Consider the following 72089-nt stretch of genomic DNA (forward strand, 5'->3'; position numbering starts at 1 on the left):
TCTCTTTTCTCAATAACACAGCCTAAAAACAGAGTGTCTTGGCTTGATGCAGGGAAATAAATGTCTTTCATAAATGCTGTCAAAAGTGAGAGTAATTTGACAGTGATTCACTCATGTATGCTATTGATTGCTAAATCAGACAGGAGAGCACATTTTGGTATTTCATGTAGGCACATGTTTCATTCATGCACAAACAGTTTGGGCTGCAGATTTCAGCTGCGTGGTTTTACAAAGCTCCAACACAGCAAGGCAAGAGATTTCAGTAACCTGCTGATCAGTAGCCAGAGGCTTTTATACTGAGGAAGCAGAGATGGGAGAGTTTTTACCTTAGGGTTTGACTTACCTGCTCCAACAAGACTTTTAATTGGCTGAAATATCTACGCTTCCAAAGCCCCACAGCCTCCACCTGCCAGAACATAGCCTTAACCTCACTTAGCATAGTTTAAAGGTGGACTTATAAGACTTATACAACTAACTTTCTGTCATATTTGCTGAAACTGACCCTATGTTCCAGTAGAACTACATAAAGCAGAAAAATAATCTGGCTCCTCTGGCTCCACCTCCAGCCTGTAGTGCGATTTGCAAAAATCCACCGCTCCCTGTTCAGATGCACCAATTAGGGCCAGGGAGGGGTGTTTAACTGTGTGTCAATCACTGCTCATGCACACACATTCATTCTCCCTTGTGGGGGGAGGGGCTTAGGAGCCGTTTTGGGCTTTAGCGGAAAGAGGGGAGGGACTGAGAAGTTGTCGATGTTCAAATTTTTTGGCTAAGTCCTGGATCTTCGCAATCATACCTATGGCACCTTTAACTTAACTTAATGTAGCTTAACTTCACTCAAAGGGGACATTCATCCAAACTTACCCTTTAAAACAAAGAAGTCACACTATAACACAAACTAACTAACCTATCGGTGGTCCAGCAACTCCTGTGTTCTGCCATGTAAAATTATTGTTTTTTTCAAAGGAGTCTGGTTGCTTTGAAGAGAGCATAGATGGATATCAGCTTCAGTTCCTCATCGGAAAGGGCTGTCTTACAGCAAGGTAAAGTGGTGAGTATATATTCTAAATATAGCGTACACTTAAACTGATATTGATCTTTTTTCAGTGGGGCTTTTTTTTTATTAGGTGTCTAAATTATATTTAGCTGCTGCCTCCATTCACAGCAGTGCATCGCTTAGCCTCTGTACTGGTAGTCTACTCCTGCCTGCTTCTCCAAACTGGGGCCATGCCGACTATCCCTTTAACGTAACTGTCTGCACTAATCAACAACACTTAAACTAACAATGGATCAAATCATCAAATGTGTTGCGACAAAATCTTCATTCACAAAGTGACAAACCTTCAGAAAATCAACATCAACTCTGGAGTTTCACTGTCCACTGTCGACGCTATCACATCCTTTTTTTCAGCAGCAGCACACAGCTGGTTTTGGCAAAAAAAGCTTTGATAAACAAACTGTTTGTTACCTATCCAGCACCAAACAACAGACAGACGCAGTTTGCTACTAAATGGTGAACATGGTGGAGCATTTGAAGAGCCAGATATTTTCCTCAGAAGCTGGTGGAGACCATAACAGAGCTAAAAGTTGAATATTAGACTTACTGCGTGTCTACACAGGAGGTCTTTCAGAGACATTTTTTTTACCTAAAACTTATTTTATTTGAAGTCTATTTTCTTCTCACTATCTACAGTGATTGTTGAGCTCTGCCAAAACGTGACCTATAGGAAATACTGTGCCTGATCCTGCATCCTGTACTGGATCTGCTGCTGCTCTGGGAATGTGTGCTGCTCACGCTACACAGGCTGTTTAGACCATGGATGTATTAAGAACAACTGGATACTACATTCAAAGATGGCCGAAAAGGCCTCCTTTTTCTTCCTTCTCCCACAGAGCTGTTGCAAGCTTGCATGTTCGAGACTTCCGCTGCACACATAATTGGGATAGAATAATTAATCATAGCTTTTCCAGTCTTTCCAAATGTTATTGGACTTAATGGATACAATTTTGATAGTAAAGGGAATCATTTAGGGGGGTTTGCAGCCAGTGTGTATTACTGTAAAGCTGAAGTTGCAATAACCCCATGTGACCATTACGCAAAAATTGCTTCACAGAGCAGCTCCGTCATGGGGGCTTGGTGTAGACACAGTTTTAAGGCCGGCTTATAATAGAAAAGAACTGGCTCGGACGGAATGGTTGAACACGAACCATGTCCGAAAGCAAAAGTGTTTATAGTTGTGCCGGTTGTGGATCATATTTTATATCATTATATGTTTAGCATGCAAAATCTTTATGTGTACACGTGTATGAAGATGTTGTCCTGAAGTAAAAAGTGATACTTTTAAGGTAATTTACCATCTTATAGAAATGAAATACTTAAAGTGCTCATATTATGCTTTTTGGCTTTTCCCCTTTCCTTTATTGTGTTTATATATCTTTTTTGTGCACGTTATAGGTTTACAAAGTGAAAAAGCCCAAAGCCCCCCCCAAAGGGACTTACCATCTTCCAGAAAAACACTGTTCACAAACTGCTCCAAACAGCTCTATTGTAGTCCAGCCTTTACTTCAGAGACAAACGTGGTCACTTTGGAACACACATTATAATGCTCGCCTAGCTGCTTGCGTGGCACGCCCTCATACTCTGCTTCTGACTGGCTAGTAGTCCTTACGAGCTACTGTCAGGGCACGCTCTCATACTCTGCTTCTGACTGGCTAGTAGTCCTTATCTAGATACTGTGCATGTGCAACTCCCAACAAAGATGGAACAGAAGTGTGATGCCTCACTCTGTAGCTAAAACAGAGAGCTCAACACACAGGGTGAAAATAGGAGCTGGCACAATGTGCAGTACAAAAAAATATGGTATTTTTTGAAAATTAAACCATGTAAACCTATTCTGGTACAACCTCTAAATACAATTATGAACCTGAAAATGAGCATAATATGAGCACTTCAAATAAAGTATGAGTACCTCAAAATTGTGCTTGAGTAAACGGTACTTTCCACTTCTATTTACCGGTGAACAAAAGAATAATAATGCTGATTTGTCTGGCAGTGTAAAAAATCGTTGCCTGCATAGTTAATAAGGCCTCGCTGTAGCTGCCGCACAGTAGTGACAGCAGTCTTTCATGTGCGCTGAGCTCCAGCTAACAAGCCCTGCTGCTGCAGCTGTAGGTGTGTGTGTGTGTGTGTGTGTGTGTGTGTGTGTGTGTGTGTGTGTGTGTGAGTGTGAGTGTGTGTTTGTGTTTGTGTGTGTCATCAGGTTGGGACTCTCAGAAGGCTGTCATCAGGCCCCGCATGGATCCTTCAGGAGGTAATGTAATGACCCTCTGCTGCCATGCCCCTCCAACCCCTCACAGACACCAGCCATCACAGAGCTATGCCTCACTTTGTCTACCTTCCTCCTTCACACAGACACACACACACACACACACACACACACACACACACACACACACACACACACACACTCACTCACTCACGCCCTCACACTGATAAAAAACTAGGTTATCATAGCAGTTATTTCTGCTGCAGGGCATGTAGCTTACAAAGCAGAAGAACCTGTTTCAAGGAATCTTAGGACACAATAAAGCCACGTAAGAGCACAATAACAGAAATTAAATTGGAAACCTCGAACAATTCTTTAGTGCTCTGTGCACAGCGTCTTTAGGCCACACATGTTAACTAAATAATACATCATGTACTGTAATTTAAACACAGGGCAGACTTACATGGAAAGGTCAACGTGGCATAATAAGGCTAATGTGACTTTTTTCAAAACTGTAACTTCTGACATTTCCAGGCATTTGACTGCCGCTGACTGAATCTTATTACAACCTTTTTGTACAGTATGGTGAAAGTGCCTCCATTATAAAAGAGCATATTGTAATCAAATGTCTAAAATTCAGAAGAAGAAAAAAAAAAATCACTTGGACGAAAGCCTTCCCCACACAAAGAGCATGCATATTACTCATCCCCCACAGAGCCGCCCTGCTTTAGTGTATTGTGGGAGGACTGGGGTGGGCGGCTGTGCAGGGGATTGGGAGCCGCGTTATAAGACTACACAACATGACTTCAGCTTGCATGGAACGTTTTAGCATAATGTTTCCTCAATGTCTCTACGCACTAAGTGGCCACTATTTCAGCCCAGTATCTGTGTGTGTGTGTGTGTGTGTGTGTGTTTGTGTGTGTGTGTGTATTTATACTGTACTGTATGCACTTCAAAACTAATCAGGAAAGCCAGTGTGGTGGAACCCAGACATCTTGTTTATCCTGCGAGATTTTACCCGCACTTCACCTTCAGAGCCACACACACACACACACACACACACACACACACACACACACACACACACACACACACACACACACACACACACACACACACACACACGCACACACAGTGAAGGTCTTGTGCTTGTCCCAGGTGCAGAGAAATCTGTGAAGCAGCATGTGGCTTGTCCCAGTTCCTCTACAGTACCTGTGTGTGTGTGTGTGTGTGTGTGTGTGTGTGTGTGTGTGTGTGATTGCGTATTGCGACAAGACTGACCCATTTGAATCTTACAGTAATACAGGCGCTCACCAATGCATACCTGAAACTAGTTCAACATGTAGGCTAGGCTGTGTGTAGCCTAACATTGTCACACAGCCGCGGGAGCAACGAACACTGTCTGATGCTGGGGGGTCAAAGTGCACGCTGGGAGTGAGAGGGCATGCAGGGAGCACAGTTTGGAAAATAAGTCTTTAAAGCCGATAAAATGTGATGAAAAAAAGGATTGTGTTACGTTTTACGCTTTTGAAGTGAGGTCATGCTGTCAGGAAACACCTAATGCTCAGACGGCTGTTGAGGTGAGGAACAGGCCCATCTGCATCCTCCTTTTCCCAGTTCTGACAGGGGGGGGGGGGGGGAGTCAGAGATGTGACTCTGTTGAAGTCATTCAAAGCACGTCTAATTTGTGTCCTGGCCAGAGCAGGTGTGTGTGAGAGAGGGAGAAAGGAGAAAGCCAACAGACACGGAGAGGGGGGGGGAGAGGGAGGGAGGGAGACAGAGGGTGCGAAAGAGAAGCAAACAGAGTGAAGGAGAGAGACGGAGGATTGTTTCTTTCCCTGGATGCCAGAAACACCAGCACCAGCAACAGCACCAGCACCAGCAGCAGCGAACTCGGATCCGGACGAGAGGTGACCGGGGCTGGGGGGGTGAAGGTTTGTGTGTGTGTGTGTGTGTGTGTGTGTGTGTGTGTGTGTGTGTGTGTGTGTGTGTGGGTGCGTGTGCGTGCGTGCGTGCGTGCGTGTTGCGCGTCTGGAGAGACTGCAGGATTCGGGAGAGAGGCTGAACTTGCTCCCTCCCTGCGCCGCTCTGCCCTCAGTTTCTGCCGCGTCTCGGAGGAGTCCTGTTCCTCGGGACACAGGCGTCTGGCGCGGTGAGATGTGAAGAGGCTTGAAGTATGGCATGCAGAGATGGTTACTGCCAAGAAGAAGGAGACGGTGACAGCGATGTGCCCCGCTTTTATTCGGACCCTCTTCTACTTTTTCTGTTTGGCGACTTGGTGAGTCCCACAGTGTCGCTGTCCGCAGTGCTGAAACCTCCTGCTCGGCTCACACAAACACTAATGACACTAATGAGGCTTATCTATTTTTTTCCCCTTCTTTTTTAATTTTTTTAAGCACTGAAGTTATGGTACCCTGATTCTTTTTATTTTTTTTAATTTTCGTTCTAGTGTAAAGAAAATCTCTGGACAGACAAAGAAGGATGAAAGGATCCATCCGGAGAATTTTACTCGAATTTTAGACCGACTTCTGGACGGCTATGACAACAGGCTGCGACCAGGATTCGGGGGTATGTAGGGGGGGAAAAAAGCATTTTTTTATTTATTTTTGGAGTATTTTTTGTGCACCAGGAAGCATTTTCCATAGGAAAACTACCTTTAATAATGTTGTAACACGACAGCAGTGCAATGTATCTTTTATTTGACTTTTTTTGTGCCATGGGAGGTTATAACAAACCATTAAGTGCAACGAGGTAGCTGTAAACTCACTATTAAGCACCGAATGCACAGTCAGTTTCGCCAATATGGACTGAATAAGACTGAATTTTATTTTAATTTGACTTTTTAATGCAACAAGAGGTTAAAACACAACATCATGCGCAATTCGATAACACATTATTGAGAACCAAACACCCTATAAGTTAGTTGTATTTTTAGCAACAGAGGAGGGATATATATATATATATATATATATATATATATATATATATATATATATATATATATATATATCGTGGACAGATCGTAATGGAAACATAACTTTTATCTTTACCTCTCTCTGTGTGGGAGACTTGCATCATATAGAACATGTTGCTTCATGTGTCACAGACCCATGCAATGTTTCAGACTTTATCCCGTAAGCCTGGCAGTTCTGCCGTCAGGAGAGGGGCCCGGCCTGTAAGCTCGCATGGTTAAGCGAATGCAGTTATATAACCGGGTGTACGTTTCAGGACAAACGCTTAAAGCACAAGTTCAGTGCTAAAAGTACGGATTTTTTTTTCTGTAGCCTACATCATGTCTGAAACCACGACATGTAGACATAGAGTCCCATTTGGTTCACAGTGCACAGCAGCCTGTAGCTTTGCTTATCCCTGCACTTATAAACAACGCATTTACAGTCTGCCGCCACATTCATTCAATGAGAAAAAAAAACAAATCTAACAGGATTATGGTTGTATATCTTTAAAGCTTTTTTTTCACTTTCATTATCCAAGGCATTACAACTCTGGATAATCTATTGCCTGTCTTTTGGGTTTGATGGGCTGTAGTAGGTCTGATTTAAAGTTTACAAGTGTGAATAAGACTGCTGTCTCTCTGAGGCTGGACTGACATAGAAACACAGGAAATGACATGTGACACTTGTTGTGTTTCATTGGCTCTATAGGTCCTGTGACTGAAGTCAAGACTGACATTTATGTGACAAGTTTTGGGCCTGTCTCAGATGTTGAAATGGTATGTACCCACATGTTAAATGGAGTTAAACACTGCACTGTTAATACTGAGCTCACCTAAAACTGGTCATTACAGAAGAGCATATACACTACTTCATATGTGGGTGCAGGGGCGGAGCCAGAAGTTGTGAACATTCAGGGCTCAGGCATTGATTCCCATTTACAGCAGCTATATGCACTATTTTTCAAGCCATTTCAGATAGAATGCCTAAAAATCTGTACATCATTTTGGAAAACATGATAGTTGCCAAGGAAAAGAATCATCCTGTAGAGCCTATCACTGTAAGAAAAGAATCCGTTAAAAAACGATAATGTCCTGGCAGAAAATTACCAGTACCTGTTCCGTTAAGTTTAGGGAAGATTCTGTATATTTACAGTATATCCTCTGTGCCTTTAAACAGACATTTTGGTTAATCCAAATATGGAAAAATACCTGTGAAAATATCATTACAGAAAATGTCTTCATATTAGCACAGCATATTAGTCCACATTTCTACAGACCTTTCTTACAGTGTACATTCTATTTTTGTATCAAATTTTTCGCCAACTGTCTTCATTATTCTCAAACCAGAACACAACTAATGTTGAGGATGACTCATTTTCACTCCTGCCACGTAAAAAGAGGCTAAAATTGGCGGACGTTACTAATTTTAAGTTACGTAACAGGTAGGGTAGAAATTTAGCATAAACAACATGACTAAGTTCACACAACGCATGTTTAATTGACAAATCTGCTACATTTGAATCCATCCCATAAAAAAATCCAGACTGCTCTAATTGTACATCAATGATCCCCAAAAGAACAGTTGCTCAATTATATACAGTTTCTGTAGTTGTAGTAATAGTAGCATAGAACAGTTGAAGTTATTTTAAAAGCCTAAAAGATTTGGGGCTTCTACTTACCAGACTTTCTTCCAGATGAATGCTGATAATCATGAAGCAACATATCATCCCACCTGCCAACCTACCTAACCTCAGCTGCTTGTCTTGCGTTTGCCAATATCCCTGTCTCAGGAGTACACAATGGACGTGTTCTTTCGCCAGACGTGGGTGGACCGGAGGTTGAGGTACGAGGGCCCAATAGAGATTTTGAGGCTGAACAACCTGATGGTAAATAACGTGTGGACACCGGACACCTTCTTCAGGAATGGCAAGAAGTCAGTTGCTCACAACATGACGGCCCCCAACAAGCTTTTCCGCATCATGAAGAACGGCACCATTTTGTACACCATGAGGTACTGCAGTATCACCATATCATCATCCTCGTCACCATATATTACCTATTGACATTAAACACCTGATGAATTATATTCAAAAGCCTAAACTTGATCAAATGGTTTTGTTTAAAACTATGTGTCTGTTTCCTACTATTCTCACATTTGCTAATTTGTAATGTGGGAATGGACTCTTCACATAATTCCTTTTCTATATTTTGGTGTTTGTGCTAATTAAAAAACAAACAAAAAAAAACAGACTTTGTTTGATTTAAAAGAACTGAGCAGATTTGAAATCAAACCCAGTGGCTCATAATGTGTAAACAGTGCAGAGCTGTGTGGAGGCAGAGCAGAGGCTGCCAAACTTCTCAATCTTAAATTCAATATAACAGTCACGTAACAGCTCCTTTGCCTATTTAGTGAAAATGGTTTGGTGTAAAGTATAGTATAAAAGTAAATCACCGACCTTTTCTAGTGTTAACCCTCTATCACATCACTGATATGTATTATATCAGAAGAATCAGCCATAGGCTGTGCAACCAATCCCTGTGATTTCTCTACTGCTAGTTTACAACAGTGCATGCTAACATGACATGTGAAACCCATCTTCCTATGCTAAACAGTGCTAAGTGGATGGTAACTTACACTATTTACCAAAACATTGGTGTTGCTGTCCCTGATTCTTTCACAAAATCTTGAAGCATGTGTGTGTGTGTGTGTGTGTGTGTGTGTGTGTGTGTGTGTGTATTTAGTCCTTTATTGAGCAACTCTTCTCTGTATTGCATCAGGTTGACTATTAGTGCTGAGTGTCCCATGAAGCTAGTGGACTTCCCCATGGATGGACATGCGTGCCCACTCAAGTTTGGAAGCTGTAAGTCCTGTGTGTGTGTGTGTGTTTGTGTGTATGATTGTGATAGATAAAGAGGTAGGAACAGAGATATTTTATTGTCTGTGTCATGGCAGAAACATGCAATAAACTCAGTAAACATACAAAAACCTATAAAAACTCATTTACACAGGATAAAAATTACAATGTTAGTGTGTGTGTTTGGGTCATTACTTTTTATTTAAAGGAACACGCCGACTTATTGGGAATTAAGCTTATTCACCGTAACCCACAGAGTAAACAAGTCGATACATACCCTTCTCATCTCGTGCTGTAACGCTGCCTGACGGTTCCAGCATTAGCTTAGCCCAGCACAGATCCTGCAGGTAACTGGTTCCAACTAGCCTACTGCTCCAAATTGTGACAAAAGTGACAAAATAACGCCAACATGTTTCTATTTACATGTTGTGATTTGTAGAGTCACAGCGTGTACAAAAAACAACGTAACATGAGACACAGCCATCTTCTAACAGTAAACAAACCGGGAACTATATTCTCAGGCGGAAGAATATAGTACTTGGGCGGAGTGATATGCAGCAAGCCTGTCTGAGAATATAGTTCCCGATTTGTTTAAAGTTAGAAGACGGCTGTGTCTCATGTTACTTTGTTTTTTGTACACGCTGTGACTCTATAAATCACAACATATAAATAGGAACATGTTGGTGTTATTTTGTCACTTATTCGGAGCAGTAGGATTGCTGGAACCATTCACTTGCATGTTCTGTGCTGGCCTGATGCCGCTGGAGCCATCAGACAGCATTACAGCATGCACGGAGATTAGAAGGATATGTATCGACTTGTCTAACTCTGGGGGTTACTGTGAATAAGCTAAATTCCCAATAAGTCGGCATGTTCCTTTAAGTTAATAGTAGTGGGAATGAAGGAGTGTTTGTATTGGTATTTGTGTTTTTCTTGGCCAAAGGGCTGATGGTAGTAACTGGAGAGAGTTATGGAGAGAGGCACACAATGTGAAATTATGGCAGAAACAAAAAAACAACTAAGATTCTCAAAAGGTTTAGTTTGACTTTTTCACTTTCTTGCCGAAAGTTATATGACAAGATTAATACCGCTCTTATATCTGTACAGTAAATATGAAGCTTACGCTTAGCAAACTGGAAACATGGGGAAACAGCTAGCTTCCTCTGGCCAAAAGTAACAAAATCTGCCTACCAGCATCTCTAAAAAATAAATATATATTTTGTCACATGGGAAGGCGTATCAATAGCTTGCCACTTTAAGGACATTTTGCGTGTCATGTCATTGCTTTTTAAGATTTTTGTGTTATTCAATACCCTGTTGTCCTTCAACACGTGGTCAAAGTTGTACATTAAAAAATGTATGGTTAGGTTTAGGCAACAAAAATGCTTGGTTAGGTTTAGGAAAAGATCACGGTTTGGGTTAAAATAAGTATGTTTTTACTTAAATTAAGTTACGTACAGTAGCCTACATAAGTGAAGTAGTCAACATGAAAAGACTTTTGGTTTGACACGGGACAGCAAAAGTGAAAGTCCTGTGTTTGTTTGACCCATCCATCCTCCCCATCCTCTTCTCAATGCGGACTTTTGCTCTTTATATTAGACTAAACGGCCTGAAATTACGTGTGACCCCAAAAATGCCTTGTGATAAAATGCAAAATGACTTAAAGGAACACGCCGACTTATTGGGACTTTAGCTTATTCACAGTAACCCCCAGAGTTAGATAAGTCCATACATACCCTTCTCATCTCCGTGCGTGTTGTAACCAAGGGGGTAAGCTTCGCTTCAGAACGCGTAGCTCCCATTTTGATGCTACAAAACGATCACCTCCCGTTAGCATTCCATTGACTCCCATCCATTTTGACGTCACTTTGACAGCGAATAACTTTACATCTGAAGCGTTTAAAGACTCTATTTGTCCATTGTTTATTTCTAAAGAAACATGACAATGTGTTAAAGGCTCCATTACCTTGTACCTCACGTTATGGCTCCGTAGCAGATGCTTTTGTAAAAATATAGTAGTACCTACATAGTAGAGGAATTACTGTATAGTACAGGAGAAGCTCGCAGGCACTTTTGACTTACATGAGCTGTTTAAGTTGAATTACTAATGTTAACTAGCATTTTAGTTAGCAATAATTAGCCTGTGCCTATGTTATCTCCTTACATATACAGTACCTACACTCTCCGTCTCTGTAAGATTGGGAATGATTGAGATTTCTCTTGGCACAGCTACCAGAAGACTTACAACTTTCAGACAGGTTGCTCACGTCACATCTACGTCGTCTCTCTCAGTTGGAGGCTGCTCAGTAACGCTCAGCCATCACCGGAAAAGTGCTTCTAATATCCTTCACTGGTCTCCGTCCAGAGACACGGGATCTGTTGGTCCATTCTTATATACTGTCTATGGTTGTAACTCTGTCCGACGCTCCCAGCGCTAGCTAAGCCTAGCACAGATCCTGGAGGTAACCGCCGGTTCCAACTATCCTACTGCCGCCAACAAGTTCCTGTTTACATGTTGTGATTTGTATAGTCACAGGGTGTACAAATAACAAGGTCACTATGCTTTTACTATCTAGTAATTGTTGACACCAGGCAAACTCTATGCTCCTCACCACAGGGCTTCAGGTGCTGCTAGCAAATCACTCCGCCCAAGTAGCAGAAGTAGCAGTGCTTCGCCTTTCTGAGAATATAGTTCCCAGTATGTATACGGTTAGAAGATGGCTGTGTCTCATGTGACCTTGTTATTTGTACACGCTGTGCCTATACAAATCACATCATGTAAATAGGAAAATGTTGGTTACTTATTGGGAGCAGTAGGCTAACTGGAGCCGGTTACCTCCAGGATCTGTGCTAAGCTAGGCTAGCGCTGGGAGCATCAGACAGAGTTACAACACGCCCAGAGATGAGAAGGGTATGTATGGCCTTATCTAACTCTGGGGGATACAGGGAATAAGCTAAAGTCCCAATAAGTCGGCATGTTCCTCTAAGAAATGTGTGTGTTATACATGCCTTTTGGTGAGACCTGGTCTTTGTACTGAAGTGTAAAAACAACAAGGATCTAGCTGTTTACAGAATCTGTGCTAAGCTATCTGGCGGCTGTCTGTAATGGTAAATGGACTGCATTTATGTAGCGCTTTTCTAGTCTCAGCTAGTTTTAGCACTATAGCCAGGGATCAAACCACAGGCCTTGCGATTGATAGAAGGTTTCTCTACCTCTTGGGCCACAGTTTTTTAGCCAGGGTTTCATGATTTATTTTAGAAGATATATTTATATTTACAAATGATACATATAGTGCCTTTTTAGGTAAAGTTTTTAAGAGTTTCTGGAGGTAAGGAACTCTGTCACTAATCAAAAGTTTGTCCTGGCCTGGTCTGATCACACGACTGTTGTCTGCTCGGCGCTGAAATGGATTCTGTGCTGAACAGAGTGCTGAGGAGCTGAGCACTTTGTGAGACACAAAGCGACTGAATGCTTATTCTAAATAATGAAGCATTTCATGCTTCATTGTGAACAATGAAGCCCTAGCTCAGCATCAGTGTTTAAAGTGGGCCTACTGGTCAGCAGAAATGACTTAATTAGAAATAAAGGTGTTTCTCAGCTCCGTCTTATCGGAGAAGAGCAGCAGTTTGAAGATTACATCTGCAGGGGAAAGAATAGGGACAAGACAACGGGTTTGCCTTTGCATTCATCCCAATCCGCCATCAAATACCCAGTGCGTTGACATTGCGAAGGACAAATTCATATTTCTCAGTTATTGTCATTGTCTTTCCTCCTCATACTCCTCCTTTTCACCATCCTGCTCTGCTGCTGCTAGCCTCCAGTCATGAGGAAGTGACTATGGATCTGATGTGGCCTGAAGCGAAGGAAAGGTCAGAATGCCTTCCTCTGCCTCAGGATAGCACAGACCTATACAGCTATAGCCATAGCTTGTGTGTGTGTGTGTATGTGTGTGTGTGTGTGTGTGTGTGTGTGTGTGCGTGCGTGTGCGCGTGTGTGTGTGTGCTCATTTTCTCTTTGTCTGCCCTGCCTTTATCTTTCCTCCATCACTCTTTCTTTCTCCCGCTCTACGTCTCCTTTTCTGTTTCTCCATCTGGACTTGTGTGCGCAGGCATTGCGTTCCACCCCATGACACACCAGAAGTCATTTCATTTTGGCAGCACAGTATGTATCCTGCCGATGTGGAGTCCCACAGGGAGTGGCCAGAAAAGACAACTAGCATTTTGTTGAGCATTCACAGAATCGGCCAACTTCTTGACTTCTGGGACTTGTTATGATTTAAAGTATCCCTAACTCAGACACAGTGGGGACACGCTTTTTTTGATCGAAAACCTTCAAATTTAAGGATATCAAATTAAATATATTGTGAAGTATTATCACCTGACTGCTGTTCTCCTCAGCCCTAAGGAGTGTTAAAGCATCTTTCAGCTCCAGTGACTTTAATGTTCTCTTATGGCTCTCATCAACTTCAACTCCAGCATCAGCAGACAGCTGTTTTCAGTGAAAATGTTGTGATAAACCCACTGTACACTACCTGTCCAACAACAAACAGCAGACAGACAAAGTTAGGATGCAGATTTAAAGGTCCCATGGCATGAAAATTTCACCTTATGAGGTTTTTAATATTAATATGTGTTCCCCAAGCCTGCCTATAATCCCTCAGTGACTAGAAATGGTGATAGGTGTAAACCGAGCCCTGGGTATCCTGCTCTGCCTTTGAGAAAATGAAAGCTCAGATGGGCCAATCAGGAATCTTCTCCTTATGAGGTCATAAGGAGCAAGGTTACCTCCCCTTTCTCTGCTTTGACCGCCCAGAGAATTTAGCCCACCCATGAGAGAGAGAGAGAGACATCATGGCTTTCAAACGAGCAAAGTGGCAGATGGTCAAGGCCACACCCACAACCTCCACCTTGCCCCCCCCTCTCTCCTCCTCAATAGCTACAGACACAGAAATGGCACATCCTAAGGAAAGCTCATTGTGGGACTGACTCTAGTGGCTATAATTCTGCACCAAGGTTGAATTTCGGGAAAGAGACTTCAGATACAGTATTAGGGGACCACTAAGGCCTATATAAAAGAGACTTCAGATACAGTATTAGGGGACCACTAAGGCCTATATAAAAGCATCCAAAGAGCACCATGTCATGGGACCTTTAAGTAAAAATGTAAATGTAATATAGTTTGTTCACACCAAACATCACCACGCTTGTGCGCTTCCAGATTATGTTATGAACCTAGATGTTCGGTTTTCCGACATATGTGGCCTGATGGGCAGGCCAGTACCTTACGTTGCAGTCCGCCACCATCGCTGTATGAATGTGTGTGTGTGATTGAGAGGCAAATTGTAAAGCACTTTGTCCAGTAAGGTAGAAAGGCGCTATGGGGTGGAGTGGCAGTAGCGGTAGGGTAGGGAGTTGGGTTGGGAACCGGAGGGTTGCTGGTCCCCATACGGACCAAAGTATGGTGGTTGACTGGTAGCTCGAGAGGTGCCAGTTCACCTCCTGGGCACTGCCAAGGTGCTCTTGGGCAAGGCACCATACCCCCAACTGATCGGGTGCCTTTCCATGGCCAGTCCCCTCACTCTGACGTCTCTCCATTAGTGCATGTATAGGTACTGAGCATGTGTGTGTAATTCAGGCCTGTGTGTAATGTGTGTAATAACAACAGAGTAAAAACATTGTAATTTTCCTTGCAGGATTAATAAAGTGTAAATTAGAATTAGAAATTAAATTATCTAAATGCAGTCCATTTACCATTTCACAAATGTATCTATATAATGTGTATGTATATACACACTTATACAAATAACAGCTACATTTAAAATCATATTATAGTCATGTATGTACATTGTGAAAGGCAGTTTACAGTATACCAACACATTACATATATCATTCTTAGTCTTTACACTGCACCGTACACAACGTACAGTAAGTGACTCACATCAGGCTGGCTTTGCTGTCTTCCCACAGATGCCTATCCTATAACAGAGATGATCTATACTTGGACCAAAGGGCCTGAGCATTCAGTGGAGGTCCCTCCTGAGTCCTCCAGCCTCGTTCAGTATGATCTCATCGGCCAGACGGTCTCCAGTGAAACCATTAAATCCATCACAGGTGAGACTCGCTCGTCCTCTCACCCTTTTGACTTATCAACTGAATGCTTCCAAGCAAAATGGCTTTCTTTCTTTCACACATGGTGTAAAATAGATGTCCAGCTGTCTCTGTGTATCATACTATGTCAAACCTGGTAGATTTGCCAGGTCTACACTGTATTTTCCACATGACTGACAGGACAAATACTTAACAAATGCAGCAAAGGTTTAAAGGATTTGGAGTTTTGTCACTCCATTGGACCATGGCCAGCAGACAGTACAAGCCTCTTGAAATCCAACCCTGTCAACATCATGAATTGAGGCATTTCAGAGGGCCTTTCAGTTCACATAAATACTGAAGGATCCGAAAAAAAAAAAGATTTTAGCAGCAGAAAGTTAGGTGGCATGTGTCCATTTGGGTGAAAATGGATAGGGGTTACTAAAATGTAGACAGCCACGAAGAAACGATCAAATAGAATCAAATGTGACATCTGTCTAAAGCTGCACTAAGGGAAATGTGTCGCCCTGCGACTTTAAATTCTTTGTTGATCAAACTAATTCATTTCTGTTGATCCTCCAGGTGAATATGTGGTGATGACGGTCTACTTCCACTTGAAACGTAAAATGGGCTACTTCATGATTCAGACGTATATCCCCTGCATAATGACAGTAATCCTCTCCCAAGTGTCCTTCTGGATAAATAAAGAATCGGTCCCGGCACGCACAGTCTTCGGTATGTAGACTTCACACATTCCTCATCCTGCTCAGCCTTTCGGCTCTCTGTTTATTGACTTGACTCGATGCCTGCATGTGTGTCTCTCCACTCTGCACAACAAGGTGATGTGAGGTGATTATGACGAATATAAAGAGCTGCTGTTTTGTTTTTTTTATCCTAAGATTGCCTCATGAAATGCAAATTCACTGCTATTAGTTTTAAGACTGTTTTGATATGCTAGAATGAACAGCTGACAGCATTAGGAAAAATCATTTTGATGCATCTCCGAAGCAAAGATGCCTCAAGCAAAGACCAGAAATTTGGGTCTAAGAAAAGGTTTTGTATCCTTTCAAGATGTAATATGAATACCCGTCTAAATGAGTTATAAAACCTTGATGGGGAAAGATTAAAAGTAATTGTTTAAGGCAAGATGCCCCGGGAGGAAATTAAGATTTTAGGTCTCCACAGATTTAAAATTTTACATTAAGAATGCCATCTAACCAAGAGCAGTTAATTCAAAAAAGCATGTGCTACTTTAATGAGATTAAGCTTTAAAGGGTTTAGGCCTCAAACGAAACAAAAATAACAAATGATATTTCATTTCTATCACTATCCCTACATTTTAAACACAGGTCTGTTAAAAGAATGAGTTTATTCTTTTAATAAACTATTCTATTCTTTTCTAAACTATTCTATTTTTAATACAAAATGTAGTGCTGTAACAGCAGTGGTGGGCACTAACACATTACAGTAAAACATTTTTTTTTTTTTAGTATATTAGCATATCAAATTCAGTAATTAGCTACAGTTACGAATCACTGTAACGTAAGCGCTTTGTTACTGTGACTTTTGAGGGTCGGCTTGTTCGCTGTATTACCGGGAGTTTAATGGTGGTTTGATATAAGCTTGGTCCCTGGTCGGGTATGTGTTAGCTTGACGTAGCTAGTTAGCCTTTTCCAAATGAGGAGAATGTGACTCCTGGTAATAATTAAAGTTGTTTTATGATGCCTTCAAATCGAACTCGCTAAAAGCCACCGAGGCTAACAACTTAGCAACTAGCAGGGGGGTAATGTAATGCAGGAAATGCAAAAGCATAATGACATAGGAGAAAGATGAGGAATTAGGTTAGGAATATCAATATTTTACAGACATTATAAAAATATGAAGAAAAACTCTATACGGCTAAAATTACAATACATTAACTTTTCATACACAAAAAAAATTGGCCTCAGCCATTTCTGAAAATGTTAGCAAACACACACAACTTGTGAACTCGGAGCTTTCAGAAAATGTAATGTTACACTTCCGAGTTTGTGAATATCACATATCAGGAGGCGTCATATGGACTCCACTCGCAAACACGGTAAACACGGCCCCATTTGAAGGCCGCATTATTCACACGTTGTGTCTTGTTAGCTGGCATGCTAACGTTGGCCATTCAGCAGTCACCTATGCTAGTTTTGTTTAGAGTTGCAGGGTGTGTGAAGCTCACATCTAAGCTTGGCTAAGCTAGCTAGGTCAGTAAATCCCCCCAAATGGTAGGGCTTCCTGCTTTTTAAACCACAATGTCTTGTTTTCTATTTCTACACAAAAATGTGATGTGTGGGTTTGGAAGATATGGAGTTGTTTAAAGGTCTTTGACGGAGCTGTACTGATAAAGTAAAGTAAAGAGTAATGTAAAGTGTTACTGTTGCTGCTGCGTAATTAGTAAAGTAATGTGAGTGTAAAGTTTTTCAATGAGTAATGTGAAATGAGTAATTGATAACAGTTTTCAAGTAAGTTGCCCAACACTGGTTAGCAGTTGGGTTTTGCTGTAAGCAAACAAGCTAGCAGCCTGATCAGAGTACGAGTTGATTTTCTTTCCTTTCATTGAAACATGGTGATGTCTGTTTTAAAAAAAACAAAAAATAAATAAAAAAATAGTCTTATCCCAGACATGGTTTCCTCACTCATCTCGTCTTCTTATAACCAAAATTATGTTTTTATACCTTTTGTAAAAAAAAAACACATATCCTCAAATGCAACAAGGAAATATTAGATCAAGAGACCTCAAAATCTGTTGTGCAGAGTTCCAAAACAAAAGGCAAGTAAAATGGACATCAACAAATGATAGCCTGCATGAAGATAGACATTGACCTAATGCCAGGCTAAGTTGTAAGTAGGTGTAGGTGTCTTTCCCCATCTTATCCCACTGTTATCCTCACTTTTAGTGAACTTCAAATCATGAATTTATATTTTTTCTAACTCCTCCTAGGCTGTGGGTCCGATCTACACAAAAAAATTGCATGTAGACTCTGTGGACCCCTGTGAACAGAATTAGAGGAAGCTCTATGTGATGTTTTTTTGCTAAATCATGAAAAATGCTACATTACTTTTCAAAATACTCTTTTCCCAACATGCAACATGCATCCTGTGACTTTTATTCTTAATAGTTGTTGCAGTGTTACTCAATACTATTGTTACAGTTAAAATGAGTTACAACTGTAACTGCTTATAAAGAGTGTGATCATATTTGATCAGATTTTCAAAGGTTGTTGCATTATCCATCCTTTCTACGAACTACATCATCAGTAACTTTCAGTGTTTGGCCTGTGACCCAGTTGCGCTCTCCATGGCTCCCCTGATAGAACATTCGGGTCCGTGTCCAAGAATAGACTGATTAGTGTGTGTCGACAGAGATGATGGAGGGCGACAGACAGACCTGCTAAAACTAGACCAGTGTTGCAGGCTGTTGTTTTATTATTAAGGGCCGTCTCAGTCTGGTAGTTTGTCGACCACGTTCCTCCACTCTGTTCAATGTTCAACACTCTGTTGATGGATAGTCATTCGATGATAATTGCACTGACACTCCTCCATTTTGAAGTTAGTTCTGATAGATTATGTTTTGGAGCATCGTTTTCAAGAGGTCATTTTAATTTGAGTAATAAAGGAGAAAAACATGAGTAACAGCGGTGATTAATAACAACAGCTTTGTGACATGTTTATGCTGCCAGAAGTATGTGGAGTTACAAAATGGAAGTGGTCTGTTAGTGAAATATAATATTTTATTTTCAGTTTTGCATAAGATGTTTAGTTCCTTTCTAATAAGGCACCCTTTATGTAGGGATCTAATGATTATAACTTGGGGTGTCACGATTTTGATTCTAAATCGAAACCCTTCTGCCATCTAGTGGCTCTCTTTTTCTCTCAATCAGCGTCCTGTGAGGAGCTACTGGCAGCCAATGGTGTGGTTTAGGTGTGTGTGACGAAACGGAGAGGCGACCAATGGCGGCTCCTAAAGAGGTTAGCGTCGATACTGCAATAGCATCAGTTATATCAGAACTGGAGATTATTTATTTATTTAAAGAAGAGCAAAGAACGGCACTAAAGGCTTTTCTCGATGGAAAAGATGTTTTTGGTGTGGTGTTGTAGTTTTTCTAACATTACTAGTTGTTGCAACAGCATGTGAAAAAAACAAAAAAGTTTGCTAGGTCAAAAAGAACGTTAATCTCGCGATAAAAAAATTGACACCGTTAAAATGGGTTTGCGTTAACGGCGTTAATAACGTGTTTAAACTGCACTAGTTGTAAGTAGTTAACACTTAGAGTTGTTGAGTTTGAGATTGTGAAAAATCCCTTTGACTGTTTGAACTGTAGAGGATCTGCACTAAATACATTAATTCATTTTTAACTTATGTATTAATGGCTTACTAACATGTATAACTGCATTATTACCAAATAGCAGGATTAATAGCCACTTCAGTGGAGATTTGGGTGTGATATGGTAGTAGCGGCTTATTTAGCCTCAAACCGCTAGCAGCGATGAGGAGTGGTGAGGTCTGGTAACCTGCCCAACCGACACTGACAGTCACAACCAGCCAAACGCCGTTGTGCTTGAGCTATGTTACTGGTTACGGGTTGCACGGCGTTCGTCGTTCAACTGGTTATGACCAAGATGGCACCGGCCCGTATAGTGAAAGGTACAGTCTTTATAAACTATCTTAATAATAAACTGTCTGTACACTTACAAAGTTCTCAATGCTTCGGTTTACATGTAGGGACCCTCATTATGCTACCGTTATTAAACCGCTATTTTGAGCCTTGTTAGTGGTGTAGAAATAGCGATTTCTTTTTACTTTCGCGTGCCCCGACGACTAGCGTTATGAGCTAATTAGCGGTTTGCGCTATATCTGGTCACATTCAATTAGCATGCAAACATATCCCAGAGAACGGTCGACTTGGTACCCATGTGTTATTACCCCCTAGGTTCATTTTGCGCCGGATTTCTCCTTTAAGTATTATAACAGGCTTGTTGTCTGGCAGTGGTATTTGGCCAATCTGTGACAGCATACTGAATCACTGATGGTGAAACAACCAACCTCCCTAATGGTTTTGCTGCTGGTCTCACACACACACACACACACACACACACACACACACACACACACAAACACACACACACACACACACACTGCAGTGTCACCTGTATCCATTCAGTGCGCATTTGACACAGTGTGTTTTGCTGTTGACTGTACAGTTTGTGTTTTGAGTCTTTGCTGAGCAGGAAAAAAACTCTGTGTGACCCTCAGAAAAAAATGTCTCTCGGTGTCGTGCAGTGTAATAAAGCACTGGGGGATCAATGCTGCTCTCCCGCAGTGACCAATGTATCTGACAGTCCAGCTGCACTGCCCCCGCCTTCCCCGCCCCAATCTGTCCAGCGCCACAGAGGCATCACAGCAGCACAACTATAGTTGTGTCAGTCGAGCCTCTAACTGCTGTTATCCGCTGTGCTTAAATGTGCGTGTGTGGCGGCGGTGGGTGAGGTGGGTGTGGGAAGGGAGGAGGGTGGTCGGTGTTTGGATTTTTCCTCGTCCTCCCTGCAGCCACACTCTGTGTTGACTTCCTGCCTCTGTGACTCAACCACAGTGTCCTGCTGTGAGCGTGGATGAAGCAGCATTTGTCAGGAAGACAAACGGGAGCGGAGGGACGATTAGAGACGGAGCTTTTTGGCTTCAGATAGAGGGGTCAGAGCAAAACGCACGTTCAAAGCATGGGTCATGGGTTTCTATGTCTTTGACATGTGACAAGACTGCGGTTCACTGCACATTTTGTCTGGAATGAGCGTGCAAGTGTGGCCATTAATGGTAGAGGAGGTCACAAAATGTAATTCCCAATCGCCCAGTGGCACTTTATAGGAATAGTTTAACATTTTACAAAATACGCTTATTTGCTTTCCTTGTGAAAGTTAGATGAGAAGACTGATACCACTCTCATATCCTTGTGTTAAGTACATAAATGGAGCAGGGACGTGATTGGTGTAGCTTAGCATAAAGTAAGATACCCTGGCTCTCTTCTGAAGCATACTAATTAGGGATGCACTGATACCGATCGCAGTATCAGGCATCGTTCTTTACTCCAATACTACCACACCCGATACCAGCTCATAGCAATGTGACAATAACTTCTCCCTCAAGCAGGTATAGTCGATGGAAGAGGAGCAATGCTAGACGGTTTGGAGATTTTTGGCTGTAAAAGAATAACTAGGCCCTTGCCCAATGCGTCATTGCACTTGAAGACCAGCCATTGTCAGTCGTTAATAATACTGGGTTTCCACGTTTCCACGGTTTCCATGTACTGGAGCCGAGAGCTTCCCAGCCGTCACCTGCGTCACCACATCACAGAAACCGTGTTTCCAAAGCTGCTTTGTGAAAAAGCACATCAGCAGCCTGTTGCCCGTAAACTTCAGAGGTGTCAAAAGTATTCACATTCATTACTCAAGTAGAAGTATAGATACTAGGGTTTGAAAAGACTTTTGTAGAAGTTGAAGTATCAACTCAAGCTTTTTACTTAAGTAAAAGTGTAAAGTAAAAGTGTAAAAGTACTGGTTTCAAAACTACTTAAAGTATAAAAGTAAAAGTAATGTAAGGCAGAGATCTTCAACAGGGGGTCCTCAGAGTCATTGCAGGGGGGCCTCCAAATTATTGTAAATTTTTGAGTCTTTAAAAGATTTTTTTTTAAATGCCTTAACATAATTCAAACATATTTTTAGCAAATATAAATTCCCACTGATGATAAGCTTACTGTCCTATAGGTAAGGTAGTCACTAAGATATCAGCCCACAGATACAGTTAATCCTAGATTCACTGTGCCACATATGTATGTATGTGTGTGCCGGGACACCCCTGTACCTGGCGGCGTATTGAGCTGGCCCATGTCACGTGACAGGAGATGAGCGAATGAGCGTCAACGTGCGACACAGCCGACAGCGACACAGCCAAGGCCAGCCCAGCACTACCAAGATTGGTCTTTTTTTTTTTTTGAGAAATAAGAAAAGTGAAAATGTGTGTTTTTGTTCATATTTAATTTATTTCATTCATATTTATGTTATTTATTTTAATTTTATTATGTATTGACCATAATACATTTTGTATAAATGGTCTGTATTTGTCTTGTGATTTGTCTTAAATGTAATAATATTTTTACTGACAAAAATTGCCAATAAGAAATTAACGGTATCGGTATCGATATCGATGAAAATGCAAGAAAAAGTATCGGTATCGTATCGAATCCTAAAAATGTGGTATCGCCCATCCCTAGTACAAACCAATAGGGTGTCGGAATGGTATATGTTTATACTTCTCATCCAACCACAATCAAATTCACTCTCTCCGGATGGAGCGATTTGGATAGGGTTTTTTTGTGTGTTTTTGAACGATGATGAGCCGGAATGAAAACAAGCCAAACTGAAATAGGAGTAACGAGGCTATTTTTAAAATGTAAGGAGTAGAAAGTACAGATAATTGCGTGAAAATGTAAGGAGTAGAAGTAAAAAGTATGCTGTAAAATAATTACTCCAGTAAAGTATAGATACCCCAAAATTTCTACTTAAGTAAGGTAACAAAGTATTTGTAGCTAGGCTACTTCATTATTTGACACCTCTGGTAAACTTCACCAGCGATATTCCAATCTGCTCTGTCTGCATGCGCTTTCTACACAGCGCTGTTTTAACAACCACAGTGCGATTTTTTTTTTCTCAAACAGGCTAAAACGAAAGCTCTCTGTGTGTGTAGTCTAACTGTTTTAAATGTTATATGTTTGCCTGCCACAAGTTTTTAAATTTGGACAAAATCTTGTGAACCTAGCTGCTGGTGTAAACAAACCATCCTCTCCGCTGGATCAGTAAATCCACATGGGTACTTAATATGCACGGGAATGATGTCATCAGACTTTGCATTTCATTCATTCTTTCTAAACTTCGCTCAGTATTTTTATGTCAGGAATTACATGATTTCTTTTATTGACACTAGCCCGGGGAAATGTCCAGACCCAGGCACTGAGCTTTGAATATTAAAAAGGCATGGGACTTTTAAAATCCTGCTTTGTTCTAATTGACAACAATATCAGGCCCAAATCATCTGTGTGTGTGAAAACACCCTCGGACCCCAGAGGGATTATTAAGTACTCATATCGGTACTCGGTATTGGCAAGTACCCAAATAAGTACTTGTACTTGTACTTATACTTGACATTTAAAAAAGTGGTATCGGTGCATCCCTATACTGTATCTAGTTTGTTTAATCAGTACACAAACAGTTATATAAAAATTAACAATTTGTGATTTATGTGCTGTAGCTTACTATTTTGGCCAACAAAAAAGTACTGATGAAGAGCTGTTTAGACTGAGGTGCTGGTAGATATATATTTCTAACTTTGGATTTAGTAAGGTTAGATGTTTCATGCTGTGTTCAGTCTTTATGCTAAGCTAAGCTAATCGCCTCCTGTCTCTAGCTCCATACTTAACGTACAGACGTGAGATTTGTCTCAACTTCTCATCTAACTATATTGGAAAGAAATTGAATATATGTATTTCTCAACATTTTGACATATTAATTTTAGAGATGGGAGGAACTGGATTTGTGTGTGTATCCTTTAAACTGCAGCTGGTATTTGGCATCTGTTTTTCTATTTTCAGAGGAAGCTAAAGTACCAAAATATCTGCTGCAGGCTGCAACCCTGTCATTGTGGGGAGGTGAAAATGAATTTTTTTGAGTTGGTGTAAAGATCTAATTTAGGGAAGGGAAGCTCAACCGTAGCACTACAGTCAACGACATGCCGGCAGTAAAAGTGACATTTTTACTCTGAACAAAATTCACAAAAATACAAATAACAAATCCCAGCTTAAATACAGCGAAAAAATGGTTTCCATATAATTTCTCTGATTTGATTGATACATACAGCACTGAACTATTTACACATATACGCCATTAGTTCCACAGTGTAACTTTACTCAGATGGTTGGGAACAAGAAAAAAAGACATGAAAGCTTTTACGTATTCCAGTATATCGACGAAGCGTCTCAGTTTTTGTTATATCAGAGGTCAATATCCTCAGTGTGTGGCCTCGAGCCGCAGTTCACCTATCAATGTCACCCTGCTGCTTTTGATTGACAGGTAATTATACGGCGGTCACGTGCGGGCGCAGGGGATAAATGCATTTATGTATGGCAAGGACTCTGCAGCACAGATTGTTCCAGGTCTCCAACGTAAAGGGGATTTTCTCTAAATCACATTATTGCCATTGGTTAATAATACCAAGGACGAGTGATGTGCTACAGGCTTATACTGTAACCTTCTGTTGTTGTAGGTGACACATGAGACCTTGTGTGCTGGCCATTTTCATGGTATATCTCTTAGTACTGCCAAGAGGGAAGTTAGAGAGTCCATGGTTGCTGTTGTAGGAGATGCAGTATACATTAGGGCGACTGTAAGCTCTCTTGTTGGTGTAATATCTTTTGATGCGCATCAGAACTGTAGTTGTACAAACATCATTTGGAGGTGGGAGAGCTTGTAGAATAGATATATGAGGTCCAGTGTGTAATGTTTTTAGTTGTTCATTATCAAAATATGTGTTCACAAACTTGTCCCTTTTCTTGAATATTTACCACCACCATCAATTCCAAGTATTCCTATTGGCTTGAAATTTTACATTTGCATTCGCATGAACTGGGGTAGACGCTCCATATTCATGCTGTTAGCCGGTAAGGTACATACAGGACATACTGCTCCGCCTTTCACGTTTTTGCTGTCACATGATAAACTCACAGGTGCTGCTAATGCTGCTAAAGGCTATCGTAGCTTCCTGGCCCCGGCAAGTTTGAAGAAGGAAACATGGAGGACCACACGTATTCAAAATCCAAATTTCAGGAACAGGAGTCTTCTTCTTCTTCGCCCAGATAAAGAAAAAGGATGTTGAAAAGACCAAGAGACCGGCGTCATCAGAAAAAAGTGTGAAGGCTACCGTAGCTGTAATACGTACTTTGAACTGCGTGGCGCGAGAGAGTTGATTGTAATATATGATCTCAACGCTAAATTCCTATATATTGGACCTTTAAACCTCAATGGAAATGAAATGCATTTAACTGAATCCCAGTTAAAGAGGCAAGAAAAAAGAGAGGAGCTATTTGCAGTAATGTCATGGAACCTAAAGCATATCAACTTTATAAGGTGATAATATGTTAGCGTTGTGTTTACAGCTTGTTGCGCTGCCCCCAAGTGACCAGAAAAAATCTATTCATGCATGTTCTTTTTGTACATGTCTCCCATTTCAAAGGGCCAAATATATTTGGTTCATTATCCCCCGCATTCAGCTAATGAAATATGCTGATGGAGAGCAACATGGGCTATTGAACACTGTGCAAATGATTTTCATGATTCTTCTCTATCCTCATTTATTTAGCAATGGCATGAAGAAAAGGCTGTTTCCTTCTGTTCTCTACAATGAGATTGTGTTTGATGCAATGCATTCAGATCTGTGGGGAAAACAGCAATTTCATCAGTGGCGGGAAGCGTATTCAGATCCTTTGCTCAAGTAAAAGTACTAATACCACACTGTAAAAATACTCTATTACAAGTAAAAGTCCTGCATTGAAAAATTAGTAAAGGTATGTAAATATCATCAGGAAAGTAATCAATGCAGTAAAATCCTCACAATTTAGAAACTGGGAACGATCCAAACAGTTCTGTCAATCAACTAAGGGTTTAATCAGCTAATCATTTCAGATGTACTTATGGGCCTATATAGTGTTGTGTAGTTCAACGTATAATAAAACATATTTTATAAATTACATGTGTTTTGTGTGCTAAAAGCTTAATGTGTAAAGTAACTAGTAACTCAAGCTTTCAGATGAATGTAGCCGAGTAAAAGGTACAATATTTCTCTCTGAAATGTAGCGGAGTAGAAGTAGAAAGTGGCACGAAAAGAAAAGACTCAAGAAAAGTACAAGTACCTCAAATTGGTACTTAAGTACAGTACCGGAGTAAATGTACTTAGTTACATTCCACCACTGAGTTATCTATGCAGATAATTGTAAATCATTTAATTACAAATGACATATGTTATATTAGGATGTTTGGACTTAAAGTGCTCATATTATGCTTTTTGGCTTTTTCCCTTTCCTTTATTGTTTATATATATATATATATATTGTGCACGTTATAGGTTTACAAAGTGAAAAATACGGTGGCCGACAGGTGCAAACGCCCTGCAACTTCAGAAAACACATGCAAATAGACAAAACACAAGCGAATTAAGAAAAACAACATTAATTTTACAACACATGTGCAGCATTCAGCAAACGCGCTGCATATACACACAACACAACCAAATATACAAACGCGATGCAATTAAAAAAAGATGCAAAAAGAAAAGCAAACCCCGAAAAAAGAAGCGATGCAAAAAGAAAATCTGGATGTAGCGTTTTTTTTGTTGCATTTGTTTTCAGGGTTTGTGTGCTTTTCTTTTTGCATCGTTTTTTATTCGCATCGCGTTTATGTATTTGGTTGTGTTGTGTTTATTTGTATCGCGTTTGCTGAATGCTGCGCATGTGTTGTCAAATTAATGAAGTTGTTTTTCTTTTTGCATCGCTTCTTTTTTCGGGGTTTGCTTTTCTTTTTGCATCGTTTTTTAATTGCAGCGTGTTTGTATATTTGGTTGTGTTGTGTGTATATGCAGCGCGTTTGTTGAATGCTGCACATGTGTTGTCAAATTAATGAAGTTGTTTTCTTAATTTGCTTGTGTTTTGTCTATATGCATGTGTTTTCTGAAGTTGCAGGGCGTTTGCCCCTGTCGGCCACCGTAGAAAAAGCCTAAAGTCCCCCCCAAAGGGACTTACTATCTCCAACAGAAAACACTGTTCACAAACTGCTCCGAACAGCTCTGTTGTAGTCCAGCCTTTACTTCAGAGACAAACGTGGTCACTTTGTAACACACGTTGTAATGCTCGCCTAGCTGCTAGCGTGGCACGCCCTCATGCTCTGCTTCTGACTGGCTAGTAGTCCTTACCTAGCAATAGTGCAGTACAACAAAAATATGATGTTTTTTGAAAATGAAACCACATAAACCTAGTCTGGTACAACCTCTGAATACAATTATGAGGCTGGAAATTAGCATAATATGAGCACTTTCAAGTGGAACTGCAGTGAACTCCAACACAGATCTCACTGGGTCACATGTTTGATATTGTTCTGTTTTTCTGATTCCACTGAAGGCATCACCACTGTCCTGACCATGACGACACTCAGTATCAGCGCTCGCCACTCCCTTCCCAAGGTCTCCTACGCCACGGCGATGGACTGGTTCATCGCCGTCTGCTTCGCCTTCGTCTTCTCTGCCCTCATCGAGTTCGCCGCCGTGAACTACTTCACCAACGCGCAGATGGAGCGGGCCAAAAAGAAGCCGGCCAAATGTCCTCCGGTGCCTCAAACCACGCCTGTCAAGGTGAAGGACACAGAGGAAGTGCTGCAGGTGATTTTTTTTTTGTTTCCCCTTCAAAGTGGCCACGGCAAATAGTCTGATAGCACTTCACTTCAAGGAGCACTTACACAGCATGTCCCCTATTATGTGCTTACTGCTCCCGGCTTTCAGCCTAGACGTTTGAACGGCCAGGAGTGGGCCTGCAATGGGGATCTGAAATAGAGAGAAAAACAGGAAAATTCTGATCCCAGGTTGTGAGTTTAGACATCCATATATCACCACAACCTGCTTGTTCTGTATCTGCCAGTTGAATTGAAATTAAATGAAATATTTATTTATTTATTTGATTTATATTTATTTATACTTATTTATATGTTTATTTCATCCATCAAACAAATAGACAACTTAAGGCAAACACCAGATTCCAAAGTCCTGAATGAAAAGGAGCAGAAAGAAGATTAATTTTATATAATCTGCCCCTCTTTCACAAAACATACATTAACTAAACACATAATTAAATATCATTTTTAGCACCACAAATCTGAAACTTCTATACTTAAAGTGCTCATATTATGCTCATTTTCAGGTTCATAATTGTATTTAGAGGTTGTACCAGAATAGGTTTACATGGTTTAATTTTCAGAAAACACCATATTTTTGTTGTACTGCACATTGCTGCAGCTCCTCTTTTCACCCAGTGTGTTGAGCTCTCTGTTTTAGCTACAGAGTGAGACATCTCACTTCTGTTCCATCTTTGTTGGGAGTCACACATGCTCAGTAGCTAAGTAAGGACTACTAGCCAGTCAGAAGCAGAGTATGAGGGCGTGCCACGCAAGCAGCTAGGCGAGCATTATAACGTGTGTTCCAAAGTGAGCACGTTTGTCTCTGAAGTAAAGGCTGGACTACAACAGAGCTGTTTGGAGCAGTTTGTGAACAGTGTTTTCTGTTGGAGATGGTAAGTCCCTTTGGGGTGGACTTTGGGCTTTTTCACTCAGAGAAATTTTTTGTTCCCAAATTAAAGTTGTAAATTTACGAGGAAAAAGTTGTATATTCTCAGAGGCTATAAAGTCAGAATTTTGTTTTTTTTTAATACGACATTACAATAGGCCAGATCATTCACTAAAGGCATAATACACGGCGAGCTTGTATGTGCGTCTGTGGTGTGATGAGGTTGCAAAGTGAAGCATTCCTTGACAAATTCCTTGTAAATTTGTGCCTTTAATCACAGAGAATATACAAGGTTTCATTCCTTGAAAAATGTAGCACCTTAATCTAGAAAATTCTGGGGGTTTTCTCAGAATATAACCTCCCCCATGAATGAACCTCCATGAATACATTGACATAATCTCCTATTTCTGCACCACTAGTTGAGACAAATTACGTTGACACCATGACAACTGACATATGGATTGAATCAGAATTCATGAATATGCCATCAAGCTATTTTATTTTTAGCTCCTAGTCAGATGTGACATACAGTATGTGTTACAAACCACTGTCCATGTAATGGTAGCAATGTATTTACGGTGCTGTATAACACTGTTTTACAGATGGGATGTGAAAAGAAGGGATACGTTCTTAGACTTCATGTTCTTCTTAGGAACTAACGTGGAATACATAGGCCTTCTGTTCAGTTCAACTGATCATTGGAGCTGACATAACCCAGCAATGCATACGCCAGTTTTCCACTAACTACTTTAAGTTGCCCCTTCCAGTCCAAATCCCAGTGTGGCGTAATCATGCCTGAATGCGGTATAGTGACAACAGCACTTCAGTGGATTAGTAGGTTGCCACGGCAACGCAGCCCGGGTACATCTTTACAGGTTTCAGGAAGGCTCTGGCACTGGGGGAAAGAATTATTACTCTTTTCCTTGAGAGCAGATCCTGTTGGTGCTAACCAAAGGGCTTGGCGTGAGGGGCAGGGTGCGTTCACGGGCCCCTAACCTCCGCCATGATGGAAATCAAACCCCGCTATCCACGCACACTCTTCCTCTGCTGCACATGGGACACACTAACACTGCATTCTTTCAGTTTCAAGGGGGGGTGGTTGGTGGTGGTGGTGGTGGGGGGGAGGAGAGGGGATTATTCCTGCAAATGCCTTAGTACCAGCATCACACTCTCCCTGCTTGAAAACATCAACTCTCAAAGGATAAGCTCCTTTGACGCTACACTGCATTACCGCCCCGATGAAGTGCTACCTACTTTGTGTCTTAAGCTTGTGTGAAATGAGCGAAATCCTTGGTAAGTGACATCTGTATATTGCACACACTCAATCGTCTGCTTCCAGATGAAGGCCATCTATGTCAGGGGGACTGTAATCAGATCAATATGACAAGGTTTACTGTGCCCGGCACGCTTCTCAGAATGGGACAAGGAAGTGAGCTTTGCCTTGACTGCGAACGCCTTACACGTGACTCGCACAGGAGGAATGTGATTATTCACAGTACGAATCCTCATACTGTTTTCTCCCACAAGTTCTCCAAACCGTACAACGATATAGGTTGTTTATTCCTGCCCTCTAAAACGACCCAAAGGAGTGCTTTCCATCCTCGTATCTAAACCACAGAATGTATTGGTTGTGGTTTTATACACGTTGTTTCACAGTTTGGTTTAAGGACCAAAATGACTTAAGTTTAGAAAACGATTGTTAAAATCATGGATATTTGTCATGTTATTCTACTCCCAGTATCCCATATTTGGCCGGACGTTACGTAGTTTAATTTAGTATCAAATGGGACTCGAATGCATTTTTTTATTTCTAAAATGCAATTTTAAGACGGTCTTGTTTTCTCCCAAACGTAGGTCCACATTTTAACTAAACAACTTTACCTATTCAATGACTCAACTCAGACCGCAACTTCAACTTGGTATGCATTATAGTATCACTTAGTAAATAGGTGAATGTATCACTTTGTTAAATATTTTGGGCAGATATTTTAAAGCTATAGTGCGTAGTTTCTGTCTCCCCCATGAGGAATTCTAAGTAATGACAACCAAACTGTCGGTGCGTCCACATGACGGTGATCAGCCTTTGGTGATCTCGCACCACCCCCACCTCTCCTCCACGCAGTTGCCAGTAGCCAAGGAGGACACGGAGGATTAAAAAAACATGATGGACTCTTCAGAAGAGGTCATTATCTTCACTTGATTTTCTGCGCGCGAAAGTCGCCGTGTGACACCATTTTCTAAACATAGCCATGCTGAGAAATCCAGAGAGAGTTTTGTGGAGCTGATAGTCTTAATTAACTTTGTAGCAACTCATTTCACAATGGCTTGAATGTAACGGACGTTCATTATTATAAAAAAAAGTTACGCACTAAAGCTTTAAAGTGCTCACATTATGCTCTTTTTCAGGTTCATAATTGTATTTAGAGGTTATATCAGAATAGGTTTATGTGGTTTAATTTTCAGAAAACACCATATTTTTGTTGTACTGCACATTGCTGCAGCTCCTCTTTTCACCCTGTGTGTTGCGCTCTCTGTTTTAGCTACAGAGTGAGGCATCTCACTTCTGTTCCATCTTTGTTGGGAGTCGCAAATTCTCAGTACCTAGGTAAGGACTACTAGCCAGTCAGAAGCAGAGTATGAGGGTGTGCCATGCTAGCAGCTAGGCGAGCATTATAACGTGTGTTACAAAGTGAGCACGTTTGTCTCTGAAGTAAAGGCTGGACTACAATAGAGCTGTTTGGAGCAGTTTGTGAACAGTGTTTTCTGTTGGAGATGGTAAGTCCCTTTGGGGGGGACTTTGGGCTTTTTCACATTGTAAACCTATAACATGCACAAAAAAAGATATATAACATAATAAAAGAAAGGGGAAAAGCCAAAAGGCATAATATCAGCACTTTAAAAACTATAGGGCCTTAAACACAAGGAATATATTTTTTTAAATGCCAATATCAGTCAACATAGATATATCATTATTGTTTATTTTTTCTGTCTCAGCAGAATCCTGATAGCAACGGAAACCTGAGAAAGCGGATGAATTATATTTCCCACCAAGAGGCAATCAGTCACCGGAGAGCCCAGTCCACCACCAACATTTCGGGAGTGGGGAGAGCGAGAGCGCTTCGTCCTTTAGCCAGTGGCGTCAACGGCAGCTCCTCCACCCTGTCACGCTCCAGCCCCAAATCGGAGAGCCTGCTGAGCGTGGCCTCCTCCTCTGCCCAGCTGGTGAAGACTGCGCCCCAGGCTGCAGCTTCCACGCCAGACGTGATGGCGGCGACGCCATGCAAGCAGAACGCCAGCTCCTCGTCTCTGCAGCATCTGCTGGGGCCCAAGCTGGAGCGCATCCAGATGATGGGGAACAAACCGGAGCTAAAGCAGACGCCTTGCTCCCAGCCCACCACTGCTGGCATGGGTGGAACCAGCAAAATTGACAAGTACGCACGGATCCTGTTCCCAGTGTCCTTCGGGGCTTTTAATATGGTCTACTGGGTGGTTTACTTAACGAAGGACACGGTGGTGGCTAAAGGTGGCTAGGCTTTGCTCTGGCAGAGAAGATTAAGATAAGTCATTTATTTCAACAGATGGGGAAGCAAATAAGGATTATGGGATTTTGGGAACAATAAGTGGAAACTATTGTTCTTGCCAAACAGATAAAGAAAATGTGCTCGCCGAGCACTTCCGTATCTCGGAGAACACAGTTGTTTTATTTTTCCTTCCTCCAACGGCAAGCATGGGAACAAATCAACCAAATTAGAAATATCTGACTCAACATAAGAAGGAACACCTGCACACTGGAATATGCTACAGTCCTCTTTGTAATGGCTATGTCTGACTGTAAAGGTCTGCATTGGCTTCAACTGCCTCATGATCCCTTTTGGCCTTCTGTCAAGATAAAGCACGGGATTTTTTCATTTTCCTATTTTTGTATCCCTGCACCTGGCAAGATTTTTCGGATCTGTGTACCTGCGTCCTGAAATGAACTGCACCAACGCTATGTAAATATATGAATTTATTAGGATAACAGATTTATATATTTAATGATTACAGTGTACTTCCGTTTGAATATTAGGACTTGTTGCTTTGGTGTCAGCGGGCTAGATGAGGCAAAGTCAAATTATTTGAGAGAACAAAGGGGCTCCGTTGTTGTTTTTCTTGGATTTCACATTAGACTGAAAAACTCCCTGAATACAGGCCAGATGATGGACAAACTAAAATCAGATAGTCCTCAAACCAGGCTGAGAGGAGCTTTGGCCGGGACTGATCAGCCCGGAAAAGCCCATAAGCAACTTTCTTATACGAGATGGATTATTTTATTATTCTTATCTGAAAACGTTGAAATACTGAGGATGAAATTTGGGGATCAGTCGGGTAGAAAATAGTAAACACAAGTTATTAATTCATATAACAGTAGGATTTAAGCTTCTTTCCTGCCACAATGGGTTTCCCAATAGTAGACAAAGATTGTTGAAGTGATTAAAATACAGTCATAGCACGAAGCTAAATCGAGGAAGCAGCAAGTTAAGCTGTTCGTCAGCAGATCACTGCAGCAATAAAATAGGGAGTTGGTTGCTTGTTTAGGGACACGTTGGCATGTACAATACAGGGATGTGACTGTGTGAGTGTTCAACAGCTGCTCAGGAGCCGACTGCTGTCATCCTTCCTTTAGGTGGTTCTATACCCTTTCAGTTTTAACACCTATTACATTATTTCACTGCATTTCATGGTGTTAATCACGGGAACATTCTCATGGGTGACTGTATAAGGTCTATGGAGCAGAGCCCCAAGTAGTGTCGTTTCATAAAGCTGCAGGGGGAGCGCCGATCACACCCCATTTTTTAAAGCTTTTGTTAAAGGCAGCCCGTTTGGGTTTTGTTTTTCAATCACTCATTCGTCTACTGTTAATTGTTACAGCTCGAATCAGGGTAATGGGATGATAACTGTAGCTACACCACGTTATCAGGAAGAAAAAAAACCTAATAAACATCTGAGTGCAGCACTGCCTCCAGCCCTGCTCTCTCTGTTCAGATCGTCTTTAAGACATCATTTTAGGAAATACAGTTTTTTTTCCATTTTTGCTGAGAGATGTGAACATGGAATGTAAGCCAAGGACCCCTTAACTGAAAGAGAAACGGAGCAGGGACCCCCTACTACACATATTGTATAAAATGAAGTTACATGTTAAACTGGGCCTACAATAACGTGTAGGGCGGCCTAAAGCCTTTATACATACTAAGCTATTAAAATAGCCTAATAATTGTTGGCATGGTTTTATAAATCATGTATTAATGTTAAACATACATGTGGCACAGTGAATCCTTATGATGAACTGTATCTGTGGATGGCCTTAGTGACTACCTTACCTACAGTATAGGCCAGTAACCAGTGGGGATTTATATTTGCTGATAATATGTTGGATTCATGTTAAGACTTTTACATTTTGGAAAAAAACTTTAATTTTGAGGCTCCACTGCATTGACGCTGAGGACCCTCTAGGGGTCCCGGGCCCCCCTGTTGAAGATCCTTGTGCTAAATATAAAGCTATAGTCAGTAGTCGCTTAGAAACAGCTAGCCAAAGGTAACAAAATCCACCAACTAGCACCTTTTTAAAGTTTACTAATAAACATCTCTAATTAGACTCCAGGAAGTAAGCTAGCAGGCTAGCTGTTTCCCCCTTTTTCCAGTTTTTATGCTAAGCTAACTGGCTGCTTGCTTTACCTTCATATTTAGCATACAGACATGAGAGTGGTCCCAATGTTATTATCTAATGCTCAGCAAGAAAGCAAATAAGCTCATTTCCCAACATGTCAAAACTTTTTTGTTTAAAGGTGCCGTAGGTAGGATTGTGAAGATCCAGGACCTAGCCAAAGAATTTGAACATCGACAACTTGTCAGTCCCTCCCCCCTTTCTGCTAAAGCCCAAACTGTCTCCTAAGCCCCTCCCCCCACAAGGGGGAATGAATGCGTGTGCATGAGCAGTGATTGACACCCCCCCTGGCCCTGATTGGTGCATCTGAACAGGGAGCGGTGGATTTTTGCAAATTGCACTACAGGCTGTAGGTGGTGCCAGAGGAGCCGGAGTCTTTTTTTTAAATGACTTGCTTCATGTAGTTCTACTGGAACATAGAAAGTCTTACCTACTGCACCTTTAACTCAATTTTCTTTAAATCTTGTTGTTCTCTGAGGACACAATTACATCACATTTCTACTTGTCCTCCTAGTAATGTACAAAATAGCCCAGAAAACCTTAAACCAACTAAAGAGTCACTGAAAAATAGCGCCCCATGTGATCAGGACCTCGAGCAGGTTCTCACTCCGGTGACCCTCAGGAGGAATGAAAGAGACTGCTGATAATTGAATCTTTACATGTGTGAAGGAGGCCATTATCTAAATATCACAAACATGACGTCAGGAAACTGTCCTCTCTGCTGTCTCCTGTCACGGTTCTGTTATTGACTGGTAGAGGTGAAGTGGGGGATGTATTCTCTTGGAGTCCTTTCTCCGGACAAAGTGACATTTTCAGTGATTACTTGCTTTGTATAAGTGCAAATAAGACTAGAATCTAGGGCTGCACAATATAAGGGAAATAGGCGATACGCGATAACCGATATTAAAGTGTACTTAGTTCTGCATTTCTGCTGCTTTCAGTATTCTTCTAAAATACCACAAAATTATTGTTGTATTTAAAACAAATGAAAGGAAATAATTTCCAACATTATTTTGTTAAATTGAACATTGAATTGACTATAAATTGACAATAAAAGGCACCACTAAAACAACAATAACTGTCAGATTTTAAAGTTTTTTAAAATGTCTTTTGCGATATGTCACAGCCTTTTGCGATGTGTTTATTGCGCCGGTTAATATTGCGATGACAATTAAAAAAATAAAAACGATATACTGTGCAGCCCTACTAGAAACTATCCCAAAAGTACAGTTTTGGTAAATAATAGAAAACTTCCGGCTTCTGATCTGGTTGCAGTTCCACTCTGGTTCTATATGAGGGCGCTCACAGACGAGTGCAGAATGAATGGAGGTCTATGGAGCTATACCCCTCAAAATCCACTTTTCTCAGGATATCATTTTTTGTCTAGTAATTTGAATGTTGCATTTGAAAGGGGAGGCAAAGATAATACACACTGCTGGGTGTTAGATGTTTTTAAAGTGGCTTTTTTGTTCTAAAAAGCCTTTTAAAATATCAATGAGGTCATACACATCGTACGGCCTGAGATACTGCTTTACGGCGAGCTCTGAGTTGCTTCCTTTTTACTCTCGAGATATCGACAACACAGCTGACAGGTTAGGCTCTCCCTGTTAATACACGTGCTAGAAAGTGGTTTGCTAATGTTTTAAAGACCACGGCGAAATATTCACTCTGACATTCTGGTTCTGCTTCGGATGCCATCAAGTGGGATCTCCGGTCGTAATCAGTCTTTCACTGACCAATCAGCGTTCATTAGCAGAATGCTTTCATGTTATGGGCAACAAAGACTCAACCTGTGAGAAATCGAAAGGACATAAGTACTCGTTCATTCAACTTTCGACTTATAATCCATGTTGAACCTGCAAAAACTACAATCAAATCTGAGATTTCTCAACGACAATCAGGCGAAAGAGACACATTTAGCCGTCTAGCTCCATAGACTCCCATTCATTTTGCACTCGCCCGCGATCACCCCCAGTGGAACTTCGGTGGAACTGGAACCAAATTCGGTACAATGGGGCTAAATAGGGAGTGAACAGGCTCTCCGTAGACGGGCTCTGGTACATTTTTATAAAGGAATCACAAAAATCATGCTCAACTAATAGTTCCTCATGGCCTTATTTACTATTCATTGGAGACTCTTTACAGAAGTTTAAGATTAAGCAGTCGGTGGATGAGCTCAGCTCCGCTGTCCACCTCTGTAGACAGAGATGTCATGAGAACACAGTGCATGCTGGGATTCCTGATGCAGTGGGTGCCTAGTTTCTTGCTCCAATAGCCACATCATCCATGTAGTAGTCGTGCTCGTTGGCCCTCGTCGATCGGTTAGTCTAACAGGAGTTATGATGCAGCCACAGCGGCGACAAATACGCAGGCTGATGGACGGATCGAGATGCCCGCCGCCGCCGCTCACCACTCCGAAACGCAGTCATGTGTGAAATTGATTTTGCCGTTATTACCTCCCCGTTGGCCTCCCTCTCTCCCTCTCCCAACAGTGAACAAAATACATATCTCACCATAAAAGCACAGAATATCCATGTGCTAATGAGGACCCTGTCAACAACAGATTGATGCTCAGTGTTTGTGGTGGGACTCTGCTCTGCTCTAAATGTGAGCATGATAGATGGAGCTGCCAACGCCAGGTTGTGGGTTTTCTTTTCTTTTTTCTGACATGCTGTTCTAGATGACAGACAGATAGTTAACAGATGCTCCACACGCTCACGCTGCCATTTTGAGGAGCTGACACGGTGCAGGTTTTGTGTGGAAAGGTCAACCACACCCTGAGATCAAGCTCTCAATTTATTTTTGTCATTTCAGCTGTTTAACTAGTTCAAGAAGAGCATCAAAATAGCTTTTTCAAAAGCTACGGAGTGCAGATGGCTGGGTAAAATGGGGCATTCTTCGTGGTTTTAGAGCACTTTTGATGTAAATCATGGCGTAACACTCCCCCTAGTGGCTCAACTGACCCCTTTTTATTTTCTTATTTCAGGACGTGCTCTTCTATTCGTTTTAAACAGGCAGGAGTGGAATGCCACAGAAGAGAAAGTGATCCTGCTTATTGCCAGTCAGATATTTTATTTAACATGATGAAGAGAGTTTAATTCAGCATCTGTTTCTTCTTGTATGGCTGACTGGCTACCACAACTGTTCATTTAACAAACACAAAAAAATGCTCAGGGCACTTTTTCCATTTTGCATTGCTCATGGTACGGTCCACTCAACAGCTGAATTATAACAGTAATACAAAACTAATGCAGAGAGTGGGAGCTGCCAAATCTTATTAAGTGCTAACCCTATCTAACTCATATACTCACACCACTTAACACTGGCATTTTCATTTCTTTTTTTTAACTGGAGGATCACAAGGGTGTTTCCTGCTGACAAAGCAAAGCCTCCTTTGTGTTATGATAATGATATAGGATGATAATGTGAGATTTAAAGACGCAAAATGTACTGGATGGAAGGGTGATCTGACTCACCTCGTTTTAAATAAAATTATACAGTTCATCCTCAGAACAGTGTGACTTTGAAACCTGTGTATTTTTTTACACAGTGGCAAGAGAGCATTGTACTGTAAGTGACATTGAGACAGTGATATAATATAGGCCTAAAAGGCCATAAACGTTAATTTCAACCAGGAGAGACTTCATTTCGAGGGAAAAACGATTTTTATGCAAGTGCATGATAAATAATAATTTGAGAAGAGTCTTTGACAATTAGGCTCCATCGTGACGTAGTATATTTAAGGGGGTAGTGATGCCACGATTAGTTCAGGATATTTCTCCCCCCTGGGGTGTAGACCCTTTTTGGACCTTTATGATATAATGTGGAGCAGGACCGGGTGCTGATATAATGAAGACTGGAGGTGAAGGGGTGAAATGACAACTGACAACAGCAGAGAGGAGAACAGCAAGGATGTGATTGGTTAAGAGAGTTCATGGCAAGTTGTTTGGACTACTTAGAGTGAGTGCTTGCAGAGTAGAAGCTGGGAGATAGAGGGAGAGAGAGATGAGAATGAATGAGTGAGTAAAGGGAGTCTTCCTGATTGAACTTTCGCTAAGCCTCATTTTTCAGTCAATAGAGTACTAACCCAACAACGATCCCACAGCGCTGTGGATTACGCCGGCTACTCCACACATACAATACAATCACAATTGTCTTGGGCGGCGCTAAGCTCCGGACGCGGTGACAGTGACGTATACATATTCTTTGTAAATCTTTACAATCATTTCCTGAAAGAACCGAGCAGGCCTGCCTTGTTGCACCATCCAGATTTTCTTCAAAACTTACCATTTTCAGTGTGTAGCTCGCTAGCTCAAAGTTTGTTGTTGTTTCCGACAGAGAACAGCAGCGCAGATTATCCTGGAAATGAACTGTTGTTGACCCCGACTAGGTCAGGGATGATCATCTGTCCACACACTCAATGGCAAAAGCAAGACTTTTGGAAAATTGTGTGATTATACTCTTAAACAAATGGCTGGAATGATCTTAGAACTGATGTATCTGTATGTTGGTTGTTACACCCTGTCCATGGCATCCCACTGTACAGAAAGCACTTCAGTTCTAACATCTTACATTACATTACATTACATTACATGTCATTTAGCTGACGCTTTTATCCAAAGCGACTTCCAATTAAGTGCTTTCACCCCTGAAGGTGCAAACTCCAGGCAACAAGTAGTAAGTGCAAGTACAATAGCTTTAAATAAGCAAAACTACAAAGAGCCATATGAAAGTGCAGCTTCAAAAAATATATATATATATATATATATATATATATATATATACAGTATATATATATATTTTTTATGTTTATCAAGGTGTAGTCGGAAGAGATTTTTCGGTTTAGCGGTGTAGTGTGAGAGAACTCGGGGAGGTTGAAGACAAGTCGAGCTCTTGAGCGAGATGAAGAGCCATTAGAGAGATGGTTCATCATTGGAGGGAACAACAGGCTGTGATTTTCTTCCAAATCCAAATGATGATCACAGATGATCACCATCAGGTGGCTCTCAGTACAGCATGTCCATACAGATTTTATACTGATGATTACAGCATGATACTGATTTTGCACTCATGTTAGGGTCTAATTGCACTGATTCTAAAGCGAGGATCTATGGATAGCGTTTTATTGTGTTAAACTCGTGCTCTGAGAGTGGGGGATTCTCGGCCTGCAGCAAAATGAGGAATGGTTTCATTTCATGAGCCACTCTCAAGAGATTAGCACAGTTACAATGTAGGTCTACCCTCCTATATTATTATTCTCATCACTGTATCTGTCTGAATAGATGCGAATCCTTTAGGCAAAATTGTACCAGTTAGGTGGGGGGGCACTGATTTAGGTATCTGGGGTCAGTCACTTTAGCAACAAAAACAGAGAAATGGGCTTACATTTTTTTTCTTCAAATTTGGCCATATTTTTATATGCGCTGTATCATTGTGTGTTGGACTCAACCCAGTGTCTAACTTTATGAGACATGCTTTTGATTATATGTTTTGCTTACAGATGGTGCAATGAAGGATTCATCCCATTGTTTCATCACATTTGCGTTACTTTTTGTCACTCTGATATATGTGTCAAATGTAAAAAAAATCTTTTTTGGGACACTTTTCATGCAGTTTGTGTATCTGAATGGTTTCATGTGTAATAAGGCCTCACTTAACCCAGTTTTTTGGAATGCCATAGGCCAAGATAATTAACGTGTAGGCCCTTGGTAGTTAATAGGATAATACATTCTAACTTGTATTATACTTTCTAGCACATGTTCAAGCCATTTCGAGGCTTAATAATCTTGCCGGTGAAAAAGGACAACATGATTCTCCTTGTTTGATGTGTCACAACATTTACACACATAAACTGAAGAGACCTATGTCCTTATTTCTACTGGTGCATGTTTGCACCAGTGACGTGAAACAGTCATTTATGGAGTCGTGATCTTGATGAAACCCCTTCATTATAATGCTCAATAGTAGGAGGAGCACTCGTTACAGCAGTCTTTAGAGTATTAGATAAGCCACAGAAAGACAGCAATAATGTAAACAAAAGCATAGAACCCGACGCACAGTATGTGCACAACCTTAAATTGCTTCCTTAAATAAACTAAAGCTGCACCAAAGGACTCATTACAATGCTTTTCCATTTTGTAAGGATTTAAGATAAACACTTTAATTAACTCATAATCGCCCACTAACAGACCCTTGAGTTGTACTGATATTTAAACAACACTGCAGAACTTTGAATGCACTGGTTTGAAGGCGATTTTCTGCAACATTGCCTGAATCAAATGGACTTGTGAAAATAAAAATGGTGTATTGTGTACTTCGTCTTGATGCCACGTTGAATTTATCCAAAGGGTGAAAACAAACTATGGTACTAACTGTACATCGTTCCGACTTGAATTGTTTGTCATCCTCTCAAGTTGTTACAATCAATATGCTGATAAAAGTATTTTTTGAACTAACATTTCATTTATTAGTCCTTACCCAATGCACTGTTTTGAAAAAACACAATTAAACATGTTAGACTAATCCCTGCTTCATGTTGTAACTTAAGAAAAGTACTACACTGAATACTATATGACACAAGCAGGAGACACCGCGCTCACCGTGTGTGTGTGTGTGTGTGTGTGTGTGTATATGTCAAAGTCCTTCTCTCGTGTCGGTCTAAGTTGGGCTAACGTGTTAGAAACAGTTGCTAATTTACGCATACAGCAGATACGGATGCAACATTATCATCGGTGTAACTGTGGAACCGGAGAATGTACCGGTACGTCCAATATTCATTCTCCCTTTATCTCTGTTTTGGTCTCTACCAATGCTAAATGCTAAACGTTCACCAGGTAGTCGCTAACTTTGTCTTTCTGCTGTTGCTGGGCAACTACCGTACCATTAGCTTATTTTCAGACCTCTAAATCCAGCCCGGTCTCATGCCAGGTCGTGATATGGTCACGTTATTGAATCTATTGAATCGTGGACAGGACACGATAATGTTGTTTTTTTTGTGTGGTGATTACGAATTTTAAAGCAATGCATTTCAATGGGAAGCATATTTCATGATCACAGAAAGATGATGGTAGCGAGTAGTATTGATAAGGCGAAAGTCTGCGCAGGGAGGTTGATAGGGGGGTTGGATCAAACAACACAGGACTTTCCCCCCCGGAGACCGGGGATCGCGTCCCGTGTGTTGCAGTTCCTTTCCTCGCTATTCTCTTCCTAACCACAACTGTCCTGCTGTTGTCGGCGCGTCGCGCGTGTGACGGTTCCTTTCCCCCGTTGTTGTGTGCCCCTGCGCCCGGGGATCACGTCCCGCGAGTGGCGGCCCGTCCTGTTGTTGTGGCCGGCGTGTGGCGTTTCGTTTCCCCGTTGTTGCTTCCCCCAGAGCAGCAAATCGTGACCTGTACACGTTAAAAATGTGTGACGTGTACACGAAATAAACGTCAAAATCGTGACCTGTATCAATAAATCAAAATAACGTGACTATTTCACGACTTGGCGTGAGACCGGGTTGCTAAATCACTGCTAACAACTCCGGTTTGCTCAGGGATTAAATTTGTGCAAAATGAGCTCACTAAAACAAAATGACAATTCAGTCTAATATCATCAATCAGACTAAAACTGCAGTATTGTGTAGTAATTATCTGGTTTTAATTACTTCAAACTACACTTTTCACACACAGTGATTTGACACATTCTTTATATACATGTATTGATTAGTTGAGGTTTCAAATTTACACCTGATCTAATGTCATATCAAATCATCATTGAAAACTCCAGGTATTAAATAGCTTACATAGAAATACAGCACCTAAATATTCACCATACACAGTACATCTCCAGCCTGCTGCATTCAAAAGTATCTTAGCAGAAAAGTAGCCATGTCGTCTGTAAATGTGCCAGCAGTGTTACTGAGACAGCTGGAAGCTCCATGTCATGATATGGTGATTACATTAAACTATTTGCTGGTCAAGAACAACCGTCAGATAAGCTGCTTGCTGCATTTAGCTAAAAGCATGCAGGCTAGATAGAGGGCTAATCTGATAAGCGTGCATAGGGAAGAACAAGTGCAGATGTTGAGTTAACAAGAAATGCATTTAATTAATTGCCTGACTCAGGTGGTGTTAGCGTTAACATTGAAAGGCAGCACCAGGCTTTAGCCTATGAAAAAGATATATTTTTTCAAAATTCAGAGGCTGGACATTAGACATTACACATTATGTAAAATTTGACTTTACAGTATGTACACACAGCTAACATGCCCTCTTACAATTTAGAAGTCTTTTGTACCGACAGTAAAACAGATAACACAACAGCTTTTCACAAAACACAACATAATTTTGTGAGACTCAAACCAAACAAGCTAGGTACGTATTGGACAGTGATATATAATTCCATCTCATGATCCCAACCTGTGTGAGACAGCATTGTGCCGCAAGGCATCGAGTCTGCCGGAAATCCAAAGAAGTATTTCCATTTGTCGCAGACTGACAGGCAGATCAGCGATGAGGAATCATTGTCCAATACGTACCTATTCCGGTTTGAGGCTCACCAAATGCTGTTTTGTTTTCTGTTTTGCTGTTGTGTTTTGCACCTCAAGACCGCCATACTTTTGCCTCTTGCTCGGCATTAGAGCCAATCAACAGTTGTCTTTACGTATCAATGTTGTTCAGATGAAAAACACAATTTAAAATAGAGATTATTTTATGTACTATCCAATACAAAAGTGGATAGCAAAATGAGACAAAGCTAAAAGCCTCTCCTTCCCCCTTCCCTCCCTGTGTGCATGATAAACAGCAGCTGGTAGGTTAGCTTGCCAGTTTTGTGTCACAGCTCATCACATGTAAGGCTGGTGACTACTGCTGGCGTCCTGCCGGGGAAAACTGAGAATCTGCATAATTAGAAACCTAGCTTTAATATATGTCTCTTGACAAATGGTTATGTTAATTAGAAATCCAATTAAAGGGGGGTACATATTGGACGGGATGCAATTTCATCACTCCGTCCAGTGTTTGATACAGACATTTAAAGCTGCACCAATCAATGTATTTATATTAACAATGGATCAAGTGACAGTGTGTAATAAGGAAGGAGAGGAGAATGATCATCTGAGTGTTTGGTGTTTTTTGCCCCCAACGTCTATTTCCAGGCAGCACGGCAATGGTTATGTTTAGGGTTAAGGTTAGGGTTAGCTGTCTGGAAGGCGCCGTTGGAGGCAAAAAACACCATTCCGTGACTGATTGACTCATTGTATTGGAAAGCAACTTTACTGTATTGGTTCATTCTGCTCTTAACTTCTTGCAGCTGTTTTTAGTGAAAGGGCTCTGATAAACACCCTGTACACTACCTGCTCAGCACCAAACAGCAAACAGACATAGTTAGAAAGGATCTGGTCAACATACCGGAACATTTAACACCTAAAGAGCCAGATATTTCCCTCAGGAGACCAAAAAAAGAGATAAAAGAACACTGTAAATAATACATATTAGACATACATTCGCCAGTTAGACTAAGGGACTCCAAATGTATGGGTTAAAAAGGCAACTATTTGCTTACACGTTAGCCACCATCAACTTTACAAAGTGAAATGTCAATTTTTGACCTTAATGAGAAAACAAAGTAGAATATTTCAGCTTTTATTTTTAGCTTTTTTGTGTTTGTTGTTACTACATGAATCATGCATTAATGTATTTGTATTTTGAAATACTAAAGTCAAGTGATTTTCACAGAAGCTCATTTGCACAATGAAATACAGATGGTCTTCCAGCACAGGTGTGTAAACTCAACAGGTAGAAATGTTCTGTCCTCTTCTGACTAAATGACTTTCATAATGTTAACTAAACAACAGAATGTATTTCTGCAAATACAAATGTGTTTTGTATTTTAGAGAAATTTAAGCAGCCCCACAAAAGCAGTAATTAAGATCTGATAAATAATAAGCAAGCTCCATAGGAGGATTCTTAAATAATGGAAATATCTCTCACTGACAAATAGTACAGTGTGATTATAAAACACTCATGGATTTTTTTTCTTTTTGGTAATATAGCATTTTACATTAAAAGTTGAATCTTGAAATCTTGACTGATGCTTTCATTTCATATCGGTTTGCTTATATTAATTTCAAATCTCACAATTTGAATCTGAACAAAGCTAAAAGTTGAGGTCAATCCTCCTCTTTTGGCTCTACCTTCTATCTTTGTAACGTGCCAAAATTTACATAGGCCACTAACTGATCTGAGGTCAGTTAGTCTTCTAAATCTCGTTTGTGCAAATCTGCTTTTGCATTACTAAATTCACTTCTGAGACTTTTTTATTATTTTATGGGCCGTTTTACAAAAATTGATGGCTAATTGCAAATTTAGTAGCCTACGACTGTTTCGGAGTTAAGGAGCTCCACAGTTTGCCGTGATCGCTGGCTTTCTGCCTGGACAGTCAGAACCGAAGATACGGAATACTTGCCCAGAGAAAGGGAGTAGATATGTGTGTGCGTGACACACAGGAGGATGAATAGACTGTAACGTAACTCTGTATCTGGTGCTTTGTACAGTAAGATTAGTTGATGAGTTTATGTTGGGGCAGAAATCAAGTTTGAAGCCAGCGGCATAGTGGGCATGCCTGGACATGTCTGTAGTTTGGAACATTAACGGACAGTGTGAAGAAAGCTGCCGCTGAGGAAAAAAGGGTTTGTGTGTGTGTGTGTGTGTGTGTGTGTGTGTGTGTGTGTGTGTGTGTGTGTGTGTGCGCGTGCTAAGCTCAACCAATCAGCGTGCAGCTCATCTAAATATTCATGAGCAGACCATATAAGGCAAAAAAGCTCTCGTTTCAGTCCAGTCCCATTTAACAGGGTAGCATTAGGGGCCAAAAAAACAGCAAAAGAGACATTTTCAGCCCAACCAATGTTACATACCCTATTAGGAGACTGTCGTGGAAGTTTCCTTTGCAGCAGGGGGAAGAGTTTTCCTAATTTAGTAAATTGAAACAAAAAGGCCGGCTGAGACTAAAACCAAGTTGGGTTTTTGTATTTTATTAAGAAAGATATAATTGCAAATATAGGATCAACATGATTTAACAAAAGGCCGCAGCCCAGTGTGGAGTCAGTTTCTCAAATGAGTGAACAAGAACACCAGGCTTATATGCATCTTCAGAGTGACAGCACACACGCACTTAGATTAGTATGACGCTACAATTTTGACAGGCAATCTGATACACATGAAAACAATCAGAGAAAGAGACATCTTGGAGTCATCTCACCTCCTCCTCCCTGTATGACTTTCACCCCCCAGTTACATCTTACCTGGCATGGGAAAACATGAGATAGTTTTGGGGTGACCTTGTACCTTTATCGGTTCAGGCAAACAGAGCTCACAAAATGTTCCAGACTGGATGTCTCACAAAGTTAGAATCAAAATCTACATGTGGAAAATGAGATAAACTCTTTCAGCATTTGTGAGAGAAGTAAAGTACAAATTAAACATAAAAATATAAGGAATTGTGCTTAAATGTAATTTTCCCATTACAAGACCTTAAGGAACAGCGTGAAATACCGTATATAATATATAATAGTCGACTATTCTATCACCCCTTTAAACCAATCACAATTTTCTTGGGCGGCGCTAAGCACCAGACAGGGGGCCACGGTGCCTCTGCAAAATGGCCTCAGGAAGGAACTTGTTTTGGTGGAACATGTGAACGTTCAAAAGTAGTTTTAGTCGTGCAACAGAAAACTCAGATTGGACAGATAGTCTAGCTAGCTGTCTGGATTTACCCTGCAGAGATCTGAGGAGCAGTTAACCATAGTCCTCACAAATCCACCGGAGGTTAGAACGCCAACACAAAGAAAGCGGAAGGAAACGGAAAAGACATGAATCCGGCGGAATTTCCTGCGGCACCGGAGCAATCTCGGAAATGAAACGTCGTGGATATAGACTAAGGCTGAATCTCATTTCTCTGTCTTACCCCTTCCCCTTACCCATTCCCCTTAGTTTTGCGCGTTCAAGTGAGAGTAAGGGATATCCCAATTCTCATTTTGATCGAGGGGTAGGGCTAAGGGGAAGGGGTAGATACCCCTTAAAACCAAGCATTCCATGATGACGAGAGCACTACAAATACATACAAAGTTAAATTTACAAGACACTTATCACTTTTTACATTGCATTAGAGAGAGAAAAACAATTATGCAGCTTATGTTTCATTATGCCATTATGTTGCTCAGGAGTTTAATCACCGTTCCATCATTGTGAGAGGAAAAAAAACGTTTAATCGACATGCTTTATGATGATGGCATGTAATAAAGAACTGCTCTCCCTCAACAAAAAGTTTAATGACTATTGAAATCAGAGATGGATAATGAACATCACAAAAAAAAAATTCAAGTTGTTCTTAATTAAAATACATGTATTTGGGTTATTTACTGTGCTCATTTATTGAGAAGCACAGATGTGTAAAGAATGTTGAACCTTCTGTGCCATCTAGTGGCTGTCTGGACTCTACAGACATATACAGTATACATACAGTGTATATATATATATATATTTATGTATCTATGTTTTTATGCTTTATGCCTGCTGCAACACAAATTGCCTTCTTGGACAAATAATAAATTGATTGATTGATTGATATACAGAACATCTCTGTACTGATGGACTAAACAGAGCAACAGAAACCCCTCACCTACTGTATACTATTTTTACCACAACTCTTACTACTAATAATTATTAATCATCATCATCATCATCATCATCATCGTTTATCATCATCACCTTATAGAAGTGTTAAAGTGCTCATATTATGCTTTTTGGCTTTTCCCCTTTCCTTCTTTTGTGTTATACATCTTTTTTGTGCACGTTATAGGTTTACAAAGTGAAAAAGCCCAAAGTCCCCCCCAAAGGGACTTACCATCTCCAACAGAAAACACTGTTTACAAACTGCTCCAAATAGCTCTATTGTAGTCCAGCCTTTACTTCAGAGACAAACGTGGTCACTTTGGAACACACGTTATAATGTTCGCCTAGCTGCTAGCATGGCATGTCCTCATACTCTGCTTCTGACTGGCTAGTAGTCCTTACCTAGCTACTGAGCATGTGCGACTTCCAACAAAGATGGAACAGAAGTGAGATGCCTCACTCTGTAGCTAAAACAGAGAGCTCAACACACAGGGTGAAAAGATGAGCTGCAGCAATGTGCAGTACAACAAAAATATGGTGTTTTTTTAAAATTAAACCATGTAAACCTATTCTGATATAACCTCTAAATACAAGTATGAACCTGAAAATGAGCATAATATGAGCACTTTAAAGGGCTGTATAAACAGTAAATGTTGAAGAATTCCTACTAGTGTCGTAGCCAGTGCTGTAGAAAAGGTCTTGACTAGGGCTGGGTATCGTTCAAAGATTTTCAATACTGGTACCCATACCAATACATTGACTTCGATACCGGTTCCTGAATGATACTTTTTTTCGATACCAATTTTATTTTTCATTTTGTACAATTGGATTATATAAATATAATCCAATTGTACAAAATGAAATGACAATATTTTGGCTCAAATCGTTCTTCTTCAGCTCCTACTACGTGAGTTTGTCTCTGTGTAACGTAGAGTTTTTGCGTGTCTCTGCGACGTGTAACGTTAGACAGCCGATCACAAACTCATTACATCATTACATTGTTCGATCTGGGTAGAAGCATAGGGGTCGCCCCAAAAGTTGTCACACGTAAGTATATTAAGTAGTGCATCTAAATGCATTGGAATAAGCATGTGAAATACCCAGTGTGTGTACGTTTTTTGACAATAAGGTATAAACCTTACAGGTAACTAAAACCCTGGATTTCCCATGAACAAAAAAGTGGACATTACCTCAGTGTTCCCAATGTTAGCTACAGTCTTGTTCATACTGATAGATTAAGTCAGATTCAAAAGTGTACACCATTTTTGCTAGTGTTGCATTCTAGATCAGGAAGAGAGGGAGATAGGGAGATTCTTTAAAAATGTATTCCGTAACAACAGCCACATTTTCACTTTGGGGCCTCTGAAAGATGTGCTGCTACACATGTCTGGGACTCATCGTTTAATACTGAGCAGTTTTGCACCATGTGACAGCGAGCTGTAGAAACCAGGTGTGAGAGCCCACGGTTTAGCTCTCCGCTGTTTGTACACTGGCTCGGCAGTTAAATATAGCCGTGGATAAAAACAGAATTATTGTCAAAACTCTGGAGTGAAGAGTGAAGATGGCAGAAGCAATACGACCAGCAAACGACGGAGGGTTTATTTTCCTTGGTTACCTGATGGAAAAAAAAAGCAACAGTGAGTTAATACTTCAGCAACATATATAGCATTGGCCAGGTCAGAAAAAAAGTGACCTTTTAATTTGAATAAGCTAAATCTGCCTGTGATTCATCTATTGATTTATATAAGATACAAGAAGAGGCAGAAATGAACAGATGTAGCCTTAGCATTTTGTAATAGTGAGATCATCTGGCAGCCGATAACATGAACTCTAAGTGAACTTTTATTTGGCTCCATCTGTGGTGCTCAGGGCTCAGGGCGGAGGTGTTTCTGCGCTGCACCTGCCAATCAAACAGGCTGACGAGTTGGACGTTTGTGTATGTGGTATGTTTTAGTGGTCTGTTGATGCTAAAGACCCAGTCCCTTTTTATTTATTCATTGACACATGACAGACAGACATGTAGGAGCTGTCTTCACATAGGTATACAGGACATTTATTATCATTTATTCATTCAGAGTGAAGTGTTTGTTCACCTGTCAGGTGTACTTTCTGAAAGAGCAATGAAAGAGGATATCTGTTTGTTCGGGTGGATTTCAAAATGATTTATTTTCTCCCTTTTTCCTGTCTTGTGGATCTTCTCACAGGCGCGTACAGGCACAGTTGTTGTGCTGGAAACTGTGTGATGTTTCCTTTATAGAGAGCGCTCGGTGCTGATGTATGTGCCTAGATCAGGGATCTTTTAGGCTAAGGACCCTTTAGCTGAAAAAGAGACGGAGCAGTGAACCCCCTACTAATATTGTGTTAAATTGAGTTGCATATTAAACTGGGCCTACAATAACGTGTATGGAGGCTTAAAGGTGCACTATGAGTTCCTGCATTGTTTCAGTGCGATTTCATTTTTTTCATTGTAGGCATCTCTCCTTGATCCGCTAGCTGCCTGCCCCCTGAATACACTGTGAAAAAATTATCCCAACCATCTTGTTGGTGATTGGCTGGAATGTGGTTTGTTGTATATTGGTGCACAGCCTGTGCCCCTAGTGTTTGTTTGACATTTACGACCCCCATGTTGTCTCCTGAGACCAGGCTTTTTCACAGTGTATTCAGGGGACAGGTCAAGGACAGATGAGCCAAAAATGAAATTGCGCTGAAACCATGCAGGAACTCATACTGCACCTTTAAGGCCTTCACACATAGCTTTTTTTATGGTGCATACAATACTAAATTTATTAAAATAATTGTTGACTAACATTATGTTTTAATGTTAAACATACATGTGGCACAGTGAATGTTTAAGCTAAACTGTATCTGTGGATGGCTATCTTAGTGGCCAGCTAACCTTTAGGCCAGTAAACCTATCATCAATGTCGAGTAATTTCTTCTTCCATAAATAGGCTGATTTATCTTTGCCAATAATATGTTGGATTCATGTTAATATACATTTTCAGTCATTTCAATTTAAAAAAAAAAACTTTCTGAAAAATCATCAAACAATAATTTAGTGCCCCCCCCCTGGAGTAACTCTGAGGACCCCCTGTTGCAGATCTAAAACATATCAACAATTTTGTCAGTCCATCAGTTGAAGATCAAAATGATAAAAAATGTTTACGATCAAGAATAGTGCCTGTCGGCTTCTCTCAATGGTCCAGCGTGATGGCCTGAATCCCAGTGGCTATTTATTTTTATTTCAATTATTTATTTTTATTTCAATCTCATCAAAGAGGTATGCCCACCACCAAGCATGCATTTGAAAATCTCACTGCACGCAATTGGATAACACTACGACCAATCACAACAATACAAAGGGTGATGTATCCAGAGCGTACCCATATGCTTAGCTACCAGCGGAGCTAACTGGTAGATTAAACTCTTAGCTACTAGTGGAGCTAACTGGTAGATTAAACTCTTAGCTACCAGCGGAGCTAACTGGTAGATTAAACTCTTAGCTACCAGTGGAGCTAACTGGTAGATTAAACTCTTAGCTACTAGTGGAGCTAACTGGTAGATTAAACTCTTAGCTACCAGCGGAGCTAACTGGTAGATTAAACTCTTAGCTACCAGTGGAGCTAACTGGTAGATTAAACTCTTAGCTACCAGCGGAGCTAACTGGTAGATTAAACTCTTAGCTACCAGTGGAGCTAACGGGTAGATTAAACTCTTAGCTACCATCCGTATCCGGTCAGCAAAACAGCAAAAATTTCCTTGCAAAGGAACGATTCAAGCGCCATCTTCTGTTCCTCTTTTAGATAAAAAGCCAGGTCTAACTCGTTCATTGTAGCAGCCATAGCCGTTTCAAACAACTGGTGTTCATCCGTAGCCATCTTGCAATGTTTAATAATGACTTTGACGTCGCAGCGCTGGCGTCATCTGTTTAGCTCGCCTCTGGCCCGCCTATATCAGATACACTGATGTGCAGTGTTGTGCCTGAACGCGTTCATTGAACGATAGTTCATGAACTCGTTCATATTTTGGGCGAACGTGAACTGAACGTACTGTATTACTGCCTGATGAACGTTACTGTGAACTCCTTCATTCTGGTGTCTGTGAACAGCACACTCTCTCAGTGTAACTTCGTTCAATAGGGCGCCAGATTTCTATAGAGCCTTCCAGGCCAAAACCTGGCTAAAACACACCGTAAACAGGCCTTCATATGTAGCGGAAAAAAAACACCCAATCTGGCAACACCAGCCACCAGTGTCTCACCGCCGCATGCGTCATCAAAACAAAAAGAAGCATGAAGGCGACAAAGCAGCAAGGAGGCGTCGTATGATCATTTAAACAAGTTTTTATTTTAACTTTCATATTGCCATACTGATCTTGATGGATCAGTATGGCAATACTGCTAATGCTTGCTCTTGAGGGAATTACTGTAATTGTTGGGGCTTTGTAAATTATAGAGTGTGGTCTAGACCTACTCTATCTGTAAAGTGTCTCGAGATAACTCTCGTTATGATTTGATACTATGAATAAAATTGAATTGAATTGAATTGAATTCTTGATCAGCATTTTCTAAAAGCAATAGCTCACTTCAGTATGCTGCGATTATATCACAGCTAAGGGACCCGAAGTGAATGAAAAGGGGGTATTGTTGCAGCTAGCAAAAATCTGTTTCGATGTTCATATGACCACTGACTAATATATTACAGACTTCAAAAATTGTCAACCTATCCTTTATTGGCTGCATTGCTTTTTAGTTGTTTAAGTGCAAGTGCAAGTTCTTTAACATAATACATTTATTGGTGTTGTGCATGTTGCCTCATCTACACACTTTTGCATTGATGTAACAGAGCCATCCTTAGCGCTATTAGCTGCACCTGTGCTTCTTTGTGTGCTCTTATTACTGTAATATGCATTCATTGACTAGGTTAACATTTTCAGGAGCAGATAAAGTAACATTACGCTGAAAGTATGAATATTTCATTTGACGTGTTGAATTTATGTCGCCTTAGAAGGAGTACAGTCCTGTAAGTCAACTGAGCCTTTGGTGTGAAGAATAATATATAAGGGTGAACATAAGGGTTAATTTCAGTTTGTGTGTGTGTGTGTGTGTGTGTGTGTGTGTGTGTGTGTGTGTGTGTGTGTGTGTGTGTGTGTGTGCTTGTTTAACTATATTCATGGGGTCCAAAACCTGGGTGTCCAGTATACTTGTGGGGTCCCAACAGCTTTGTGGGGCCAAAATGCTGGACCCCACAAGTTTAAAGGGCTGTTTGGGGGTTAAGACTTGGTTTTAGGATTAGGGATAGAATTAGGTCATGGTTAGGGTGGGGGTAAGGGTTAAAGTTAGGTATTTAGTTGTGATGGTTAAGGTTAGGCTAGGGGCTAAGGTTAGGCATTTAGTTGTGATGGTTAGGGTAAGGGGCTAGGGAATGCATTATGTCAATGAAGGGTCCTCACAAAGATAGTGCCACAAACCTCTGTGTGTGTGTGTGTGTTTGTGTGTATAGCAAAAGGATTTTTGAGGGTGACCTATCACTTTAAGAGCTCCTCGATGGGCTCCTCATCTTTTTTCTCTCACAATATCTTTCTTCTGCCGTGCATGGCTTGTTGCCGAGGTAACAGGCCTGAGACTGGTTTAGCATTTCCAGCACTGCCCGGTGAATCAACTCATGCTGACATGCAACTGACAACAACATGCCGCATGATTGGCTCAGACATTTTCTCCCCAAAATGTCAGCAGAGTCAACAACCACCTGGCGCTATACTCTTATATCAGGACCATAACAAAGGCACCGTACATGATGTTATGTTCAGCGGCTCGGCGTGAAGACAAATGGAGCAGACTGAGCTCTGCGTGACGACGATGATGCTTTGAGTTGTAAAGAAGAAGATCAAACCTTTTTCTACAGCTGTTTCCAAATCTATGAGGAGTGAGTTGCTGTGTTTCTCCAGCAGAGGACACTGTGAATGAATGTGTGTGTGTGTGTGTGTGTGTGTGTGTGTGTATTTGTATGTTTGCATGGATAATTGTGCATGCATGTGAATCATATCCCCACACATGGCTTTGAAGCATTTCATTCTATAACAAGCAAAGATTTTTGTTCAGACAGCTACTGCTGACTATAGTTAAATACACTTATTTCATAGTTATTCCAAAAGGAAAATAATTCAATTGGCTTGTTAAAATGCACAACAGCAGCAGCAGCAGCACACTTTTCTGTCACCTGTTTTTTTCATTGACCACATCCTTATTGAGCTGCTGCGCTGTTAACTAAAAGAACATCAGTCAATTCCTGCCGGTCTGAATCTGCATTTGTACTGCTCCCTTGGTATTCTCGCTGCTTAGGGGTAATCCATCTGTTGGAAACCAAGGGATGTAAAAACAAACAAATGGTTAACGGACAAGTCTGGTACCAACAGAAGGACAGACTGAAATTACTCAGCCCTCCATTAATCATACCAATGATGGATGATTTTTGCACATTTGGTTTGCACTATTCATATGTGGCTTTAATCAAAGTGACATAAATCACAGTATTGTAAGTTTTAACATACCGTTTACCATGTTAACTCAGATTGGATTTTCACATCATTTTCGGGCACACCAACAAGAGCGCTGATCCTAAAACCCACAGAAACCAGGGCTGACAGTGATAAAAGGGTAATGTTTAAATAATAAAAAAATATTTACAGCTACCTGTCAACCTGAAATAATTTGCTTCCCTTCCTCTAAATGGACCTGATCAATATGCATTGTCCCTCATCGTGCCCAACTGGGACACACTCAAGCCTGGCAGTAGGTATGATGCAACATCTCGCAATAAACAATGTGCTGTAAGATTGAGCAACACAGAGGCTAGCAGCATGTAAAACCCAAAGTTTACAGGAAAACTAAACATGAACACACATGCAAGCGCAGTTTAATAGATCACAGTAAAGGAGGAGATTTTGTTTGGTTTGTCCTCGTTGCCCTTGCTTTTCCTCAGCCGGCTGTTTCCTGCCTGTCGTGGTGGACTTGATGACGGGCCCTAGGGTCACCTCTATAGCATGACCTGCCTCATCAATCACTTGTCACAGCTATGGATTAGAGCAGAGATCAATGGGACAGCCATCTAGTCTGAAGAATAGCAAAGGAAGGCAGCGACTGCTTGATAAGGTAGTGTGTGCGTGTGCGTGTGTGTGTATATGTGTGCGTGTGTGCGTGTGCGTTCTGGTTAACCAGGTCTCCTTAAGGATAGTTTGTCCTTTTTTCCAACCTGTCTGAGCATCTGGCACAGTTACCTGATGTGCAGCACAAACATTTTTTATATATATATTTAACACAGCTGTAGATTTATAAACTCAAATGATTTGTGTCTGTATAAACCTATTAGGAGGCAGCTCTAGGGCAAAAATTGCAAATTAGAAAAACAAAAACAAAATGTTACTCAATTACATAAGTGATGTGCAGTGGACGTGTGGGTGTTTGGGGTCCCTGGGAGTCCTACACACATTTTGCACAATTGTTAATCCAGTCATGAAATGACTCAGCATCCATTTAACTTTCTCAATTTCAAAGCTATACTGATGTTGCTTAAACAAAAAAAACGCACACTTTTTCTGCAATAATTAATATGCACATCTTCTGTTAATTTTAGCTCTTAATTACCTCAGACTCACAGTTTTTACCAAATGAATGTCTTATGGAATTTATGAATAATAAAGACTGTAACCTATCCATCACATTTGTAGGGCTGGCCCCTGAAAGTGGAATATTCACATCCTCAGTCGGTGACCTCTCTCGACTCACATTGAGCAGTTGTTGTTTTTCTGCTCAGTTTGCAGCAACTTCTCCTCCTCCCTTTCACACGGCTCTCTGGGGTGAAATCATTCCGTGACTACGTCGTCCTGTCTGCTTGGTTAAGATGTCAGCGACAGGTACAGGACCCATGGTGAGTCCGATGGAGGCAGCTGCCCGGAGTAAGAGAGGATTTGCCCTGTCAGGCTCTTAGATAATGTTATCTTCTGCCTCCTGCTTAGAAGTGGTTAGTTAACAGCTCACAGCAACTTAACATGATATAGTCTCTTAACTCGGAGGGCTAACCTGGCTTGTTTACTTCATTACGTGAACGTCTTGTCAACCTGAATGTCCCACTGAACCTTGTTCAAAAGAGTGGCAGTTCAATAAAGTGTTGCTTGATCGTCTATTTTTTTTTTTTTTTTTTAGATTTTTTGGAGGCATTTTTAGACCTTTATTGACAGGACAGCTGAAGAAATGAAAAGGGAGAGAGAGGGGGGAAGGACATGCAGCAAAGAGCCGCAGGGCGGAGTTGAACCCGGGCCCGCTGCGTCAAGGAGTAAACCTCCACACATGGGCACCAGCTCTACCAACTGTGCTATCCGGGCGCCCCTTGATGATCTATAATGAAAAAAAAGTAAAAAATAGTCGAATGTTCATATTTTACAGCCAAATCCGATTCGACAAATTTCTATGCCTTTTTTGCCTTTCTTCACTGGTTTGCTGTGTATTGTTTAATTTAATTAAAAATATAAATAAATATACTCATTATTCCAGGGCCACATGTGTGCAACCAATTATTTGGTGTTGCAATCATTGTATTGTTAAACATGGCAGAAAGTAGTTACATGTTAGATAGAATACATGTCTCCAATGAAAGACATGCCCATCTGTCTACAGCATGTGGTGCTGAAAAGGACAGCTCCCAAAGCTGTAACATCAGAGGACGTGGCACAATTCAAAAGCACAGCAGCACTGTGGAGGCTATTGTGAATTATAATGACGGATTTTATTTCAATTTATTTTATTATATTTTATTTGTCAGTTTCGGATTTGAAGCAATCCAGGGAAATGAGACTTTACGTTGTAAACACTGCAACTACAAGAAATGCTTGAAAAGGTTGACTAGCTCTACTACAATACACAGTACTAGCAACAGCAACGTGTCAAGAGGGCCATCCATTCTTTCTGACACACACACACACGCACACACACGCACGCACGCACACACACACACACACACAGCAACAAAGAAAAACACCTTTTATCAAATCCAATGTTACTAATATTTTGATTTTGTGATAAAGTACATTAGATCAATATTGGTCTGTATATTTTAGATATTGGTACAGCAGTATACAGAGTAACCACAAAAACGTTATGAGTTACAAAAAATATGCAATTAAAAAAAAACAGTCATCAGTTAATGAATACTTAATTAATAAGTCATGTATCCCAGAGTTTGACTTAACATCAAATGATTAAAACTGTTGCTGCTTTAACAAACACTGTCATTAATCGGTATTTCAGCGGAGAGTATAGTGTCCCATGGTCTAATTGCTGAAGTCCAGATTATCAGATCATTTTTTAGCCTAAGGGGAAAAAAAAAAAAATCAAGCTCTGGCACACATTGACACACATATCAAAACATATCTGTCTCTATCAAAATGGGTTGAACCCCATGGGTTCCATATTCGCACATGCCATTTTCATCACAACGTGCAATAAAGTCTGACTGCTCTGCATAATCGATACGGCACAATATATACAGTACAGGCCAAAAGTTTGGACACACATTCTCATTCAATGAGTTTCCTTTATTTTCATGACTATTTACATTGTAGATTATCACTGAAGGCATCAAAACTATGAATGAACACATGTGGAATTATGTACTTAACAAAAAAGTGTGAAATAACTGAAAACATGTCTTATATTTTAGTTTCTTCAAAGTAGCCACCCTTTGCTCTGATTACTGCTTTGCCCACTCTAGGCATTCTCTTGATGAGTTTCAAGAGGTAGTCACCTGAAATGGTTTTCCAACAGTCTTGAAGGAGTTCCCAGAGATGCTTAGCACTTGTTGGCCCTTTTGCCTTCACTCTGCGGTCCAGCTCACCCCAAACCATCTTGATTGGGTTCAGGTCCAGTGACTGTGGAGGCCAGGTCATCTGGCGCAGCACTCCATCACTCTCCTTCTTGGTCAAATAGTCCTTACACAGCCTGGAGGTGTGTTTGGGGTCATTGTCCTGTTGAAAAATAAATGATGGTCCAACTAAACGCAAACCGGATGGGATGGCATGTCGCTGCAGGATGCTGTGGTAGCCATGCTGGTTCAGTATGCCTTCAATTTTGAATAAATCCCCAACAGTGTCACCAGCAAAGCACCCCCGCACCATCACACCTCCTCCTCCATGCTTCACGGTGGGAACCAGCATGTAGAATCCATCCGTTCACCTTTTCTGCGTCGCACAAAGACACGGCGGTTGGAACCTTCATCTCATCAGACCAAAGCACAGATTTCCACTGGTCTAATGTCCATTCCTTGTGTTTCTTGGCCCAAACAAATCTCTTCTGCTTGTTGCCTCTCCTTAGCAGTGGTTTCCTAGCAGCTACTTGACCATGAAGGCCTGATTTGTCTCCTCTTAACAGTTGTTCTAGAGATGTGTCTGCTGCTAGAACTCTGTGTGGCATTCATCTGGTCTCTAATCTGAGCTGCTGTTAACTTGCGATTTCTGAGGCTGGTGACTCGGATGAACTTATCCTCAGCAGCAGAGGTGACTCTTGGTCTTCCTTTCCTGGGGCAGTCCTCATGTGAGCCAGTTTCGTTGTAGCGCTTGATGGTTTTTGCGACTACACTTGGGGACACATTCAAAGTTTTCACAATTTTCCGGACTGACTGACCTTCATTTGTTAAAGTAATGATGGCCACTCGTTTCTCTTTACTTAGCTGATTTGTTCTTGCCATAATATGAATTCTAACAGTTGTCCAATAGGGCTGTCGGCTGTGTATCAACCTGTCTTCTGCACAACACCACTGATGGTCCCAACCCCATTAATAAGGGAAAACATTCCACTAATTAACCCTGACAAGGCACACCTGTGAAGTGAAAACCATTTCAGGTGACTACCTCATGAAGCTCATTGAGAGAACACCAAGGGTTTGCAGGCTATCAAAAAAGCAAATGGTGGCTACTTTGAAGAATCTAAAATATAAGACATGTTTTCAGTAGGCTACATAATTCCATATGTGTTCATTCATAGTTTTGATGCCTTCAGTGAGAATCTACAATGTAAATAGTCATGAAAATAAAAGAAACGCATTGAATGAGAAGGTGTGTCCAAACTTTTGGCCTGTACTGTATATATTCATTGACAGTCATTAAAATCCTCACATTCCAAGGGCTCGGCTGCAGGCTTCGGGAAGGAGGCTCCGTTCATACCGAACTATCTCTAGGACCCAGTGCTTCTCCTCCTCAGTCTTTGTAGTTTTTGAGTGGAGATGAGGGAGACTGAGATGCTTCTTGCTTATCACGATTCACATCGAGCTTTTTTTTTTAACCAACTGAGGGGGGTGCTGAACAGGGCAATTTGAAGCCAGGATCATCTCCCACAACTGCTGCTTTTTAATTTTTAATTATTGTTCTCTTTTTTTTCCTTCTTTTTTTTTTTTTTTTTTTAGCTTTTAGCCTATTTCACTTCTTTCCGTATCACTGTTACAATTTCTTTTTTAATTTTTCTTCAAATTTTGGAACACTATGAAAGCCAATGCATTTTGGGTGCATAACTGCTGCTGGCTGGGACTATGATTTCTCAGCTTTGTTCTCATGACACACTTGCACTCGTTCAATTTCATCAAAACAGGAGAAAGCGCTGATTTGTCTTTAACTTTCTTGCATCTTCGACGATTCCAGCTGCAGCAGGTACTTTCTGCTCTTGAGGTGAGTCTGTATATTGGTTTTTTTTATCCAACCCCCCCTCTCAGACACAAAGGAAACGTCTATTTTATTATTATTTATAAGAGATGCTTGAAAGCGTGGGAGGGGAACACATTTTCTCACACGGTATTGGTTATTTTCTAGCCTACGTTTAATTAATTTGTAATGGTCTAAATTGTTGATACAGCTTCAGATCGGTGTACTGACTTGATCCAATATTTTTCCTAACAGTAATGTTCAGTGAGTGGAGGCGTGGGAGGTGTCAGTGAATACTAATTGCTGTCAGTTGCGGTCTCTGCTTTTTTTTTTTTTTTTTTTTTTTTTTTTTTTTCTCGCGTGCTGAAGGGAATCCCTAGAAATAATTATGGTTACAATGACTGTATGGGTCACATATAAATCCACTGGCATGTCAAGCCGGTTCAATTGAGCCTCCCTTCGTTCCAGCGGCTGTCCTGCTGTGTGTAGGTGTTGAAGCAGCCATGTGGAGCGGAGACAGCGCGCCTCTACTTCCCATCTGCCTGCTGGCACTCACAGCTCTCTGGGAAACCAGGTGAGTCTATGGGAGACGCCTTGAAGAGATCACAATGTATGAGCTGTATTATAGGCAGATGATGACTCACTGTGTGTCTCTGGGGACGGACTGGAGGTCTCCACTTATCAATCACTCATTATCAGTGGGCACTCAATGCGCAGGAGGCGAGGCATTTAACGCCTTCACCTATCCTCAGTCAAAAACCCGGAGGGCATGTGGGTAATTATTCAGCCTATTGCACGTGTAGTAGCCTACAATTTCTAATATAGGCCTAAACAATCCATACTGGTTTCAAAATGTTGTTTGGTGTTACAAATGAGATGGACCAGCTTGAGTTGAAGCCTATTCTATAACAAGATATTAATTGTTGTTTCAACAGCCTTTCTTATTAGATAAGCCTAATAGCTACAGCCAATATCAACCTTGAAATGTGATTTTGTGGCCAAATGGATTTTATTCCCTCCAAGGAAATTAAAAGAGAGGCTATATCTGAGGCCTAATTCCTGCTTTAAATTGATATGTCTGAAAATGTGTCTAACCTGCTTTGTATAGGCTACCTTCATTTTTACTATGGCTGCAGCAACCCACTGTTTTATCAGAGGACATCTCACATTATCACATCAGGTGTAAAGGTGACAGTTTAGGTCATTTGAGTGTTCACACTAGAGCACAGTTGACAAAAGAAAGAAACGGCCAATGAGCATGAGAGGCAATTTAAAATAGGCCACTGAATCCAATATCCACTACGTCCCACTCCCTACCAATGTATAAACTAGGCTACTGTAGATTCTAAACATGTCTGGATGCCAAATTGTCCATGATGGCCTGTAGTGCTTGACTGTAGGCTGGTTTCACAGCAGACATTTTGACATGTCACAGTAGGCTATTAAAAAGTACAGGTGTAAATAATAGGCTACAATTAATTACGTCAGAATTCTGCTTAGTTGCTTTGGTTTTAGGGTCCTGGTGTTATTGGCCTAAATGCTGGCTCACTGTCACAAACTGGAACGCCAGAATAGAGTAGAGCCATCGTTAATGTCATTAGTAACCCCTGTGCTTTCCCACCATTTCAAAAGTCAAAAGAAGGGGAAGAACAAGAACCTCATATCCATATACAGTAGGCTAGTAGACATTATCTGTTAAAAAGTAAAGACGATTGGTCCAATTGGTTTTTACAATCAATTCAGCAATTCCAAAACAGTAGGCTATTGTTGTTTTTTAATTAGCTGAATTGGTTGTAGGCCTACTGCATGGCTGGCAGTTAACGTTGTATCTAAATATATATATATAATAAAAAAAATTAAATTAAATTGAAAATTAAAAAAATAAAATGAAACATATGTTTGATTTTATTCTAAACATGTCGGGACTTTTTTTTTTTTTTAATTTATTTATTTATTTTTAGATGCAACGTTAACTGCCAGCCATCCGCAAAAATAAAAAATGGCTGCAACGCTGATGAAGGCATTTTGCCATAGGCTACTGGTCTAATGAAAGTTGTGTAGGCTAATTCTGTTCAGAAATTCCAGATATTTCCAACTTTACGACAAGGAGGCTGGAGGTCTGTACAACATGACATGAACACAGCAAAATTAACTTAAATGCATATAAGTATATGTAACTGTTTTTGTATGTGCTAATAACGTTCGTAAAATGTCTTCAGAAAATCATAGCAATGCAACCTGCTTTTTGGTAGCTAACGTTAGTTGGCTAACTCCACCCTGTCTAACAGCCCCCGCCCAGCAAGCCTTGAAAGGTAACTTGGTTGGTTAGACAGCTAACGTGACGTTAGCATGCTAATGCTAATACAGAACAAAACATATTAGCATAACAGATGTGAATGAACGGTTGACGGATAAATGTGAAGGTTTACGTTATAATTTCCTCCACCTAAGAGTCCCACACATGCTAATGCAGGTTTTGTGATTATTTATTTGCTTACAGAGCCTAAAAATAGCTATGCTGGCTGTTGTGATATGGGTGTGATTTAAAAACTGGCAAAGTACTGTTGCTATATCGGAGAACATACTGTATTTGAAATTAAGAAATATTAAGAAATGCCTAATCTATTAGGTTAAAACATTAAAAGTAGGCTACATTAATCTAACATCTTCTCTGATGGTAACTACATAAATATGGTCCAAACAGAAAATACCCAGATGTGTAAAATGATTAAAATTGTATAGACATTCCATTCTTAATGTGAAATATGGCCAGATTTTGCACCAGGCAGTGGTGAATATGTCGAGCTTTAATGTAGGACCTTCTCTGAATTTATTTACCATGAATCTCTAGCTCTGATTACATTTGCATATTCAGTTGTGTTTTGGCTCCAAGATCAGATGGCTCACAAATGTTCCTCCTTGAACTGGGTCATCCATGTGGATGAGAAACAATGTGTATGTGTGCATCTGTGAGGGCATGTATGAAGTCTCTGCCAGATCGTAATGACCTCTTTTTTTCACCCCCTTAATCAGGCCTCAGTGGTTATCAGTCTAAATACATTTAGAATGTAAAAAAACAAATAATTCCTGTTTGTGAAGTGTCCCTCAGCTGGTCACGTTGTTATTGTGTGTCCAACCACTAGATCAGTGAACGCCGATGACACATCTGATGCCTTTAAAACAAACATCACCCTGTTCACACGGATCCTGGACAGCTTGCTGGATGGATATGACAACCGTCTACGGCCAGGTCTTGGAGGTAAGAAAAGGATCTACTATCCTTGGATGTACAGAACTGTATCATTTTACATACTTTTAAATTGATACTATCTAACTCACTTTTTGGAATGTTTTGAGCTCCCATTCATTATGAAACAGCATGTGCCTTTTGTTGGTTGCTCATTTGGAGTGAAAACACTTTGTTTAATATCAGATTTGTAGTACTGATAACCTTTGGCAACAATCCCCTCAAGAATAAACTGATCAACACACACTGTGCACAAAACATTTAGGTTATATAACACTCACTTTACTTCCTGGAAAGTCACGGCAGCAGAACTGGCCACATTTAACCCAGCACATAGCTATATTCTTGCTTGACTTTTTCCGGGAAAAATAAGTTTGTCCGTCGAATCTGTCAGATATTAGAGGTCAGCGTTAGTTTGATTGTGCTGCATGGTTGTAATGCTAGTTTGACTCTAGGGGCATGCTTGAAGTGATGGCAAAGTAATACTTTGGAAAATCTGACTGGATCTTGATCTATCTAACACAAATCGACCCATTCTTTCTTGGATTATATTTTTAAAGGAGCAGTTTAAGTAAAATGTAGCATTGAAAATCGATTGGTTTTGTTATGCATGACCAGACCCAGAAATGGCAACATAACATAGTAGGTCCCTTAGATTTTTGCACTTTTTGTCATTAGCTATTGGCACAATGGTTAGTGTTATTTCAATGGAAATCTGCTAAGCCACCACTACACTCTATAGACAGAGAATGCCATGAGCCGCTTTCCGACCAAGTAGTTACAGGAACATATTTATAGGAAAAGTCCACTTGTAAGCACATCTACTAACTACTCTCCCCCAAAACCGTTTTTTCCATTTGCATTCGCATTGGCCAAGTGGCCATAGGGACTATTGGAGGGGTAAGGGAGTGATGCAAGCACGGCTACGGTCTTTATAGCGTTAAAGTCAGAAAACAAATACACCAAAAAAAGTATGAACTAAATACTAAATCTAATGTATATAGCCTATTTGTCAAAATTTAAACAAGTCTCCCCCGCCTCTGCCTGCTGCTCTGTGGCCGTGTGTGTGTGTGTGTGTGTGTGTGTGTGTGTGTGTATGTATGTGTATGTGACTGTATGTGTATGTGACTGTGTGTGTGTGTGTGTGTGTGTGTGTGTGTGTGAGACGGCTGGCCAGCGAAAAGACAGTTAACCACAGGTTCCCGTTGATCTTATGATGGACATGTGTTGTGATATTTAAACAAACGAACCATCAACGGCGAAATAAAAGCCTCTTATTTACGAGAGCAGTCTAAGAGACCTCCAGCTTACAGCGGGGTCTCTGAGCACGACTGGCTGAGCGACGAGCTAGCGGCCCCGGCAGGCGCTTGCTGGCTGTCGCCTCACTTCATGGAGCTTCTCAACTCCGAAAACTTTTAAGTAAATTGTCAATTCGGCATCGATTTACGCAAGACTATAATATATAAGCCTATATTCAAAATCAAAACAGTTCATTTCTCGCCTAAAGCGTTGTCAGAAGTGAATTTAGTGATGAATAAGAAGGCGGAAATTGTTACAATTGTCCCATTCTTGGTCTGTCTGTACCGGAAACCCAACCCTCGTTGACCTAGGTCCCTATGCTGAAAAGGGAACAGCGAAAAGACCCTGCCTTGAAGTAGGAGCTGAAAGAGTTACAGGAGCTGCGGCCAGAGGAACTTAAAAATCCCCAAATTGGTCCAGTTGGAACACGAGAAAAAAAGGGTTCTAGGAATTTTATGTTCTAGGAACTGCAAAAAAATCCCTCCAGTCGGAAACCGGCTATTGATATCTCAAATGGTCAACTGGGAGATTTTTTTTTTAAAGTCCAAAAGCATTTTGTAGTACATTTTGTGTCCTACTTTTAATGAAAATTGGCATTAAAACATGAAGCATATGCTTTCTTACCACGTGTGTTTATTTGTATATATACAGTATATTATATATAGGCCCATATGCAAACATATATATATATACATATATTTATTGAATAATATATATTTATTATGAGTATTTGTGAATTGCTGTAATATAAAGTATAAAATATATTTTTACATTCTGCTCAAATTTAGCCACTGAAATGTGATTTTCCTGAGCTTTTGTGAGGTTTCAATATTTTCCACTCTGTGCAGAGTGTGCATTTTGTGTGTCGTTGAGAATCACATTTTCTCTTGTGGCCTCTGTGCCTCTCCATCCTCACTTCCATCCTCCATGTTTGGCATCTCATTTCCAGCTGGCTCCTCACCCCAAAGCTGAGCTCCTCCCTCAGGATTTGGTCCCATTTGAAATTCAAATTCCTGGGGCCATCAGCCCAGTCCAGGAGCTGCCATATGGGGAACAGACCTCCTTTAGCTTGTCAACTGGACTTACAGCAATGGTGCTGCTAGCTTATTTACTGTGTAGGAAAAGCATATTACAACACAGGAGCTCAATGTATTACTTTAAGGACCATAATGAATTTCATGGCCTGTTTCCATGCACCAAAATGTAAACTTACCTATAGAAAATATAAACACAGAGTATGTTTCTGGACGTTTGTGATTTGGCCCTGGCACTTTTGACAAGCTTTTTGAAGTCTGTTGGTGATTTATAGATTCTCCTCCAACAGACCGCTCTGGAGAAGTGATCCTGTTAAAGGCAGACATGGGGGAGCTCAACGATCTGAAGTAAAACATGAATAAAGAATTCAAACATCAATTAGACGCTTTTATCTGAGGTCTCTTACGGTACAATGATCTCATACATTTCTATCAGATTTGGCCCCGGTGGGAGCCAAACTCCCAAACTCAAGATGTAGTACCATACTGTACTCATTAATGTACACAGGGACTACATTGTGGAGCAGAATGCAGTCTAAGAACAGAAACATGACATCAGATGGAGTTTTCCACATTGTAGACACATTAGATCTTTATGTCTCATCTGTGGGAAAAACATGTTAACGCTTCACTGTGCGTCAGTTTATAACACGTTTATAATGGCGGAAAAAGCCCCCCATCACAGCTACATGAGTGTGTTCACTCAGACATACATTATATTCTGGGATACAGAGTCAGTCCCTTTGATAGTTTTCGTTGTTCAAGTAGTGTGCCACCCAAAAAAAAGGGGGCCTGAATTCCAATGTATCTAATATATAGTATATACTTCAAATATTCAATAATTTGTTTACAGCATCATTACACCTTACTTTCATATAGAACAGATTACGTATTTATGTATTTCTGCCCCATGGTCATCTGACTTGCAGTGGCACTCATATGTTTATGAACCCATGCTAAAGTTGACTAAAAAGAGGAATAAAAAAATCATCTTTTGGAAATTGATCTTAATGCCTAAATTTAAAAAATGAGGAAAAATCCAAGCTTTAAGGACACCAATTGTCTTTGTGAATGAATTATATATCGTAAATAAATAAATGTTCTTCCTTAAAATACATAAGTAAGTACACCTTTATGTTAAATTCCCATAGATGCAGGCAGATTTTTATTTTTAAAGGCCAGTTATTTCATAGATCCAGGATACTATGCATCCTGATAAAGTTCCCTTGGCCTTTGGAATTAAAATACCCCCACATCATCACATACCCTTCACCATACCTAGAGACTGGCATGGGGTACTTTCCATAAAATCATCTCTTAATGCAAATCAAACCAGCTAGGCTAACTGAAATAAAACCATGCCAATCTCTGGGTATGGTGAAGGGTATGTGATGATGTGGGGGGGCTATTTTAATTCTAAAGGCCAAGGGAACTTTATCAGGAAGCATAGTATCCTGGATCCATGAAATAACTGGCCTTTAAAAATAAAAATCTGCCTGCCTCTATGGGAATTTAACATAAAGGTGTACCCCCCTGTATTTTAAGGAAGAACATTTATATATTTACGATAAATTATTCATTCACATAGACAATTGGTGTCCTTATAGGTTGGATGTTTCCTAATTTTTATTTTTTAAATTAAGGCATTAAGATCAATTTCCAAAAGATGATTTTTTTTTTATTCCTCTTTTTTAGTCAACTTTAGCATGGGTTCATAAACTTATGAGTGCCACTGTAGGAGCTGTATTGTCCCTTATGTCTGTATTTTGCTCTTCCACATGATTATTCAAAGACATTTTTCAATTCCCTGCATAGAAAACCACAATGAAAGACAGCTATGGTGCGTGGACAAAATAACAGGAACAACGGTCTAATGTAGTACAATAAATCTTCTTAAAGGTACTTTAAGCGATGTCACACGTTTTTTAGGCTACAACATTTTTTTGTCACATACAGCAAACATCTCCTCTCTATCCGCGAGCTGCCGGTCCTCTGAACACACTGTAAAAAAACGCGGTCTCTGTAGACGGCCTAGGGTCCACACACACCAACAAAAACAAAGTGGCCCAACCTGGACCATGCAAACCTACACAAACCGTGTTCCAGTGTTCAGCCAATAACGGATGGTTAGTGCGCGGAAGCACAGAAGGGAGGGAACGGGACGAGGAGGAGGGAGGAGCGAGCTAGTCTTTGATTTGTGTGAAAATACTTTGAACGTCGACAAGAAGTAACATCATCCAACATCGCTTAGAGCGTCTTTTAACAAGACCACACTAGGGGTGGGCGATATATATCGTTTACGATAATATCGTCATTGTTGTGTTAACGATGTGCAAATTTACACTATCGAGTATTTAAATTACTTCAACAAAGATGGCGGCGCGCGATTGTGCAGCGGCTTCTAACTCTCCTGTCGGTGTATATTTATACAAATACAGCCACACTGAACTAATCAATATAGGACTACGATACAACACAGCTGTTACGAGAGCCTTCCAGGCGGCTCACAACATCCCGGAGGACACAGCCAGACCGGGCGCTCCAGGTTGTTGTCGGCGCTAGCACGCCGAGCTAGCTACCGGCAGGATGAGAAAATAACTGCGGCAAGAGTCAGACCAGAGGCGGAGGACTGCATTTTTGTGCATAATGAATGGGGTGCCAACAGCAGGCCTGTTGCCCCGCACGGCTCACCTGACCTGGAGCCCTGTCGGTAATATACAGGCCATTTTATTTACCACGAAAACACTGCCGTCTACATAGCCCCCGATGCTAACGTTAGCACAAGTTTGGCTCACTGCTAACCATAGTGAACAAACTGCAGTGCGGGGGGGATACATATTGTAGCAGGGGACTTTTACAAGGCGTCCTTAAAGTCTGTACTCCCCAGCTTTTTTTTCCAGCATGTAGATTGTGTTACTAGAGGGAAGAACACACTAGACCATGTATACTCTGACATCAAGAAAGCACACAGAACTGCTCCTCTCCCTCACCTGGGCCAGTCAGGTCACATCCAACTACTCCTGATCCCAGCATAAATCCCAGTCAGAAGGACATACAGCCAAGTAGAAGGACTATCAGAACCTAACACAGCCCTATCACAGCTCCAGGACTGCTTCCAATAAGGACATGGTTGTGTGCAATATGTTACAGAACAGAACCCTTTGTTTATTATTATGATTTCATCTTGCTTGTGTGCTGCACAACTTACATTACAGCAGAGGTGTACAACTGAATGTGTACTCAGAGTTCAATGTTCCTACACTAGTTCAATTAGTATTAGTATACTAGTATTTTGTCTTTGAATTGTTTTTACTTGAATAATTACACTTTAAAGAAAATAAATAAGAACTGTTTTCATTCAACATTGTGCCCATTATTATCATCAGTGATTAAGTAACTTAGACTTTTAAAATCACATTTTTAAAGGATATCGTCTAATTATCGTTATCGTCAAAATTGGAAAAAATATCGAGATATTATTTTTTGTCCATATCACCCACCCCTAGACCACACACTGCAGCCTTAAAAAAAGAACCTCTCAGCCACCGTTTCCAGTGTTTCCTTTAGGAGTTCTTTTAGCAGTGGGGGCAGGTCCGAACTACTTCAGCATGTAAATAATGCACCTAAAATACAAACGCTCTCCAACATGCACTCTAACAATGCAGCCCTATTTCTGATACCGTGGGGGGCAGAAATATTGCCGTGGGGGGGCCGCCACGGTCAAATCAACATAGAGGAAACACTGGTTTCAGCCAAAATGTTATCATTTGCAGTCTGTTACCATTTGACTGTACACAAAATGGTAGGCTCCTATATCAAGGTGGAACGTTGAGTTAGTGTTTAGAGGTTTTTCCTAAGGTGTGCGACATTTAAACCTATCCCGACAGCACTCTGCTGTGTCTTATCGTGGCGAACAAGAGCTGTGAGTTGAAACATTTTACCGCTCCAACTGATAATCAAATGATAAAGATTGGAAAGATAAATCTAGGGCAGAGGTTTTCAAGATGAAGCCATAAGTCCCCTTGGGGCTACTAGAAGGTTCCAGGGGGAGAGAAAAAAACAACTGTAATTGTTTTCAGGCTGCGCATTTCTCCAGAATTTATTTATAGCAAATACAGTATAACCACAGCCATTTGATGGCTAAACAGGCTATTACTGTCAGAAGCAAAAACTGCTATTTGGTCCACTACAAAGCCTATAATGTAACTATTGTGGACTAAATTGTTACCCACACTGGTTTAATCCAGCATTTATTTTTTTATACTTGTGATCTGTTTTGAAGCAATACCAAATGTAGCAATTGGTTTCTGTCACTTTAGCTGAAATCAAACCAGCAGAGATGGGAAGTAACGAAGTACAAATACTTTGTTACTGTACTCAAGTAGATTTTTCAGATATTTTTACTTTACTATTTATTTATGTGCCGACTTTTTACTTTAACTCCTTACATTTTTAAAACAGGATATCTGTACTTTCTACTCCTTACATTTTACAAAATTGGCTTGTTACTTTAGTTTCAAATAATTTCAGTGGAGATACCGTTATTATTTTTCGCATCATCAGTACCGAATTCAATCTAATTGGATGGGAATAAACTGTACATTGTTGTAATGTGCTGCAAATTGTGCCAACCGAAACACCACAAACTGCTGGCTTTCAAAAATTCACCATCACATTTGAAAAAACACATAGAGGTAGATGCACCTTTTTGTTGTTATCAAAAGCTATTTGTTGTTTGTTTCAGTAACTTCATTAAGTTTACGTTAATGGTCAGGTACGTTTGTTCTCCTGCTAGCAATGACGATGCCTTGGTTCGCTAGCATTTAGTTAAGTAACCCAAGTAACGTTTCTGTTTCTGAAGCTATTGAGGAGGAGAGGGAGGGGCAAGGTGGAGGGTGGGGGTGTGGCCTTGACCAACTGCCACTTTTCTCGTCTGAAAGCCATGATGTCTCTCTCTCATGGGTGGGCCAAATTCTCTGGGTGGGCAAAGCAGAGAAAGGGGAGGTAACCTTGCTCGTTATGACCTCATAAGGAGCAGATTCCAAAACTGCTCATCTGAGCTTTCATTTTCTCAAAGGCAGAGCAGGATACCCAGGGCTTGGTTTACACCTATCGCCATTTCTAGCCACTGGGGGACAATAGGCAGGCTGGGGGAACTCATATTAATGTTAAAAAACCTCATAAAGTGAATGCCATGGGACCTTTAAAATTACTTGGTCTTGTCTCAAATTGAGTTTATTTTGGGCTAATGTTAACGTTAATGTCTCAAACCTCTCAGACGTAAGTGAGAGAACTCATGTTTGAATTCTCACAGAATCACAATTTAATTCATATCTTGCTAGTCATAATCTTATTAACCTGGAGTCCCAGTCTCTGTCACAATAATCATATATGTGATGTTTTAAGCCTATTGGCAGACATCCATTTAAAATGTAGGCAATGTCCACTGAAGTTTCTCAGCTTGTACTCTAGTAACATTTGTGTAGTCCAGGTAGCTTTGCATAAAAATCTTTTGTCATACGCAAGGCTACTTTTACTTTTATACTTTAAGTAAATTTCCAAGCCTGTACTTTGTTACTTTTACTTGAGTAAAGAAGTTAAATCAGTCAGTACTTCTACTTGAGTACGGAAAGTGAGTACTTTTGCCATCTCTGCATACCAGGTTGCAGAGAGTGAATCTAGAAGGCACAGTTGCTCCCACATCATCATAGTGTGACTGCTAGGCAGCTCACTTCTGTTCATATTCACACTTCTGCTCCTAATTTGTTTTCATCAAAGACACGTAATCCATGTCTCGAAACATAATTAAATATGCAGTTTTGTTGTATGGGAACGTTGTTAGTTTGCTAACACTTGCTATCCGTGTTTCGAAACGTAATTAAGAATGCAGTTTTGTTGAATGGGAGTGTTTTGTTGTTAATTTGCTAACACTTACTGTATCTGTTTACTGATAAATGGAGCTTTATGCTACAGTGCTTTCTTTGGTGCAACACAAACTAAATCACAACACTGTAGCATGACACTGATATGCAAACTTGTATCATTGTATAAAGTTTGATATAATTGTTACACAGCTAATATTCGCTGTGGTGCTCTGATCTGTTTTCTAAGTTCTTGCTAGCTTGCCTTGTTTAAAATGGATATTGTTGAACATTTATGTTTGCACTGTGATTGACATTGTGATGCCTTTCTGTTGGATTGGAGTCTTTAATCTTGGTGTCAGGATGATTATTGCTGCTCATGCAATTATTAGGACCACAATATCTGCTCAATCAGCTTAAAAAGGCTAGCAATGCTAACTACACAGAAACATTAAACACAACACTTTACCTATACTACAGTACAGGACATCAGGAGTTAAAGACATGTAATCTGGACTGATGTCATTTGCTCCCTCTGACCTATCCAGCGGTACAACATTGGGTTTTTGCCATAGACGATAAAAGAATGGACACAGCGACGCCATATATTTATACAGAGATCAGTGAAGTCACTTTTCCGGTGATTGCTGAGCGTTACTGTGCAGCCTCAAACTGAGCTTGACGACATAGATGTGACGTGAGCAACCTGTCTGAATCTTGCAGAGACGGAGAGCGTAGGTATGCAGTATGTAAGGAGATAACATGGGCACATGCTAATTATTGCTAACTAAAGTTAGCATTAGTAATTAAACTTAAACAGCTTCTCCTGTACTGTACGGTAATTTCTCTACTATGAGACAGTAAGTTGCGTAGTTATGACACAATCGTTAGCCTATTTTTTCAAAAACGTCTGCTACAGAGCCATAACGTGAGATACAAGGTAATGGAGCCTTTTATACAACATTGTCATGTTTCTTTAGAACTAAACAATGGACAAATAGAGTCTTTAAATGCTTCAGATGTAAAGTTATTGTCAAGTGACGTCAAAATGAATGTCAGTCAATGGAATGCTAACAGCAGGTGATGGCTTGTTAGCTTACAATCTCCCCATAGGAGGTACGCTTTCCGGATGCTCGCTTACCCCCTTGGTTTTTGCTGATGCTCTTTATCTCCGTCCAAACTGGCAACAGTTAAGTTGACATTTAGATAGTTGCAGGGCGGGATGCACTGTCCCCTAACACAGACAGGTTTTGTCGGACCAATTAAACATGGGTCAGCAGGCCCATCCGTACCATATGATTCAGATTATATGAAAAGCACATGTTTCTGACTGTTCTTGCTGGATAAATGAACTTTAGGTATTGTCCTTGTCCCTATAAATAAGTGCTGTCCTGACATCCTCCGGCATTAAATGCACTTTGGATGTTTTTTAATAGTAAACACGGACTTTCCCCGAGGGATTGTACAAATAGGGTTAGTTTTGCTTGTGAATTTGCTCCACTCATGCAATGCAAATGGACTGCAGTTGTCATTTTGGTGGTGGAATTTGGTTCTCTACAGAACTGTTTATTGTTTATTCATGTGGGTTGTGATTTTTTTGTGATGGCCATGATATAAAAACACATTGTATAAATACACACAAAAGTGAATTCCCTATAACGCATCCAATATGAATGTATAAATAATGATCTGTGTAATCAACAAACCCTAAACAAGAACACAATACGATCAACAAAAGAGCAAACAGCGCTTCATAAAAACAAAAGAGGTCAATTCTCATTTAAATATGCAGAATACATTTTAAAAAACAGCCTACATATACATAATTACATCAACAATACAAAACGGTGAAGCAATGCTATTAAAAGCACAAAGTATCTAGAACAAATGTTACTTCTCTTAATGAATTTTGTTAAAATGCACAATACAGAAAAAAAAACCAGAATAACTTATGAATAGAAAATGCTCTGGGTAGGACAAAGCAAACCACAAGACTTCTTCTTCTGCTACTACTTATTCTCTGATGCAATTGTCTGGATACAGTCATGCAAATATTTTATT

At 40.6% G+C, this 72089-nt stretch overlaps 2 protein-coding genes across 4 annotated transcripts in view; both read left to right on the forward strand.

Annotated features, from left to right (window-relative positions):
- Window positions 1–5455: 5455 nt before the first annotated feature.
- Window positions 5456–33550, forward strand: gabra4 (gamma-aminobutyric acid type A receptor subunit alpha4). The gene is made up of 9 exons (XM_028589568.1): window positions 5456–5544; window positions 5716–5834; window positions 6929–6996; window positions 8010–8230; window positions 8998–9080; window positions 15042–15185; window positions 15744–15896; window positions 27401–27657; window positions 31549–33550. The coding sequence occupies exons 1-9, from the start codon at window positions 5456–5458 to the stop codon at window positions 32083–32085; spliced, it is 1671 nt and encodes a 556-aa protein (XP_028445369.1). The 3' UTR covers window positions 32086–33550.
- A 24536-nt stretch (window positions 33551–58086) lies between these two features.
- Window positions 58087–72089, forward strand: part of gabra2b (gamma-aminobutyric acid type A receptor subunit alpha2b) — a 54866-nt gene continuing 40863 nt past the window's right edge. The window contains exons 1-3 of one of the 3 annotated variants that reach the window (XM_028589773.1): window positions 58087–58614; window positions 59056–59161; window positions 61731–61846. In XM_028589773.1, coding sequence (XP_028445574.1) covers window positions 59091–59161; window positions 61731–61846 — 187 coding nt within the window. In that variant the 5' untranslated portion in view covers window positions 58087–58614; window positions 59056–59090. Of the gene's footprint in view, window positions 58615–59055; window positions 59162–60591; window positions 60705–60806; window positions 60900–61730; window positions 61847–72089 lie in introns of those variants that run through there. The other 2 variants (XM_028589775.1, XM_028589774.1) reach the window with 2 other exon arrangements.

The sequence above is a fragment of the Perca flavescens genome, chromosome 10 (genome assembly GCF_004354835.1).
Source record: "Perca flavescens isolate YP-PL-M2 chromosome 10, PFLA_1.0, whole genome shotgun sequence".
Taxonomy (NCBI): domain Eukaryota; kingdom Metazoa; phylum Chordata; class Actinopteri; order Perciformes; family Percidae; genus Perca; species Perca flavescens.

Bases quoted from the DNA above. Each gene is read 5' to 3' on its own strand.
- gabra4 (XM_028589568.1), top strand. From the start codon at position 5,456: ATGGTTACTGCCAAGAAGAAGGAGACGGTGACAGCGATGTGCCCCGCT. The intron at 8,231-8,997 runs GTACTGCAGTAT...GTATTGCATCAG, and splicing joins ACCATTTTGTACACCATGAG to GTTGACTATTAGTGCTGAGT. The intron at 15,186-15,743 runs GTGAGACTCGCT...TTGATCCTCCAG, and splicing joins AACCATTAAATCCATCACAG to GTGAATATGTGGTGATGACG.